Genomic DNA, 72,089 nt, shown 5'->3' on the forward strand with positions numbered 1-72,089 from the left:
CTCCTCGAGTTTGCCGTTGGAATTCGCCTGTTGACGAGGCATTTGGCTACCTTAAGAGAGTCATAGTTACTCCTGCCACTTGCTCCTCGTTTTACCACAGTCGCATCTACAAGCTTACTCTGGCTAGTTCACCAGAAGCGATACGCCATTATTTGTTGTCCTTAAGACTTTCACAGTACTTCTGCCGGGAGCTCCTCGAGTTTGCCGTTGGAATTCTCCTGTTGACGAGGCATTTGGCTACCTTAAGAGAGTCATAGTTACTCCTGCCACTTGCTCCCCATTTTACCACAGTCACATCTACAAGCTTACTCTGGCTAGTTCACCAGAAGCGATACGCCATTATTTGTTGACCTTAAGACTTTCACAGTACTCCTGCTGGGAGCTCCTCGAGTTTGCCGTTGGAATTCGCCTGTTGACGAGGCATTTGGCTACCTTAAGAGAGTCATAGTTACTCCTGCCACTTGCTCCTCGTTTTACCACAGTCGCATCTACAAGCTTACTCTGGCTAGTTCACCAGAAGCGATACGCCATTATTTGTTGATCTTAAGACTTTCACAGTACTCCTTCCGGGAGCTCCTCGAGTTTGCCGTTGGAATTCGCCTGTTGACGAGGCATTTGGCAACCTTAAGGGAGTCATAGTTACTCCTGCCACTTGCTCCCCATTTTACCACAGTCACATCTACAAGCTTACTATGGCTAGTTCACCAGAAGCGATACGCCATTATTTGTTGACCTTAAGACTTTCACAGTACTCCTGCTGGGAGCTCCTCGAGTTTGCCGTTGGAATTCGCCTGTTGACGAGGCATTTGGCTACCTTAAGAGAGTCATAGTTACTCCTGCCACTTGCTCCTCGTTTTACCACAGTCGCATCTACAAGCTTACTCTGGCTAGTTCACCAGAAGCGATACGCCATTATTTGTTGTCCTTAAGACTTTCACAGTACTCCTGCCGGGAGCTCCTCGAGTTTGCCGTTGGAATTCGCCTGTTGACGAGGCATTTGGCTACCTTAAGAGAGTCATAGTTACTCCTGCCACTTGCTCCTCGTTTTACCACAGTCGCATCTACAAGCTTACTCTGGCCAGTTCACCAGAGCGATACGCCATTATTTGTTGACCTTAAGACTTTCACAGTACTCCTTCCGGGAGCTCCTCGGGTTTGCCGATGTAATTCGCCTTTTGACGAGTTATTTGGCAACCCTAAGAGAGTCATAGTTACTCCTGCCACTTGCTCCCCATTTTACCACAGTCGCATCTACAAGCTTACTCTGGCCAGTTCACCAGAAGCGATACGCCATTATTTGTTGACCTTAAGACTTTCACAGTACTCCTGCCGGGAGCTCCTCGAGTTTGCCGTTGGAATTCGCCTGTTGACGAGGCATTTGGCTACCTTAAGAGAGTCATAGTTACTCCTGCCACTTGCTCCTCGTTTTACCACAGTCGCATCTACAAGCTTACTCTGGCCAGTTCACCAGAGCGATACGCCATTATTTGTTGACCTTAAGACTTTCACAGTACTCCTTCCGGGAGCTCCTCGGGTTTGCCGATGTAATTCGCCTTTTGACGAGTTATTTGGCAACCCTAAGAGAGTCATAGTTACTCCTGCCACTTGCTCCCCATTTTACCACAGTCGCATCTACAAGCTTACTCTGGCCAGTTCACCAGAAGCGATACGCCATTATTTGTTGACCTTAAGACTTTCACAGTACTCCTGCCGGGAGCTCCTCGAGTTTGCCGTTGGAATTCGCCTGTTGACGAGGCATTTGGCTACCTTAAGAGAGTCATAGTTACTCCTGCCACTTGCTCCTCGTTTTACCACAGTCGCATCTACAAGCTTACTCTGGCCAGTTCACCAGAAGCGATACGCCATTATTTGTTGACCTTAAGACTTTCACAGTACTCCTTCCGGGAGCTCCTCGGGTTTGCCGATGTAATTCGCCTTTTGACGAGTCATTTGGCAACCCTAAGAGAGTCATAGTTACTCCTGCCACTTGCTCCCCATTTTACCACAGTCACATCTACAAGCTTACTCTGGCTAGTTCACCAGAAGCGATACGCCATTATTTGTTGACCTTAAGGCTTTCACAGTACTCCTTCCGGGAGCTCCTCGAGTTTGCCGTTGGAATTCGCCTGTTGACGAGGCATTTGGCTACCTTAAGAGAGTCATAGTTACTCCTGCCACTTGCTCCTCGTTTTACCACAGTCGCATCTACAAGCTTACTCTGGCTAGTTCACCAGAAGCGATACGCCATTATTTGTTGTCCTTAAGACTTTCACAGTACTTCTGCCGGGAGCTCCTCGAGTTTGCCGTTGGAATTCTCCTGTTGACGAGGCATTTGGCTACCTTAAGAGAGTCATAGTTACTCCTGCCACTTGCTCCCCATTTTACCACAGTCACATCTACAAGCTTACTCTGGCTAGTTCACCAGAAGCGATACGCCATTATTTGTTGACCTTAAGACTTTCACAGTACTCCTGCTGGGAGCTCCTCGAGTTTGCCGTTGGAATTCGCCTGTTGACGAGGCATTTGGCTACCTTAAGAGAGTCATAGTTACTCCTGCCACTTGCTCCTCGTTTTACCACAGTCGCATCTACAAGCTTACTCTGGCTAGTTCACCAGAAGCGATACGCCTTTATTTGTTGATCTTAAGACTTTCACAGTACTCCTTCCGGGAGCTCCTCGAGTTTGCCGTTGGAATTCGCCTTTTGACGAGTCATTTGGCAACCTTAAGGGAGTCATAGTTACTCCTGCCACTTGCTCCCCATTTTACCACAGTCACATCTACAAGCTTACTATGGCTAGTTCACCAGAAGCGATACGCCATTATTTGTTGACCTTAAGACTTTCACAGTACTCCTGCTGGGAGCTCCTCGAGTTTGCCGTTGGAATTCGCCTGTTGACGAGGCATTTGGCTACCTTAAGAGAGTCATAGTTACTCCTGCCACTTGCTCCTCGTTTTACCACAGTCGCATCTACAAGCTTACTCTGGCTAGTTCACCAGAAGCGATACGCCATTATTTGTTGTCCTTAAGACTTTCACAGTACTCCTGCCGGGAGCTCCTCGAGTTTGCCGTTGGAATTCGCCTGTTGACGAGGCATTTGGCTACCTTAAGAGAGTCATAGTTACTCCTGCCACTTGCTCCTCGTTTTACCACAGTCGCATCTACAAGCTTACTCTGGCCAGTTCACCAGAAGCGATACGCCATTATTTGTTGACCTTAAGACTTTCACAGTACTCCTTCCGGGAGCTCCTCGGGTTTGCCGATGTAATTCGCCTTTTGACGAGTTATTTGGCAACCCTAAGAGAGTCATAGTTACTCCTGCCACTTGCTCCCCATTTTACCACAGTCGCATCTACAAGCTTACTCTGGCCAGTTCACCAGAAGCGATACGCCATTATTTGTTGACCTTAAGACTTTCACAGTACTCCTGCCGGGAGCTCCTCGAGTTTGCCGTTGGAATTCGCCTGTTGACGAGGCATTTGGCTACCTTAAGAGAGTCATAGTTACTCCTGCCACTTGCTCCTCGTTTTACCACAGTCGCATCTACAAGCTTACTCTGGCCAGTTCACCAGAGCGATACGCCATTATTTGTTGACCTTAAGACTTTCACAGTACTCCTTCCGGGAGCTCCTCGGGTTTGCCGATGTAATTCGCCTTTTGACGAGTTATTTGGCAACCCTAAGAGAGTCATAGTTACTCCTGCCACTTGCTCCCCATTTTACCACAGTCGCATCTACAAGCTTACTCTGGCCAGTTCACCAGAAGCGATACGCCATTATTTGTTGACCTTAAGACTTTCACAGTACTCCTGCCGGGAGCTCCTCGAGTTTGCCGTTGGAATTCGCCTGTTGACGAGGCATTTGGCTACCTTAAGAGAGTCATAGTTACTCCTGCCACTTGCTCCTCGTTTTACCACAGTCGCATCTACAAGCTTACTCTGGCCAGTTCACCAGAGCGATACGCCATTATTTGTTGACCTTAAGACTTTCACAGTACTCCTTCCGGGAGCTCCTCGGGTTTGCCGATGTAATTCGCCTTTTGACGAGTCATTTGGCAACCCTAAGAGAGTCATAGTTACTCCTGCCACTTGCTCCCCATTTTACCACAGTCACATCTACAAGCTTACTCTGGCTAGTTCACCAGAAGCGATACGCCATTATTTGTTGACCTTAAGGCTTTCACAGTACTCCTTCCGGGAGCTCCTCGGGTTTGCCGTTGGAATTCGCCTGTTGACGAGGCATTTGGCTACCTTAAGAGAGTCATAGTTACTCCTGCCACTTGCTCCTCGTTTTACCACAGTCGCATCTACAAGCTTACTCTGGCTAGTTCACCAGAAGCGATACGCCATTATTTGTTGTCCTTAAGACTTTCACAGTACTTCTGCCGGGAGCTCCTCGAGTTTGCCGTTGGAATTCTCCTGTTGACGAGGCATTTGGCTACCTTAAGAGAGTCATAGTTACTCCTGCCACTTGCTCCCCATTTTACCACAGTCACATCTACAAGCTTACTCTGGCTAGTTCACCAGAAGCGATACGCCATTATTTGTTGACCTTAAGACTTTCACAGTACTCCTGCTGGGAGCTCCTCGAGTTTGCCGTTGGAATTCGCCTGTTGACGAGGCATTTGGCTACCTTAAGAGAGTCATAGTTACTCCTGCCACTTGCTCCTCGTTTTACCACAGTCGCATCTACAAGCTTACTCTGGCTAGTTCACCAGAAGCGATACGCCTTTATTTGTTGATCTTAAGACTTTCACAGTACTCCTTCCGGGAGCTCCTCGAGTTTGCCGTTGGAATTCGCCTTTTGACGAGTCATTTGGCAACCTTAAGGGAGTCATAGTTACTCCTGCCACTTGCTCCCCATTTTACCACAGTCACATCTACAAGCTTACTATGGCTAGTTCACCAGAAGCGATACGCCATTATTTGTTGACCTTAAGACTTTCACAGTACTCCTGCTGGGAGCTCCTCGAGTTTGCCGTTGGAATTCGCCTGTTGACGAGGCATTTGGCTACCTTAAGAGAGTCATAGTTACTCCTGCCACTTGCTCCTCGTTTTACCACAGTCGCATCTACAAGCTTACTCTGGCTAGTTCACCAGAAGCGATACGCCATTATTTGTTGTCCTTAAGACTTTCACAGTACTCCTGCCGGGAGCTCCTCGAGTTTGCCGTTGGAATTCGCCTGTTGACGAGGCATTTGGCTACCTTAAGAGAGTCATAGTTACTCCTGCCACTTGCTCCTCGTTTTACCACAGTCGCATCTACAAGCTTACTCTGGCCAGTTCACCAGAAGCGATACGCCATTATTTGTTGACCTTAAGACTTTCACAGTACTCCTGCCGGGAGCTCCTCGAGTTTGCCGTTGGAATTCGCCTGTTGACGAGGCATTTGGCTACCTTAAGAGAGTCATAGTTACTCCTGCCACTTGCTCCTCGTTTTACCACAGTCGCATCTACAAGCTTACTCTGGCCAGTTCACCAGAGCGATACGCCATTATTTGTTGACCTTAAGACTTTCACAGTACTCCTTCCGGGAGCTCCTCGGGTTTGCCGATGTAATTCGCCTTTTGACGAGTTATTTGGCAACCCTAAGAGAGTCATAGTTACTCCTGCCACTTGCTCCCCATTTTACCACAGTCGCATCTACAAGCTTACTCTGGCCAGTTCACCAGAAGCGATACGCCATTATTTGTTGACCTTAAGACTTTCACAGTACTCCTGCCGGGAGCTCCTCGAGTTTGCCGTTGGAATTCGCCTGTTGACGAGGCATTTGGCTACCTTAAGAGAGTCATAGTTACTCCTGCCACTTGCTCCTCGTTTTACCACAGTCGCATCTACAAGCTTACTCTGGCCAGTTCACCAGAGCGATACGCCATTATTTGTTGACCTTAAGACTTTCACAGTACTCCTTCCGGGAGCTCCTCGGGTTTGCCGATGTAATTCGCCTTTTGACGAGTCATTTGGCAACCCTAAGAGAGTCATAGTTACTCCTGCCACTTGCTCCCCATTTTACCACAGTCACATCTACAAGCTTACTCTGGCTAGTTCACCAGAAGCGATACGCCATTATTTGTTGACCTTAAGGCTTTCACAGTACTCCTTCCGGGAGCTCCTCGAGTTTGCCGTTGGAATTCGCCTGTTGACGAGGCATTTGGCTACCTTAAGAGAGTCATAGTTACTCCTGCCACTTGCTCCTCGTTTTACCACAGTCGCATCTACAAGCTTACTCTGGCTAGTTCACCAGAAGCGATACGCCATTATTTGTTGTCCTTAAGACTTTCACAGTACTTCTGCCGGGAGCTCCTCGAGTTTGCCGTTGGAATTCTCCTGTTGACGAGGCATTTGGCTACCTTAAGAGAGTCATAGTTACTCCTGCCACTTGCTCCCCATTTTACCACAGTCACATCTACAAGCTTACTCTGGCTAGTTCACCAGAAGCGATACGCCATTATTTGTTGACCTTAAGACTTTCACAGTACTCCTGCTGGGAGCTCCTCGAGTTTGCCGTTGGAATTCGCCTGTTGAGGAGGCATTTGGCTACCTTAAGAGAGTCATAGTTACTCCTGCCACTTGCTCCTCGTTTTACCACAGTCGCATCTACAAGCTTACTCTGGCTAGTTCACCAGAAGCGATACGCCATTATTTGTTGATCTTAAGACTTTCACAGTACTCCTTCCGGGAGCTCCTCGAGTTTGCCGTTGGAATTCGCCTGTTGACGAGGCATTTGGCTACCTTAAGAGAGTCATAGTTACTCCTGCCACTTGCTCCACGTTTTACTACAGTCGCATCTACAAGCTTACTCTGGCCAGTTCACCAGAGCGATACGCCATTATTTGTTGACCTTAAGACTTTCACAGTACTCCTTCCGGGAGCTCCTCGGGTTTGCCGATGTAATTCGCCTTTTGACGAGTTATTTGGCAACCCTAAGAGAGTCATAGTTACTCCTGCCACTTGCTCCCCATTTTACCACAGTCGCATCTACAAGCTTACTCTGGCCAGTTCACCAGAAGCGATACGCCATTATTTGTTGACCTTAAGACTTTCACAGTACTCCTGCCGGGAGCTCCTCGAGTTTGCCGTTGGAATTCGCCTGTTGACGAGGCATTTGGCTACCTTAAGAGAGTCATAGTTACTCCTGCCACTTGCTCCTCGTTTTACCACAGTCGCATCTACAAGCTTACTCTGGCCAGTTCACCAGAGCGATACGCCATTATTTGTTGACCTTAAGACTTTCACAGTACTCCTTCCGGGAGCTCCTCGGGTTTGCCGATGTAATTCGCCTTTTGACGAGTCATTTGGCAACCCTAAGAGAGTCATAGTTACTCCTGCCACTTGCTCCCCATTTTACCACAGTCACATCTACAAGCTTACTCTGGCTAGTTCACCAGAAGCGATACGCCATTATTTGTTGACCTTAAGGCTTTCACAGTACTCCTTCCGGGAGCTCCTCGAGTTTGCCGTTGGAATTCGCCTGTTGACGAGGCATTTGGCTACCTTAAGAGAGTCATAGTTACTCCTGCCACTTGCTCCTCGTTTTACCACAGTCGCATCTACAAGCTTACTCTGGCTAGTTCACCAGAAGCGATACGCCATTATTTGTTGTCCTTAAGACTTTCACAGTACTTCTGCCGGGAGCTCCTCGAGTTTGCCGTTGGAATTCTCCTGTTGACGAGGCATTTGGCTACCTTAAGAGAGTCATAGTTACTCCTGCCACTTGCTCCTCGTTTTACCACAGTCGCATCTACAAGCTTACTCTGGCCAGTTCACCAGAGCGATACGCCATTATTTGTTGACCTTAAGACTTTCACAGTACTCCTTCCGGGAGCTCCTCGGGTTTGCCGATGTAATTCGCCTTTTGACGAGTTATTTGGCAACCCTAAGACAGTCATAGTTACTCCTGCCACTTGCTCCCCATTTTACCACAGTCGCATCTACAAGCTTACTCTGGCCAGTTCACCAGAAGCGATACGCCATTATTTGTTGACCTTAAGACTTTCACAGTACTCCTGCCGGGAGCTCCTCGAGTTTGCCGTTGGAATTCGCCTGTTGACGAGGCATTTGGCTACCTTAAGAGAGTCATAGTTACTCCTGCCACTTGCTCCTCGTTTTACCACAGTCGCATCTACAAGCTTACTCTGGCCAGTTCACCAGAGCGATACGCCATTATTTGTTGACCTTAAGACTTTCACAGTACTCCTTCCGGGAGCTCCTCGGGTTTGCCGATGTAATTCGCCTTTTGACGAGTCATTTGGCAACCCTAAGAGAGTCATAGTTACTCCTGCCACTTGCTCCCCATTTTACCACAGTCACATCTACAAGCTTACTCTGGCTAGTTCACCAGAAGCGATACGCCATTATTTGTTGACCTTAAGGCTTTCACAGTACTCCTTCCGGGAGCTCCTCGAGTTTGCCGTTGGAATTCGCCTGTTGACGAGGCATTTGGCTACCTTAAGAGAGTCATAGTTACTCCTGCCACTTGCTCCTCGTTTTACCACAGTCGCATCTACAAGCTTACTCTGGCTAGTTCACCAGAAGCGATACGCCATTATTTGTTGTCCTTAAGACTTTCACAGTACTTCTGCCGGGAGCTCCTCGAGTTTGCCGTTGGAATTCTCCTGTTGACGAGGCATTTGGCTACCTTAAGAGAGTCATAGTTACTCCTGCCACTTGCTCCCCATTTTACCACAGTCACATCTACAAGCTTACTCTGGCTAGTTCACCAGAAGCGATACGCCATTATTTGTTGACCTTAAGACTTTCACAGTACTCCTGCTGGGAGCTCCTCGAGTTTGCCGTTGGAATTCGCCTGTTGACGAGGCATTTGGCTACCTTAAGAGAGTCATAGTTACTCCTGCCACTTGCTCCTCGTTTTACCACAGTCGCATCTACAAGCTTACTCTGGCTAGTTCACCAGAAGCGATACGCCATTATTTGTTGATCTTAAGACTTTCACAGTACTCCTTCCGGGAGCTCCTCGAGTTTGCCGTTGGAATTCGCCTTTTGACGAGTCATTTGGCAACCTTAAGGGAGTCATAGTTACTCCTGCCACTTGCTCCCCATTTTACCACAGTCACATCTACAAGCTTACTATGGCTAGTTCACCAGAAGCGATACGCCATTATTTGTTGACCTTAAGACTTTCACAGTACTCCTGCTGGGAGCTCCTCGAGTTTGCCGTTGGAATTCGCCTGTTGACGAGGCATTTGGCTACCTTAAGAGAGTCATAGTTACTCCTGCCACTTGCTCCTCGTTTTACCACAGTCGCATCTACAAGCTTACTCTGGCTAGTTCACCAGAAGCGATACGCCATTATTTGTTGTCCTTAAGACTTTCACAGTACTCCTGCCGGGAGCTCCTCGAGTTTGCCGTTGGAATTCGCCTGTTGACGAGGCATTTGGCTACCTTAAGAGAGTCATAGTTACTCCTGCCACTTGCTCCTCGTTTTACCACAGTCGCATCTACAAGCTTACTCTGGCCAGTTCACCAGAGCGATACGCCATTATTTGTTGACCTTAAGACTTTCACAGTACTCCTTCCGGGAGCTCCTCGGGTTTGCCGATGTAATTCGCCTTTTGACGAGTTATTTGGCAACCCTAAGAGAGTCATAGTTACTCCTGCCACTTGCTCCCCATTTTACCACAGTCGCATCTACAAGCTTACTCTGGCCAGTTCACCAGAAGCGATACGCCATTATTTGTTGACCTTAAGACTTTCACAGTACTCCTGCCGGGAGCTCCTCGAGTTTGCCGTTGGAATTCGCCTGTTGACGAGGCATTTGGCTACCTTAAGAGAGTCATAGTTACTCCTGCCACTTGCTCCTCGTTTTACCACAGTCGCATCTACAAGCTTACTCTGGCCAGTTCACCAGAGCGATACGCCATTATTTGTTGACCTTAAGACTTTCACAGTACTCCTTCCGGGAGCTCCTCGGGTTTGCCGATGTAATTCGCCTTTTGACGAGTTATTTGGCAACCCTAAGAGAGTCATAGTTACTCCTGCCACTTGCTCCCCATTTTACCACAGTCGCATCTACAAGCTTACTCTGGCCAGTTCACCAGAAGCGATACGCCATTATTTGTTGACCTTAAGACTTTCACAGTACTCCTTCCGGGAGCTCCTCGAGTTTGCCGTTGGAATTCGCCTGTTGACGAGGCATTTGGCTACCTTAAGAGAGTCATAGTTACTCCTGCCACTTGCTCCTCGTTTTACCACAGTCGCATCTACAAGCTTACTCTGGCCAGTTCACCAGAGCGATACGCCATTATTTGTTGACCTTAAGACTTTCACAGTACTCCTTCCGGGAGCTCCTCGGGTTTGCCGATGTAATTCGCCTTTTGACGAGTTATTTGGCAACCCTAAGAGAGTCATAGTTACTCCTGCCACTTGCTCCCCATTTTACCACAGTCGCATCTACAAGCTTACTCTGGCCAGTTCACCAGAAGCGATACGCCATTATTTGTTGACCTTAAGACTTTCACAGTACTCCTGCCGGGAGCTCCTCGAGTTTGCCGTTGGAATTCGCCTGTTGACGAGGCATTTGGCTACCTTAAGAGAGTCATAGTTACTCCTGCCACTTGCTCCTCGTTTTACCACAGTCGCTTCTACAAGCTTACTCTGCCCAGTTCACCAGAGCGATACGCCATTATTTGTTGACCTTAAGACTTTCACAGTACTCCTTCCGGGAGCTCCTCGGGTTTGCCGATGTAATTCGCCTTTTGACGAGTCATTTGGCAACCCTAAGAGAGTCATAGTTACTCCTGCCACTTGCTCCCCATTTTACCACAGTCACATCTACAAGCTTACTCTGGCTAGTTCACCAGAAGCGATACGCCATTATTTGTTGACCTTAAGGCTTTCACAGTACTCCTTCCGGGAGCTCCTCGAGTTTGCCGTTGGAATTCGCCTGTTGACGAGGCATTTGGCTACCTTAAGAGAGTCATAGTTACTCCTGCCACTTGCTCCTCGTTTTACCACAGTCGCATCTACAAGCTTACTCTGGCTAGTTCACCAGAAGCGATACGCCATTATTTGTTGTCCTTAAGACTTTCACAGTACTTCTGCCGGGAGCTCCTCGAGTTTGCCGTTGGAATTCTCCTGTTGACGAGGCATTTGGCTACCTTAAGAGAGTCATAGTTACTCCTGCCACTTGCTCCCCATTTTACCACAGTCACATCTACAAGCTTACTCTGGCTAGTTCACCAGAAGCGATACGCCATTATTTGTTGACCTTAAGACTTTCACAGTACTCCTGCTGGGAGCTCCTCGAGTTTGCCGTTGGAATTCGCCTGTTGACGAGGCATTTGGCTACCTTAAGAGAGTCATAGTTACTCCTGCCACTTGCTCCTCGTTTTACCACAGTCGCATCTACAAGCTTACTCTGGCCAGTTCACCAGAGCGATACGCCATTATTTGTTGACCTTAAGACTTTCACAGTACTCCTTCCGGGAGCTCCTCGGGTTTGCCGATGTAATTCGCCTTTTGACGAGTTATTTGGCAACCCTAAGAGAGTCATAGTTACTCCTGCCACTTGCTCCCCATTTTACCACAGTCGCATCTACAAGCTTACTCTGGCCAGTTCACCAGAAGCGATACGCCATTATTTGTTGACCTTAAGACTTTCACAGTACTCCTGCCGGGAGCTCCTCGAGTTTGCCGTTGGAATTCGCCTGTTGACGAGGCATTTGGCTACCTTAAGAGAGTCATAGTTACTCCTGCCACTTGCTCCTCGTTTTACCACAGTCGCATCTACAAGCTTACTCTGGCTAGTTCACCAGAAGCGATACGCCATTATTTGTTGTCCTTAAGACTTTCACAGTACTTCTGCCGGGAGCTCCTCGAGTTTGCCGTTGGAATTCTCCTGTTGACGAGGCATTTGGCTACCTTAAGAGAGTCATAGTTACTCCTGCCACTTGCTCCCCATTTTACCACAGTCACATCTACAAGCTTACTCTGGCTAGTTCACCAGAAGCGATACGCCATTATTTGTTGACCTTAAGACTTTCACAGTACTCCTGCTGGGAGCTCCTCGAGTTTGCCGTTGGAATTCGCCTGTTGACGAGGCATTTGGCTACCTTAAGAGAGTCATAGTTACTCCTGCCACCTGCTCCTCGTTTTACCACAGTCGCATCTACAAGCTTACTCTGGCTAGTTCACCAGAAGCGATACGCCATTATTTGTTGATCTTAAGACTTTCACAGTACTCCTTCCGGGAGCTCCTCGAGTTTGCCGTTGGAATTCGCCTTTTGACGAGTCATTTGGCAACCTTAAGGGAGTCATAGTTACTCCTGCCACTTGCTCCCCATTTTACCACAGTCACATCTACAAGCTTACTATGGCTAGTTCACCAGAAGCGATACGCCATTATTTGTTGACCTTAAGACTTTCACAGTACTCCTGCTGGGAGCTCCTCGAGTTTGCCGTTTGAATTCGCCTGTTGACGAGGCATTTGGCTACCTTAAGAGAGTCATAGTTACTCCTGCCACTTGCTCCTCGTTTTACCACAGTCGCATCTACAAGCTTACTCTGGCTAGTTCACCAGAAGCGATACGCCATTATTTGTTGTCCTTAAGACTTTCACAGTACTCCTGCCGGGAGCTCCTCGAGTTTGCCGTTGGAATTCGCCTGTTGACGAGGCATTTGGCTACCTTAAGAGAGTCATAGTTACTCCTGCCACTTGCTCCTCGTTTTACCACAGTCGCATCTACAAGCTTACTCTGGCCAGTTCACCAGAAGCGATACGCCATTATTTGTTGACCTTAAGACTTTCACAGTACTCCTGCCGGGAGCTCCTCGAGTTTGCCGTTGGAATTCGCCTGTTGACGAGGCATTTGGCTACCTTAAGAGAGTCATAGTTACTCCTGCCACTTGCTCCTCGTTTTACCACAGTCGCATCTACAAGCTTACTCTGGCTAGTTCACCAGAAGCGATACGCCAATATTTGTTGATCTTAAGACTTTCACAGTACTCCTGCCGGGAGCTCCTCGAGTTTCCCGTTGGAATTCGCCTTTTGACGAGTTATTTGGCAACCGTAAGAGAGTCATAGTTACTCCTGCCACTTGCTCCCCATTTTACCACAGTCGCATCTACAAGCTTACTCTGGCCAGTTCACCAGAAGCGATACGCCATTATTTGTTGACCTTAAGACTTTCACAGTACTCCTGCCGGGAGCTCCTCGAGTTTGCCGTTGGAATTCGCCTGTTGACGAGGCATTTGGCTACCTTAAGAGAGTCATAGTTACTCCTGCCACTTGCTCCTCGTTTTACCACAGTCGCATCTACAAGCTTACTCTGGCCAGTTCACCAGAGCGATACGCCATTATTTGTTGACCTTAAGACTTCACAGTACTCCTTCGGGAGCTCCTCGGGTTTGCCGATGTAATTCGCCTTTTGACGAGTCATTTGGCAACCCTAAGAGAGTCATAGTTACTCCTGCCACTTGCTCCCCATTTTACCACAGTCACATCTACAAGCTTACTCTGGCTAGTTCACCAGAAGCGATACGCCATTATTTGTTGTCCTTAAGACTTTCACAGTACTCCTGCCGGGAGCTCCTCGAGTTTGCCGTTGGAATTCTCCTGTTGACGAGGCATTTGGCTACCTTAAGAGAGTCATAGTTACTCCTGCCACTTGCTCCTCGTTTTACCACAGTCGCATCTACAAGCTTACTCTGGCTAGTTCACCAGAAGCGATACGCCATTATTTGTTGTCCTTAAGACTTTCACAGTACTCCTGCCGGGAGCTCCTCGAGTTTGCCGTTGGAATTCGCCTGTTGACGAGGCATTTGGCTACCTTAAGAGAGTCATAGTTACTCCTGCCACTTGCTCCTCGTTTTACCACAGTCGCATCTACAAGCTTACTCTGGCTAGTTCACCAGAAGCGATACGCCATTATTTGTTGATCTTAAGACTTTCACAGTACTCCTTCCGGGAGCTCCTCGAGTTTGCCGTTGGAATTCGCCTTTTGACGAGTCATTTGGCAACCTTAAGGGAGTCATAGTTACTCCTGCCACTTGCTCCCCATTTTACCACAGTCACATCTACAAGCTTACTATGGCTAGTTCACCAGAAGCGATACGCCATTATTTGTTGACCTTAAGACTTTCACAGTACTCCTGCTGGGAGCTCCTCGAGTTTGCCGTTTGAATTCGCCTGTTGACGAGGCATTTGGCTACCTTAAGAGAGTCATAGTTACTCCTGCCACTTGCTCCTCGTTTTACCACAGTCGCATCTACAAGCTTACTCTGGCTAGTTCACCAGAAGCGATACGCCATTATTTGTTGTCCTTAAGACTTTCACAGTACTCCTGCCGGGAGCTCCTCGAGTTTGCCGTTGGAATTCGCCTGTTGACGAGGCATTTGGCTACCTTAAGAGAGTCATAGTTACTCCTGCCACTTGCTCCTCGTTTTACCACAGTCGCATCTACAAGCTTACTCTGGCCAGTTCACCAGAAGCGATACGCCATTATTTGTTGACCTTAAGACTTTCACAGTACTCCTGCCGGGAGCTCCTCGAGTTTGCCGTTGGAATTCGCCTGTTGACGAGGCATTTGGCTACCTTAAGAGAGTCATAGTTACTCCTGCCACTTGCTCCTCGTTTTACCACAGTCGCATCTACAAGCTTACTCTGGCTAGTTCACCAGAAGCGATACGCCAATATTTGTTGATCTTAAGACTTTCACAGTACTCCTGCCGGGAGCTCCTCGAGTTTCCCGTTGGAATTCGCCTTTTGACGAGTTATTTGGCAACCGTAAGAGAGTCATAGTTACTCCTGCCACTTGCTCCCCATTTTACCACAGTCGCATCTACAAGCTTACTCTGGCCAGTTCACCAGAAGCGATACGCCATTATTTGTTGACCTTAAGACTTTCACAGTACTCCTGCCGGGAGCTCCTCGAGTTTGCCGTTGGAATTCGCCTGTTGACGAGGCATTTGGCTACCTTAAGAGAGTCATAGTTACTCCTGCCACTTGCTCCTCGTTTTACCACAGTCGCATCTACAAGCTTACTCTGGCCAGTTCACCAGAGCGATACGCCATTATTTGTTGACCTTAAGACTTCACAGTACTCCTTCGGGAGCTCCTCGGGTTTGCCGATGTAATTCGCCTTTTGACGAGTCATTTGGCAACCCTAAGAGAGTCATAGTTACTCCTGCCACTTGCTCCCCATTTTACCACAGTCACATCTACAAGCTTACTCTGGCTAGTTCACCAGAAGCGATACGCCATTATTTGTTGTCCTTAAGACTTTCACAGTACTCCTGCCGGGAGCTCCTCGAGTTTGCCGTTGGAATTCTCCTGTTGACGAGGCATTTGGCTACCTTAAGAGAGTCATAGTTACTCCTGCCACTTGCTCCTCGTTTTACCACAGTCGCATCTACAAGCTTACTCTGGCTAGTTCACCAGAAGCGATACGCCATTATTTGTTGTCCTTAAGACTTTCACAGTACTCCTGCCGGGAGCTCCTCGAGTTTGCCGTTGGAATTCGCCTGTTGACGAGGCATTTGGCTACCTTAAGAGAGTCATAGTTACTCCTGCCACTTGCTCCTCGTTTTACCACAGTCGCTTCTACAAGCTTACTCTGCCCAGTTCACCAGAGCGATACGCCATTATTTGTTGACCTTAAGACTTTCACAGTACTCCTTCCGGGAGCTCCTCGGGTTTGCCGATGTAATTCGCCTTTTGACGAGTCATTTGGCAACCCTAAGAGAGTCATAGTTACTCCTGCCACTTGCTCCCCATTTTACCACAGTCACATCTACAAGCTTACTCTGGCTAGTTCACCAGAAGCGATACGCCATTATTTGTTGACCTTAAGGCTTTCACAGTACTCCTTCCGGGAGCTCCTCGAGTTTGCCGTTGGAATTCGCCTGTTGACGAGGCATTTGGCTACCTTAAGAGAGTCATAGTTACTCCTGCCACTTGCTCCTCGTTTTACCACAGTCGCATCTACAAGCTTACTCTGGCTAGTTCACCAGAAGCGATACGCCATTATTTGTTGTCCTTAAGACTTTCACAGTACTTCTGCCGGGAGCTCCTCGAGTTTGCCGTTGGAATTCTCCTGTTGACGAGGCATTTGGCTACCTTAAGAGAGTCATAGTTACTCCTGCCACTTGCTCCCCATTTTACCACAGTCACATCTACAAGCTTACTCTGGCTAGTTCACCAGAAGCGATACGCCATTATTTGTTGACCTTAAGACTTTCACAGTACTCCTGCTGGGAGCTCCTCGAGTTTGCCGTTGGAATTCGCCTGTTGACGAGGCATTTGGCTACCTTAAGAGAGTCATAGTTACTCCTGCCACTTGCTCCTCGTTTTACCACAGTCGCATCTACAAGCTTACTCTGGCCAGTTCACCAGAGCGATACGCCATTATTTGTTGACCTTAAGACTTTCACAGTACTCCTTCCGGGAGCTCCTCGGGTTTGCCGATGTAATTCGCCTTTTGACGAGTTATTTGGCAACCCTAAGAGAGTCATAGTTACTCCTGCCACTTGCTCCCCATTTTACCACAGTCGCATCTACAAGCTTACTCTGGCCAGTTCACCAGAAGCGATACGCCATTATTTGTTGACCTTAAGACTTTCACAGTACTCCTGCCGGGAGCTCCTCGAGTTTGCCGTTGGAATTCGCCTGTTGACGAGGCATTTGGCTACCTTAAGAGAGTCATAGTTACTCCTGCCACTTGCTCCTCGTTTTACCACAGTCGCATCTACAAGCTTACTCTGGCCAGTTCACCAGAGCGATACGCCATTATTTGTTGACCTTAAGACTTTCACAGTACTCCTTCCGGGAGCTCCTCGGGTTTGCCGATGTAATTCGCCTTTTGACGAGTCATTTGGCAACCCTAAGAGAGTCATAGTTACTCCTGCCACTTGCTCCCCATTTTACCACAGTCACATCCACAAGCTTACTCTGGCTAGTTCACCAGAAGCGATACGCCATTATTTGTTGACCTTAAGGCTTTCACAGTACTCCTTCCGGGAGCTCCTCGAGTTTGCCGTTGGAATTCGCCTGTTGACGAGGCATTTGGCTACCTTAAGAGAGTCATAGTTACTCCTGCCACTTGCTCCTCGTTTTACCACAGTCGCATCTACAAGCTTACTCTGGCTAGTTCACCAGAAGCGATACGCCATTATTTGTTGTCCTTAAGACTTTCACAGTACTTCTGCCGGGAGCTCCTCGAGTTTGCCGTTGGAATTCTCCTGTTGACGAGGCATTTGGCTACCTTAAGAGAGTCATAGTTACTCCTGCCACTTGCTCCCCATTTTACCACAGTCACATCTACAAGCTTACTCTGGCTAGTTCACCAGAAGCGATACGCCATTATTTGTTGACCTTAAGACTTTCACAGTACTCCTGCTGGGAGCTCCTCGAGTTTGCCGTTGGAATTCGCCTGTTGACGAGGCATTTGGCTACCTTAAGAGAGTCATAGTTACTCCTGCCACTTGCTCCTCGTTTTACCACAGTCGCATCTACAAGCTTACTCTGGCTAGTTCACCAGAAGCGATACGCCATTATTTGTTGATCTTAAGACTTTCACAGTACTCCTTCCGGGAGCTCCTCGAGTTTGCCGTTGGAATTCGCCTTTTGACGAGTCATTTGGCAACCTTAAGGGAGTCATAGTTACTCCTGCCACTTGCTCCCCATTTTACCACAGTCACATCTACAAGCTTACTATGGCTAGTTCACCAGAAGCGATACGCCATTATTTGTTGACCTTAAGACTTTCACAGTACTCCTGCTGGGAGCTCCTCGAGTTTGCCGTTTGAATTCGCCTGTTGACGAGGCATTTGGCTACCTTAAGAGAGTCATAGTTACTCCTGCCACTTGCTCCTCGTTTTACCACAGTCGCATCTACAAGCTTACTCTGGCTAGTTCACCAGAAGCGATACGCCATTATTTGTTGTCCTTAAGACTTTCACAGTACTCCTGCCGGGAGCTCCTCGAGTTTGCCGTTGGAATTCGCCTGTTGACGAGGCATTTGGCTACCTTAAGAGAGTCATAGTTACTCCTGCCACTTGCTCCTCGTTTTACCACAGTCGCATCTACAAGCTTACTCTGGCCAGTTCACCAGAAGCGATACGCCATTATTTGTTGACCTTAAGACTTTCACAGTACTCCTGCCGGGAGCTCCTCGAGTTTGCCGTTGGAATTCGCCTGTTGACGAGGCATTTGGCTACCTTAAGAGAGTCATAGTTACTCCTGCCACTTGCTCCTCGTTTTACCACAGTCGCATCTACAAGCTTACTCTGGCTAGTTCACCAGAAGCGATACGCCAATATTTGTTGATCTTAAGACTTTCACAGTACTCCTGCCGGGAGCTCCTCGAGTTTCCCGTTGGAATTCGCCTTTTGACGAGTTATTTGGCAACCGTAAGAGAGTCATAGTTACTCCTGCCACTTGCTCCCCATTTTACCACAGTCGCATCTACAAGCTTACTCTGGCCAGTTCACCAGAAGCGATACGCCATTATTTGTTGACCTTAAGACTTTCACAGTACTCCTGCCGGGAGCTCCTCGAGTTTGCCGTTGGAATTCGCCTGTTGACGAGGCATTTGGCTACCTTAAGAGAGTCATAGTTACTCCTGCCACTTGCTCCTCGTTTTACCACAGTCGCATCTACAAGCTTACTCTGGCCAGTTCACCAGAGCGATACGCCATTATTTGTTGACCTTAAGACTTTCACAGTACTCCTTCGGGAGCTCCTCGGGTTTGCCGATGTAATTCGCCTTTTGACGAGTCATTTGGCAACCCTAAGAGAGTCATAGTTACTCCTGCCACTTGCTCCCCATTTTACCACAGTCACATCTACAAGCTTACTCTGGCTAGTTCACCAGAAGCGATACGCCATTATTTGTTGACCTTAAGACTTCCACAGTACTCCTGCTGGGAGCTCCTCGAGTTTGCCGTTGGAATTCGCCTGTTGACGAGGCATTTGGCTACCTTAAGAGAGTCATAGTTACTCCTGCCACCTGCTCCTCGTTTTACCACAGTCGCATCTACAAGCTTACTCTGGCTAGTTCACCAGAAGCGATACGCCATTATTTGTTGTCCTTAAGACTTTCACAGTACTTCTGCCGGGAGCTCCTCGAGTTTCCCGTTGGAATTCGCCTTTTGACGAGTTATTTGGCAACCGTAAGAGAGTCATAGTTACTCCTGCCACTTGCTCCCCATTTTACCACAGTCGCATCTACAAGCTTACTCTGGCCAGTTCACCAGAAGCGATACGCCATTATTTGTTGACCTTAAGACTTTCACAGTACTCCTGCCGGGAGCTCCTCGAGTTTGCCATTGGAATTCGCCTGTTGACGAGGCATTTGGCTTCCTTAAGAGAGTCATAGTTACTCCTGCCACTTGCTCCTCGTTTTACCACAGTCGCATCTACAAGCTTACTCTGGCCAGTTCACCAGAGCGATACGCCATTATTTGTTGACCTTAAGACTTTCACAGTACTCCTTCCGGGAGCTCCTCGGGTTTGCCGATGTAATTCGCCTTTTGACGAGTTATTTGGCAACCCTAAGAGAGTCATAGTTACTCCTGCCACTTGCTCCCCATTTTACCACAGTCGCATCTACAAGCTTACTCTGGCCAGTTCACCACAAGCGATACGCCATTATTTGTTGACCTTAAGACTTTCACAGTACTCCTGCCGGGAGCTCCTCGAGTTTGCCGTTGGAATTCGCCTGTTGACGAGGCATTTGGCTACCTTAAGAGAGTCATAGTTACTCCTGCCACTTGCTCCTCGTTTTACCACAGTCGCATCTACAAGCTTACTCTGGCCAGTTCACCAGAGCGATACGCCATTATTTGTTGACCTTAAGACTTTCACAGTACTCCTTCCGGGAGCTCCTCGGGTTTGCCGATGTAATTCGCCTTTTGACGAGTCATTTGGCAACCCTAAGAGAGTCATAGTTACTCCTGCCACTTGCTCCCCATTTTACCACAGTCGCATCTACAAGCTTACTCTGGCTAGTTCACCAGAAGCGATACGCCATTATTTGTTGTCCTTAAGACTTTCACAGTACTTCTGCCGGGAGCTCCTCGAGTTTGCCGTTGGAATTCTCCTGTTGACGAGGCATTTGGCTACCTTAAGAGAGTCATAGTTACTCCTGCCACTTGCTCCCCATTTTACCACAGTCACATCTACAAGCTTACTCTGGCTAGTTCACCAGAAGCGATACGCCATTATTTGTTGACATTAAGACTTTCACAGTACTCCTGCTGGGAGCTCCTCGAGTTTGCCGTTGGAATTCGCCTGTTGACGAGGCATTTGGCTACCTTAAGAGAGTCATAGTTACTCCTGCCACTTGCTCCTCGTTTTACCACAGTCGCATCTACAAGCTTACTCTGGCTAGTTCACCAGAAGCGATACGCCATTATTTGTTGATCTTAAGACTTTCACAGTACTCCTTCCGGGAGCTCCCCGAGTTTGCCGTTGGAATTCGCCTTTTGACGAGTCATTTGGCAACCTTAAGGGAGTCATAGTTACTCCTGCCACTTGCTTCCCATTTTACCACAGTCACATCTACAAGCTTACTATGGCTAGTTCACCAGAAGCGATACGCCATTATTTGTTGACCTTAAGACTTTCACAGTACTCCTGCTGGGAGCTCCTCGAGTTTGCCGTTGGAATTCACCTGTTGACGAGGCATTTGGCTACCTTAAGAGAGTCATAGTTACTCCTGCCACTTGCTCCTCGTTTTACCACAGTCGCATCTACAAGCTTACTCTGGCTAGTTCACCAGAAGCGATACGCCATTATTTGTTGTCCTTAAGACTTTCACAGTACTCCTGCCGGGAGCTCCTCGAGTTTGCCGTTGGAATTCGCCTGTTGACGAGGCATTTGGCTACCTTAAGAGAGTCATAGTTACTCCTGCCACTTGCTCCTCGTTTTACCACAGTCGCATCTACAAGCTTACTCTGGCTAGTTCACCAGAAGCGATACGCCAATATTTGTTGATCTTAAGACTTTCACAGTACTCCTGCCGGGAGCTCCTCGAGTTTCCCGTTGGAATTCGCCTTTTGACGAGTTATTTGGCAACCCTAAGAGAGTCATAGTTACTCCTGCCACTTGCTCCCCATTTTACCACAGTCGCATCTACAAGCTTACTCTGGCCAGTTCACCAGAAGCGATACGCCATTATTTGTTGACCTTAAGACTTTCACAGTACTCCTGCCGGGAGCTCCTCGAGTTTGCCGTTGGAATTCGCCTGTTGACGAGGCATTTGGCTACCTTAAGAGAGTCATAGTTACTCCTGCCACTTGCTCCTCGTTTTACCACAGTCGCATCTACAAGCTTACTCTGGCCAGTTCACCAGAGCGATACGCCATTATTTGTTGACCTTAAGACTTTCACAGTACTCCTTCCGGGAGCTCCTCGGGTTTGCCGATGTAATTCGCCTTTTGACGAGTCATTTGGCAACCCTAAGAGAGTCATAGTTACTCCTGCCACTTGCTCCCCATTTTACCACAGTCACATCTACAAGCTTACTCTGGCTAGTTCACCAGAAGCGATACGCCATTATTTGTTGTCCTTAAGACTTTCACAGTACTCCTGCCGGGAGCTCCTCGGGTTTGCCGATGTAATTCGCCTTTTGACGAGTTATTTGGCAACCCTAAGAGAGTCATAGTTACTCCTGCCACTTGCTCCTCGTTTTACCACAGTCGCATCTACAAGCTTACTCTGGCTAGTTCACCAGAAGCGATACGCCATTATTTGTTGTCCTTAAGACTTTCACAGTACTCCTGCCGGGAGCTCCTCGGGTTTGCCGATGTAATTCGCCTTTTGACGAGGCATTTGGCTACCTTAAGAGAGTCATAGTTACTCCTGCCACTTGCTCCTCGTTTTACCACAGTCGCATCTACAAGCTTACTCTGGCTAGTTCACCAGAAGCGATACGCCATTATTTGTTGTCCTTAAGACTTTCACAGTACTCCTGCCGGGAGCTCCTCGAGTTTGCCGTTGGAATTCGCCTGTTGACGAGGCATTTGGCTACCTTAAGAGAGTCATAGTTACTCCTGCCACTTGCTCCTCGTTTTACCACAGTCGCATCTACAAGCTTACTCTGGCCAGTTCACCAGAAGCGATACGCCATTATTTGTTGACCTTAAGACTTTCACAGTACTCCTGCCGGGAGCTCCTCGAGTTTGCCGTTGGAATTCGCCTGTTGACGAGGCATTTGGCTACCTTAAGAGAGTCATAGTTACTCCTGCCACTTGCTCCTCGTTTTACCACAGTCGCATCTACAAGCTTACTCTGGCTAGTTCACCAGAAGCGATACGCCAATATTTGTTGATCTTAAGACTTTCACAGTACTCCTGCCGGGAGCTCCTCGAGTTTCCCGTTGGAATTCGCCTTTTGACGAGTTATTTGGCAACCGTAAGAGAGTCATAGTTACTCCTGCCACTTGCTCCCCATTTTACCACAGTCGCATCTACAAGCTTACTCTGGCCAGTTCACCAGAAGCGATACGCCATTATTTGTTGACCTTAAGACTTTCACAGTACTCCTGCCGGGAGCTCCTCGAGTTTGCCGTTGGAATTCGCCTGTTGACGAGGCATTTGGCTACCTTAAGAGAGTCATAGTTACTCCTGCCACTTGCTCCTCGTTTTACCACAGTCGCATCTACAAGCTTACTCTGGCCAGTTCACCAGAGCGATACGCCATTATTTGTTGACCTTAAGACTTTCACAGTACTCCTTCGGGAGCTCCTCGGGTTTGCCGATGTAATTCGCCTTTTGACGAGTCATTTGGCAACCCTAAGAGAGTCATAGTTACTCCTGCCACTTGCTCCCCATTTTACCACAGTCACATCTACAAGCTTACTCTGGCTAGTTCACCAGAAGCGATACGCCATTATTTGTTGACCTTAAGACTTCCACAGTACTCCTGCTGGGAGCTCCTCGAGTTTGCCGTTGGAATTCGCCTGTTGACGAGGCATTTGGCTACCTTAAGAGAGTCATAGTTACTCCTGCCACTTGCTCCTCGTTTTACCACAGTCGCATCTACAAGCTTACTCTGGCTAGTTCACCAGAAGCGATACGCCATTATTTGTTGTCCTTAAGACTTTCACAGTACTTCTGCCGGGAGCTCCTCGAGTTTCCCGTTGGAATTCGCCTTTTGACGAGTTATTTGGCAACCGTAAGAGAGTCATAGTTACTCCTGCCACTTGCTCCCCATTTTACCACAGTCGCATCTACAAGCTTACTCTGGCCAGTTCACCAGAAGCGATACGCCATTATTTGTTGACCTTAAGACTTTCACAGTACTCCTGCCGGGAGCTCCTCGAGTTTGCCATTGGAATTCGCCTGTTGACGAGGCATTTGGCTTCCTTAAGAGAGTCATAGTTACTCCTGCCACTTGCTCCTCGTTTTACCACAGTCGCATCTACAAGCTTACTCTGGCCAGTTCACCAGAGCGATACGCCATTATTTGTTGACCTTAAGACTTTCACAGTACTCCTTCCGGGAGCTCCTCGGGTTTGCCGATGTAATTCGCCTTTTGACGAGTTATTTGGCAACCCTAAGAGAGTCATAGTTACTCCTGCCACTTGCTCCCCATTTTACCACAGTCGCATCTACAAGCTTACTCTGGCCAGTTCACCACAAGCGATACGCCATTATTTGTTGACCTTAAGACTTTCACAGTACTCCTGCCGGGAGCTCCTCGAGTTTGCCGTTGGAATTCGCCTGTTGACGAGGCATTTGGCTACCTTAAGAGAGTCATAGTTACTCCTGCCACTTGCTCCTCGTTTTACCACAGTCGCATCTACAAGCTTACTCTGGCCAGTTCACCAGAGCGATACGCCATTATTTGTTGACCTTAAGACTTTCACAGTACTCCTTCCGGGAGCTCCTCGGGTTTGCCGATGTAATTCGCCTTTTGACGAGTCATTTGGCAACCCTAAGAGAGTCATAGTTACTCCTGCCACTTGCTCCCCATTTTACCACAGTCGCATCTACAAGCTTACTCTGGCCAGTTCACCAGAAGCGATACGCCATTATTTGTTGACCTTAAGACTTTCACAGTACTCCTGCCGGGAGCTCCTCGAGTTTGCCGTTGGAATTCGCCTGTTGACGAGGCATTTGGCTACCTTAAGAGAGTCATAGTTACTCCTGCCACTTGCTCCTCGTTTTACCACAGTCGCATCTACAAGCTTACTCTGGCTAGTTCACCAGAAGCGATACGCCATTATTTGTTGTCCTTAAGACTTTCACAGTACTTCTGCCGGGAGCTCCTCGAGTTTGCCGTTGGAATTCTCCTGTTGACGAGGCATTTGGCTACCTTAAGAGAGTCATAGTTACTCCTGCCACTTGCTCCCCATTTTACCACAGTCACATCTACAAGCTTACTCTGGCTAGTTCACCAGAAGCGATACGCCATTATTTGTTGACATTAAGACTTTCACAGTACTCCTGCTGGGAGCTCCTCGAGTTTGCCGTTGGAATTCACCTGTTGACGAGGCATTTGGCTACCTTAAGAGAGTCATAGTTACTCCTGCCACTTGCTCCTCGTTTTACCACAGTCGCATCTACAAGCTTACTCTGGCTAGTTCACCAGAAGCGATACGCCATTATTTGTTGATCTTAAGACTTTCACAGTACTCCTTCCGGGAGCTCCTCGAGTTTGCCGTTGGAATTCGCCTTTTGACGAGTCATTTGGCAACCTTAAGGGAGTCATAGTTACTCCTGCCACTTGCTCCCCATTTTACCACAGTCACATCTACAAGCTTACTATGGCTAGTTCACCAGAAGCGATACGCCATTATTTGTTGACCTTAAGACTTTCACAGTACTCCTGCTGGGAGCTCCTCGAGTTTGCCGTTGGAATTCACCTGTTGACGAGGCATTTGGCTACCTTAAGAGAGTCATAGTTACTCCTGCCACTTGCTCCTCGTTTTACCACAGTCGCATCTACAAGCTTACTCTGGCTAGTTCACCAGAAGCGATACGCCATTATTTGTTGTCCTTAAGACTTTCACAGTACTCCTGCCGGGAGCTCCTCGAGTTTGCCGTTGGAATTCGCCTGTTGACGAGGCATTTGGCTACCTTAAGAGAGTCATAGTTACTCCTGCCACTTGCTCCTCGTTTTACCACAGTCGCATCTACAAGCTTACTCTGGCTAGTTCACCAGAAACGATACGCCAATATTTGTTGATCTTAAGACTTTCACAGTACTCCTGCCGGGAGCTCCTCGAGTTTCCCGTTGGAATTCGCCTTTTGACGAGTTATTTGGCAACCCTAAGAGAGTCATAGTTACTCCTGCCACTTGCTCCCCATTTTACCACAGTCGCATCTACAAGCTTACTCTGGCCAGTTCACCAGAAGCGATACGCCATTATTTGTTGACCTTAAGACTTTCACAGTACTCCTGCCGGGAGCTCCTCGAGTTTGCCGTTGGAATTCGCCTGTTGACGAGGCATTTGGCTACCTTAAGAGAGTCATAGTTACTCCTGCCACTTGCTCCTCGTTTTACCACAGTCGCATCTACAAGCTTACTCTGGCCAGTTCACCAGAGCGATACGCCATTATTTGTTGACCTTAAGACTTTCACAGTACTCCTTCCGGGAGCTCCTCGGGTTTGCCGATGTAATTCGCCTTTTGACGAGTCATTTGGCAACCCTAAGAGAGTCATAGTTACTCCTGCCACTTGCTCCCCATTTTACCACAGTCACATCTACAAGCTTACTCTGGCTAGTTCACCAGAAGCGATACGCCATTATTTGTTGTCCTTAAGACTTTCACAGTACTCCTGCCGGGAGCTCCTCGGGTTTGCCGATGTAATTCGCCTTTTGACGAGTTATTTGGCAACCCTAAGAGAGTCATAGTTACTCCTGCCACTTGCTCCCCATTTTACCACAGTCGCATCTACAAGCTTACTCTGGCCAGTTCACCAGAAGCGATACGCCATTATTTGTTGACCTTAAGACTTTCACAGTACTCCTGCCGGGAGCTCCTCGAGTTTGCCGTTGGAATTCGCCTGTTGACGAGGCATTTGGCTACCTTAAGAGAGTCATAGTTACTCCTGCCACTTGCTCCTCGTTTTACCACAGTCGCATCTACAAGCTTACTCTGGCCAGTTCACCAGAGCGATACGCCATTATTTGTTGACCTTAAGACTTTCACAGTACTCCTTCCGGGAGCTCCTCGGGTTTGCCGATGTAATTCGCCTTTTGACGAGTCATTTGGCAACCCTAAGAGAGTCATAGTTACTCCTGCCACTTGCTCCCCATTTTACCACAGTCGCATCTACAAGCTTACTCTGGCCAGTTCACCAGAAGCGATACGCCATTATTTGTTGACCTTAAGACTTTCACAGTACTCCTGCCGGGAGCTCCTCGAGTTTGCCGTTGGAATTCGCCTGTTGACGAGGCATTTGGCTACCTTAAGAGAGTCATAGTTACTCCTGCCACTTGCTCCTCGTTTTACCACAGTCGCATCTACAAGCTTACTCTGGCTAGTTCACCAGAAGCGATACGCCATTATTTGTTGTCCTTAAGACTTTCACAGTACTTCTGCCGGGAGCTCCTCGAGTTTGCCGTTGGAATTCTCCTGTTGACGAGGCATTTGGCTACCTTAAGAGAGTCATAGTTACTCCTGCCACTTGCTCCCCATTTTACCACAGTCACATCTACAAGCTTACTCTGGCTAGTTCACCAGAAGCGATACGCCATTATTTGTTGACATTAAGACTTTCACAGTACTCCTGCTGGGAGCTCCTCGAGTTTGCCGTTGGAATTCGCCTGTTGACGAGGCATTTGGCTACCTTAAGAGAGTCATAGTTACTCCTGCCACTTGCTCCTCGTTTTACCACAGTCGCATCTACAAGCTTACTCTGGCTAGTTCACCAGAAGCGATACGCCATTATTTGTTGATCTTAAGACTTTCACAGTACTCCTTCCGGGAGCTCCTCGAGTTTGCCGTTGGAATTCGCCTTTTGACGAGTCATTTGGCAACCTTAAGGGAGTCATAGTTACTCCTGCCACTTGCTCCCCATTTTACCACAGTCACATCTACAAGCTTACTATGGCTAGTTCACCAGAAGCGATACGCCATTATTTGTTGACCTTAAGACTTTCACAGTACTCCTGCCGGGAGCTCCTCGAGTTTGCCGTTGGAATTCGCCTGTTGACGAGGCATTTGGCTACCTTAAGAGAGTCATAGTTACTCCTGCCACTTGCTCCTCGTTTTACCACAGTCGCATCTACAAGCTTACTCTGGCCAGTTCACCAGAGCGATACGCCATTATTTGTTGACCTTAAGACTTTCACAGTACTCCTTCCGGGAGCTCCTCGGGTTTGCCGATGTAATTCGCCTTTTGACGAGTCATTTGGCAACCCTAAGAGAGTCATAGTTACTCCTGCCACTTGCTCCCCATTTTACCACAGTCGCATCTACAAGCTTACTCTGGCCAGTTCACCAGAAGCGATACGCCATTATTTGTTGACCTTAAGACTTTCACAGTACTCCTGCCGGGAGCTCCTCGAGTTTGCCGTTGGAATTCGCCTGTTGACGAGGCATTTGGCTACCTTAAGAGAGTCATAGTTACTCCTGCCACTTGCTCCTCGTTTTACCACAGTCGCATCTACAAGCTTACTCTGGCTAGTTCACCAGAAGCGATACGCCATTATTTGTTGTCCTTAAGACTTTCACAGTACTTCTGCCGGGAGCTCCTCGAGTTTGCCGTTGGAATTCTCCTGTTGACGAGGCATTTGGCTACCTTAAGAGAGTCATAGTTACTCCTGCCACTTGCTCCCCATTTTACCACAGTCACATCTACAAGCTTACTCTGGCTAGTTCACCAGAAGCGATACGCCATTATTTGTTGACATTAAGACTTTCACAGTACTCCTGCTGGGAGCTCCTCGAGTTTGCCGTTGGAATTCGCCTGTTGACGAGGCATTTGGCTACCTTAAGAGAGTCATAGTTACTCCTGCCACTTGCTCCTCGTTTTACCACAGTCGCATCTACAAGCTTACTCTGGCTAGTTCACCAGAAGCGATACGCCATTATTTGTTGATCTTAAGACTTTCACAGTACTCCTTCCGGGAGCTCCTCGAGTTTGCCGTTGGAATTCGCCTTTTGACGAGTCATTTGGCAACCTTAAGGGAGTCATAGTTACTCCTGCCACTTGCTCCCCATTTTACCACAGTCACATCTACAAGCTTACTATGGCTAGTTCACCAGAAGCGATACGCCATTATTTGTTGACCTTAAGACTTTCACAGTACTCCTGCTGGGAGCTCCTCGAGTTTGCCGTTGGAATTCACCTGTTGACGAGGCATTTGGCTACCTTAAGAGAGTCATAGTTACTCCTGCCACTTGCTCCTCGTTTTACCACAGTCGCATCTACAAGCTTACTCTGGCTAGTTCACCAGAAGCGATACGCCATTATTTGTTGTCCTTAAGACTTTCACAGTACTCCTGCCGGGAGCTCCTCGAGTTTGCCGTTGGAATTCGCCTGTTGACGAGGCATTTGGCTACCTTAAGAGAGTCATAGTTACTCCTGCCACTTGCTCCTCGTTTTACCACAGTCGCATCTACAAGCTTACTCTGGCTAGTTCACCAGAAGCGATACGCCAATATTTGTTGATCTTAAGACTTTCACAGTACTCCTGCCGGGAGCTCCTCGAGTTTCCCGTTGGAATTCGCCTTTTGACGAGTTATTTGGCAACCGTAAGAGAGTCATAGTTACTCCTGCCACTTGCTCCCCATTTTACCACAGTCGCATCTACAAGCTTACTCTGGCCAGTTCACCAGAAGCGATACGCCATTATTTGTTGACCTTAAGACTTTCACAGTACTCCTGCCGGGAGCTCCTCGAGTTTGCCGTTGGAATTCGCCTGTTGACGAGGCATTTGGCTACCTTAAGAGAGTCATAGTTACTCCTGCCACTTGCTCCTCGTTTTACCACAGTCGCATCTACAAGCTTACTCTGGCCAGTTCACCAGAGCGATACGCCATTATTTGTTGACCTTAAGACTTTCACAGTACTCCTTCCGGGAGCTCCTCGGGTTTGCCGATGTAATTCGCCTTTTGACGAGTCATTTGGCAACCCTAAGAGAGTCATAGTTACTCCTGCCACTTGCTCCCCATTTTACCACAGTCACATCTACAAGCTTACTCTGGCTAGTTCACCAGAAGCGATACGCCATTATTTGTTGTCCTTAAGACTTTCACAGTACTCCTGCCGGGAGCTCCTCGGGTTTGCCGATGTAATTCGCCTTTTGACGAGTTATTTGGCAACCCTAAGAGAGTCATAGTTACTCCTGCCACTTGCTCCCCATTTTACCACAGTCGCATCTACAAGCTTACTCTGGCCAGTTCACCAGAAGCGATACGCCATTATTTGTTGACCTTAAGACTTTCACAGTACTCCTGCCGGGAGCTCCTCGAGTTTGCCGTTGGAATTCGCCTGTTGACGAGGCATTTGGCTACCTTAAGAGAGTCATAGTTACTCCTGCCACTTGCTCCTCGTTTTACCACAGTCGCATCTACAAGCTTACTCTGGCCAGTTCACCAGAGCGATACGCCATTATTTGTTGTCCTTAAGACTTTCACAGTACTCCTTCCGGGAGCTCCTCGGGTTTGCCGATGTAATTCGCCTTTTGACGAGTCATTTGGCAACCCTAAGAGAGTCATAGTTACTCCTGCCACTTGCTCCCCATTTTACCACAGTCGCATCTACAAGCTTACTCTGGCCAGTTCACCAGAAGCGATACGCCATTATTTGTTGACCTTAAGACTTTCACAGTACTCCTGCCGGGAGCTCCTCGAGTTTGCCGTTGGAATTCGCCTGTTGACGAGGCATTTGGCTACCTTAAGAGAGTCATAGTTACTCCTGCCACTTGCTCCTCGTTTTACCACAGTCGCATCTACAAGCTTACTCTGGCTAGTTCACCAGAAGCGATACGCCATTATTTGTTGTCCTTAAGACTTTCACAGTACTTCTGCCGGGAGCTCCTCGAGTTTGCCGTTGGAATTCTCCTGTTGACGAGGCATTTGGCTACCTTAAGAGAGTCATAGTTACTCCTGCCACTTGCTCCCCATTTTACCACAGTCACATCTACAAGCTTACTCTGGCTAGTTCACCAGAAGCGATACGCCATTATTTGTTGACATTAAGACTTTCACAGTACTCCTGCTGGGAGCTCCTCGAGTTTGCCGTTGGAATTCTCCTGTTGACGAGGCATTTGGCTACCTTAAGAGAGTCATAGTTACTCCTGCCACTTGCTCCTCGTTTTACCACAGTCGCATCTACAAGCTTACTCTGGCTAGTTCACCAGAAGCGATACGCCATTATTTGTTGTCCTTAAGACTTTCACAGTACTCCTGCCGGGAGCTCCTCGAGTTTGCCGTTGGAATTCGCCTGTTGACGAGGCATTTGGCTACCTTAAGAGAGTCATAGTTACTCCTGCCACTTGCTCCCCATTTTACCACAGTCGCATCTACAAGCTTACTCTGGCTAGTTCACCAGAAGCGATACGCCATTATTTGTTGTCCTTAAGACTTTCACAGTACTCCTGCCGGGAGCTCCTCGAGTTTGCCGTTGGAATTCGCCTGTTGACGAGGCATTTGGCTACCTTAAGAGAGTCATAGTTACTCCTGCCACTTGCTCCTCGTTTTACCACAGTCGCATCTACAAGCTTACTCTGGCCAGTTCACCAGAAGCGATACGCCATTATTTGTTGACCTTAAGACTTTCACAGTACTCCTGCCGGGAGCTCCTCGAGTTTGCCGTTGGAATTCGCCTGTTGACGAGGCATTTGGCTACCTTAAGAGAGTCATAGTTACTCCTGCCACTTGCTCCTCGTTTTACCACAGTCGCATCTACAAGCTTACTCTGGCTAGTTCACCAGAAGCGATACGCCAATATTTGTTGATCTTAAGACTTTCACAGTACTCCTGCCGGGAGCTCCTCGAGTTTCCTGTTGGAATTCGCCTTTTGACGAGTTATTTGGCAACCGTAAGAGAGTCATAGTTACTCCTGCCACTTGCTCCCCATTTTACCACAGTCGCATCTACAAGCTTACTCTGGCCAGTTCACCAGAAGCGATACGCCATTATTTGTTGACCTTAAGACTTTCACAGTACTCCTGCCGGGAGCTCCTCGAGTTTGCCGTTGGAATTCTCCTGTTGACGAGGCATTTGGCTACCTTAAGAGAGTCATAGTTACTCCTGCCACTTGCTCCTCGTTTTACCACAGTCGCATCTACAAGCTTACTCTGGCTAGTTCACCAGAAGCGATACGCCATTATTTGTTGTCCTTAAGACTTTCACAGTACTCCTGCCGGGAGCTCCTCGGGTTTGCCGATGTAATTCGCCTTTTGACGAGTCATTTGGCAACCCTAAGAGAGTCATAGTTACTCCTGCCACTTGCTCCCCATTTTACCACAGTCACATCTACAAGCTTACTCTGGCTAGTTCACCAGAAGCGATACGCCATTATTTGTTGTCCTTAAGACTTTCACAGTACTCCTGCCGGGAGCTCCTCGAGTTTGCCGTTGGAATTCTCCTGTTGACGAGGCATTTGGCTACCTTAAGAGAGTCATAGTTACTCCTGCCACTTGCCCCTCGTTTTACCACAGTCGCATCTACAAGCTTACTCTGGCTAGTTCACCAGAAGCGATACGCCATTATTTGTTGATCTTAAGACTTTCACAGTACTCCTTCCGGGAGCTCCTCGAGTTTGCCGTTGGAATTCGCCTGTTGACGAGGCATTTGACTACCTTAAGAGAGTCATAGTTACTCCTGCCACTTGCTCCTCGTTTTACCACAGTCGCATCTACAAGCTTACTCTGGCTAGTTCACCAGAAGCGATACGCCAATATTTGTTGATCTTAAGACTTTCACAGTACTCCTGCCGGGAGCTCCTCGAGTTTCCCGTTGGAATTCGCCTTTTGACGAGTTATTTGGCAACCGTAAGAGAGTCATAGTTACTCCTGCCACTTGCTCCCCATTTTACCACAGTCGCATCTACAAGCTTACTCTGGCCAGTTCACCAGAAGCGATACGCCATTATTTGTTGACCTTAAGACTTTCACAGTACTCCTGCCGGGAGCTCCTCGAGTTTGCCGTTGGAATTCGCCTGTTGACGAGGCATTTGGCTACCTTAAGAGAGTCATAGTTACTCCTGCCACTTGCTCCTCGTTTTACCACAGTCGCATCTACAAGCTTACTCTGGCCAGTTCACCAGAGCGATACGCCATTATTTGTTGACCTTAAGACTTTCACAGTACTCCTTCCGGGAGCTCCTCGGGTTTGCCGATGTAATTCGCCTTTTGACGAGTCATTTGGCAACCCTAAGAGAGTCATAGTTACTCCTGCCACTTGCTCCCCATTTTACCACAGTCACATCTACAAGCTTACTCTGGCTAGTTCACCAGAAGCGATACGCCATTATTTGTTGACCTTAAGGCTTTCACAGTACTCCTTCCGGGAGCTCCTCGAGTTTGCCGTTGGAATTCGCCTGTTGACGAGGCATTTGGCTACCTTAAGAGAGTCATAGTTACTCCTGCCACTTGCTCCTCGTTTTACCACAGTCGCATCTACAAGCTTACTCTGGCTAGTTCACCAGAAGCGATACGCCATTATTTGTTGTCCTTAAGACTTTCACAGTACTCCTGCCGGGAGCTCCTCGAGTTTGCCGTTGGAATTCGCCTGTTGACGAGGCATTTGGCTACCTTAAGAGAGTCATAGTTACTCCTGCCACTTGCTCCTCGTTTTACCACAGTCGCATCTACAAGCTTACTCTGGCCAGTTCACCAGAAGCGATACGCCATTATTTGTTGACCTTAAGACTTTCACAGTACTCCTGCCGGGAGCTCCTCGAGTTTGCCGTTGGAATTCGCCTGTTGACGAGGCATTTGGCTACCTTAAGAGAGTCATAGTTACTCCTGCCACTTGCTCCTCGTTTTACCACAGTCGCATCTACAAGCTTACTCTGGCTAGTTCACCAGAAGCGATACGCCAATATTTGTTGATCTTAAGACTTTCACAGTACTCCTGCCGGGAGCTCCTCGAGTTTCCCGTTGGAATTCGCCTTTTGACGAGTTATTTGGCAACCGTAAGAGAGTCATAGTTACTCCTGCCACTTGCTCCCCATTTTACCACAGTCGCATCTACAAGCTTACTCTGGCCAGTTCACCAGAAGCGATACGCCATTATTTGTTGACCTTAAGACTTTCACAGTACTCCTGCCGGGAGCTCCTCGAGTTTGCCGTTGGAATTCGCCTGTTGACGAGGCATTTGGCTACCTTAAGAGAGTCATAGTTACTCCTGCCACTTGCTCCTCGTTTTACCACAGTCGCATCTACAAGCTTACTCTGGCCAGTTCACCAGAGCGATACGCCATTATTTGTTGACCTTAAGACTTTCACAGTACTCTTTCCGGGAGCTCCTCGGGTTTGCCGATGTAATTCGCCTTTTGACGAGTCATTTGGCAACCCTAAGAGAGTCATAGTTACTCCTGCCACTTGCTCCCCATTTTACCACAGTCACATCTACAAGCTTACTCTGGCTAGTTCACCAGAAGCGATACGCCATTATTTGTTGTCCTTAAGACTTTCACAGTACTCCTGCCGGGAGCTCCTCGAGTTTGCCGTTGGAATTCTCCTGTTGACGAGGCATTTGGCTACCTTAAGAGAGTCATAGTTACTCCTGCCACTTGCTCCTCGTTTTACCACAGTCGCATCTACAAGCTTACTCTGGCTAGTTCACCAGAAGCGATACGCCATTATTTGTTGATCTTAAGACTTTCACAGTACTCCTTCCGGGAGCTCCTCGAGTTTGCCGTTGGAATTCGCCTGTTGACGAGGCATTTGGCTACCTTAAGAGAGTCATAGTTACTCCTGCCACTTGCTCCTCGTTTTACCACAGTCGCATCTACAAGCTTACTCTGGCTAGTTCACCAGAAGCGATACGCCAATATTTGTTGATCTTAAGACTTTCACAGTACTCCTGCCGGGAGCTCCTCGAGTTTCCCGTTGGAATTCGCCTTTTGACGAGTTATTTGGCAACCGTAAGAGAGTCATAGTTACTCCTGCCACTTGCTCCCCATTTTACCACAGTCGCATCTACAAGCTTACTCTGGCCAGTTCACCAGAAGCGATACGCCATTATTTGTTGACCTTAAGACTTTCACAGTACTCCTGCCGGGAGCTCCTCGAGTTTGGGCGATGGAATTCGCCTGTTGACGAGGCATTTGGCTACCTTAAGAGAGTCATAGTTACTCCTGCCACTTGCTCCTCGTTTTACCACAGTCGCATCTACAAGCTTACTCTGGCCAGTTCACCAGAGCGATACGCCATTATTTGTTGACCTTAAGACTTTCACAGTACTCCTTCCGGGAGCTCCTCGGGTTTGCCGATGTAATTCGCCTTTTGACGAGTCATTTGGCAACCCTAAGAGAGTCATAGTTACTCCTGCCACTTGCTCCCCATTTTACCACAGTCACATCTACAAGCTTACTCTGGCTAGTTCACCAGAAGCGATACGCCATTATTTGTTGACCTTAAGGCTTTCACAGTACTCCTTCCGGGAGCTCCTCGAGTTTGCCGTTGGAATTCGCCTGTTGACGAGGCATTTGGCTACCTTAAGAGAGTCATAGTTACTCCTGCCACTTGCTCCTCGTTTTACCACAGTCGCATCTACAAGCTTACTCTGGCTAGTTCACCAGAAGCGATACGCCATTATTTGTTGTCCTTAAGACTTTCACAGTACTTCTGCCGGGAGCTCCTCGAGTTTGCCGTTGGAATTCTCCTGTTGACGAGGCATTTGGCTACCTTAAGAGAGTCATAGTTACTCCTGCCACTTGCTCCCCATTTTACCACAGTCACATCTACAAGCTTACTCTGGCTAGTTCACCAGAAGCGATACGCCATTATTTGTTGACATTAAGACTTTCACAGTACTCCTGCTGGGAGCTCCTCGAGTTTGCCGTTGGAATTCGCCTGTTGACGAGGCATTTGGCTACCTTAAGAGAGTCATAGTTACTCCTGCCACTTGCTCCTCGTTTTACCACAGTCGCATCTACAAGCTTACTCTGGCTAGTTCACCAGAAGCGATACGCCAATATTTGTTGATCTTAAGACTTTCACAGTACTCCTGCCGGGAGCTCCTCGAGTTTCCCGTTGGAATTCGCCTTTTGACGAGGCATTTGGCTACCTTAAGAGAGTCATAGTTACTCCTGCCACTTGCTCCTCGTTTTACCACAGTCGCATCTACAAGCTTACTCTGGCCAGTTCACCAGAGCGATACGCCATTATTTGTTGACCTTAAGACTTTCACAGTACTCCTTCCGGGAGCTCCTCGGGTTTGCCGATGTAATTCGCCTTTTGACGAGTCATTTGGCAACCCTAAGAGAGTCATAGTTACTCCTGCCACTTGCTCCCCATTTTACCACAGTCACATCTACAAGCTTACTCTGGCTAGTTCACCAGAAGCGATACGCCATTATTTGTTGACCTTAAGGCTTTCACAGTACTCCTTCCGGGAGCTCCTCGAGTTTGCCGTTGGAATTCGCCTGTTGACGAGGCATTTGGCTACCTTAAGAGAGTCATAGTTACTCCTGCCACTTGCTCCTCGTTTTACCACAGTCGCATCTACAAGCTTACTCTGGCTAGTTCACCAGAAGCGATACGCCATTATTTGTTGTCCTTAAGACTTTCACAGTACTTCTGCCGGGAGCTCCTCGAGTTTGCCGTTGGAATTCTCCTGTTGACGAGGCATTTGGCTACCTTAAGAGAGTCATAGTTACTCCTGCCACTTGCTCCCCATTTTACCACAGTCACATCTACAAGCTTACTCTGGCTAGTTCACCAGAAGCGATACGCCATTATTTGTTGACATTAAGACTTTCACAGTACTCCTGCTGGGAGCTCCTCGAGTTTGCCGTTGGAATTCGCCTGTTGACGAGGCATTTGGCTACCTTAAGAGAGTCATAGTTACTCCTGCCACTTGCTCCTCGTTTTACCACAGTCGCATCTACAAGCTTACTCTGGCTAGTTCACCAGAAGCGATACGCCATTATTTGTTGATCTTAAGACTTTCACAGTACTCCTTCCGGGAGCTCCTCGAGTTTGCCGTTGGAATTCGCCTTTTGACGAGTCATTTGGCAACCTTAAGGGAGTCATAGTTACTCCTGCCACTTGCTCCCCATTTTACCACAGTCACATCTACAAGCTTACTATGGCTAGTTCACCAGAAGCGATACGCCATTATTTGTTGACCTTAAGACTTTCACAGTACTCCTGCTGGGAGCTCCTCGAGTTTGCCGTTGGAATTCACCTGTTGACGAGGCATTTGGCTACCTTAAGAGAGTCATAGTTACTCCTGCCACTTGCTCCTCGTTTTACCACAGTCGCATCTACAAGCTTACTCTGGCTAGTTCACCAGAAGCGATACGCCATTATTTGTTGTCCTTAAGACTTTCACAGTACTCCTGCCGGGAGCTCCTCGAGTTTGCCGTTGGAATTCGCCTGTTGACGAGGCATTTGGCTACCTTAAGAGAGTCATAGTTACTCCTGCCACTTGCTCCTCGTTTTACCACAGTCGCATCTACAAGCTTACTCTGGCTAGTTCACCAGAAGCGATACGCCAATATTTGTTGATCTTAAGACTTTCACAGTACTCCTGCCGGGAGCTCCTCGAGTTTCCCGTTGGAATTCGCCTTTTGACGAGGCATTTGGCTACCTTAAGAGAGTCATAGTTACTCCTGCCACTTGCTCCTCGTTTTACCACAGTCGCATCTACAAGCTTACTCTGGCCAGTTCACCAGAGCGATACGCCATTATTTGTTGACCTTAAGACTTTCACAGTACTCCTTCCGGGAGCTCCTCGGGTTTGCCGATGTAATTCGCCTTTTGACGAGTCATTTGGCAACCCTAAGAGAGTCATAGTTACTCCTGCCACTTGCTCCCCATTTTACCACAGTCACATCTACAAGCTTACTCTGGCTAGTTCACCAGAAGCGATACGCCATTATTTGTTGTCCTTAAGACTTTCACAGTACTCCTGCCGGGAGCTCCTCGAGTTTGCCGTTGGAATTCTCCTGTTGACGAGGCATTTGGCTACCTTAAGAGAGTCATAGTTACTCCTGCCACTTGCTCCTCGTTTTACCACAGTCGCATCTACAAGCTTACTCTGGATAGTTCACCAGAAGCGATACGCCATTATTTGTTGTCCTTAAGACTTTCACAGTACTCCTGCCGGGAGCTCCTCGAGTTTGCCGTTGGAATTCGCCTGTTGACGAGGCATTTGGCTACCTTAAGAGAGTCATAGTTACTCCTGCCACTTGCTCCTCGTTTTACCACAGTCGCATCTACAAGCTTACTCTGGCTAGTTCACCAGAAGCGATACGCCATTATTTGTTGACCTTAAGACTTTCACAGTACTCCTGCCGGGAGCTCCTCGAGTTTGCCGTTGGAATTTGCCTGTTGACGAGGCATTTGGCTACCTTAAGAGAGTCATAGTTACTCCTGCCACTTGCTCCTCGTTTTACCACAGTCGCATCTACAAGCTTACTCTGGCTAGTTCACCAGAAGCGATACGCCAATATTTGTTGATCTTAAGACTTTCACAGTACTCCTGCCGGGAGCTCCTCGAGTTTCCCGTTGGAATTCGCCTTTTGACGAGTTATTTGGCAACCGTAAGAGAGTCATAGTTACTCCTGCCACTTGCTCCCCATTTTACCACAGTCGCATCTACAAGCTTACTCTGGCCAGTTCACCAGAAGCGATACGCCATTATTTGTTGACCTTAAGACTTTCACAGTACTCCTGCCGGGAGCTCCTCGAGTTTGCCGTTGGAATTCGCCTGTTGACGAGGCATTTGGCTACCTTAAGAGAGTCATAGTTACTCCTGCCACTTGCTCCTCGTTTTACCACAGTCGCATCTACAAGCTTACTCTGGCCAGTTCACCAGAGCGATACGCCATTATTTGTTGACCTTAAGACTTTCACAGTACTCCTTCCGGGAGCTCCTCGGGTTTGCCGATGTAATTCGCCTTTTGACGAGTCATTTGGCAACCCTAAGAGAGTCATAGTTACTCCTGCCACTTGCTCCCCATTTTACCACAGTCACATCTACAAGCTTACTCTGGCTAGTTCACCAGAAGCGATACGCCATTATTTGTTGTCCTTAAGACTTTCACAGTACTCCTGCCGGGAGCTCCTCGAGTTTGCCGTTGGAATTCTCCTGTTGACGAGGCATTTGGCTACCTTAAGAGAGTCATAGTTACTCCTGCCACTTGCTCCTCGTTTTACCACAGTCGCATCTACAAGCTTACTCTGGCTAGTTCACCAGAAGCGATACGCCATTATTTGTTGTCCTTAAGACTTTCACAGTACTTCTGCCGGGAGCTCCTCGAGTTTGCCGTTGGAATTCTCCTGTTGACGAGGCATTTGGCTACCTTAAGAGAGTCATAGTTACTCCTGCCACTTGCTCCCCATTTTACCACAGTCACATCTACAAGCTTACTCTGGCTAGTTCACCAGAAGCGATACGCCATTATTTGTTGACATTAAGACTTTCACAGTACTCCTGCTGGGAGCTCCTCGAGTTTGCCGTTGGAATTCGCCTGTTGACGAGGCATTTGGCTACCTTAAGAGAGTCATAGTTACTCCTGCCACTTGCTCCTCGTTTTACCACAGTCGCATCTACAAGCTTACTCTGGCTAGTTCACCAGAAGCGATACGCCATTATTTGTTGATCTTAAGACTTTCACAGTACTCCTTCCGGGAGCTCCTCGAGTTTGCCGTTGGAATTCGCCTTTTGACGAGTCATTTGGCAACCTTAAGGGAGTCATAGTTACTCCTGCCACTTGCTCCCCATTTTACCACAGTCACATCTACAAGCTTACTATGGCTAGTTCACCAGAAGCGATACGCCATTATTTGTTGACCTTAAGACTTTCACAGTACTCCTGCTGGGAGCTCCTCGAGTTTGCCGTTGGAATTCACCTGTTGACGAGGCATTTGGCTACCTTAAGAGAGTCATAGTTACTCCTGCCACTTGCTCCTCGTTTTACCACAGTCGCATCTACAAGCTTACTCTGGCTAGTTCACCAGAAGCGATACGCCATTATTTGTTGTCCTTAAGACTTTCACAGTACTCCTGCCGGGAGCTCCTCGAGTTTGCCGTTGGAATTCGCCTGTTGACGAGGCATTTGGCTACCTTAAGAGAGTCATAGTTACTCCTGCCACTTGCTCCTCGTTTTACCACAGTCGCATCTACAAGCTTACTCTGGCTAGTTCACCAGAAGCGATACGCCAATATTTGTTGATCTTAAGACTTTCACAGTACTCCTGCCGGGAGCTCCTCGAGTTTCCCGTTGGAATTCGCCTTTTGACGAGGCATTTGGCTACCTTAAGAGAGTCATAGTTACTCCTGCCACTTGCTCCTCGTTTTACCACAGTCGCATCTACAAGCTTACTCTGGCCAGTTCACCAGAGCGATACGCCATTATTTGTTGACCTTAAGACTTTCACAGTACTCCTTCCGGGAGCTCCTCGGGTTTGCCGATGTAATTCGCCTTTTGACGAGTCATTTGGCAACCCTAAGAGAGTCATAGTTACTCCTGCCACTTGCTCCCCATTTTACCACAGTCACATCTACAAGCTTACTCTGGCTAGTTCACCAGAAGCGATACGCCATTATTTGTTGTCCTTAAGACTTTCACAGTACTCCTGCCGGGAGCTCCTCGAGTTTGCCGTTGGAATTCTCCTGTTGACGAGGCATTTGGCTACCTTAAGAGAGTCATAGTTACTCCTGCCACTTGCTCCTCGTTTTACCACAGTCGCATCTACAAGCTTACTCTGGCTAGTTCACCAGAAGCGATACGCCATTATTTGTTGATCTTAAGACTTTCACAGTACTCCTTCCGGGAGCTCCTCGGGTTTGCCGATGTAATTCGCCTTTTGACGAGTTATTTGGCAACCCTAAGAGAGTCATAGTTACTCCTGCCACTTGCTCCCCATTTTACCACAGTCGCATCTACAAGCTTACTCTGGCCAGTTCACCAGAAGCGATACGCCATTATTTGTTGACCTTAAGACTTTCACAGTACTCCTGCCGGGAGCTCCTCGAGTTTGCCGTTGGAATTCGCCTGTTGACGAGGCATTTGGCTACCTTAAGAGAGTCATAGTTACTCCTGCCACTTGCTCCTCGTTTTACCACAGTCGCATCTACAAGCTTACTCTGGCCAGTTCACCAGAGCGATACGCCATTATTTGTTGACCTTAAGACTTTCACAGTACCCCTTCCGGGAGCTCCTCGGGTTTGCCGATGTAATTCGCCTTTTGACGAGTCATTTGGCAACCCTAAGAGAGTCATAGTTACTCCTGCCACTTGCTCCCCATTTTACCACAGTCACATCTACAAGCTTACTCTGGCTAGTTCACCAGAAGCGATACGCCATTATTTGTTGACCTTAAGGCTTTCACAGTACTCCTTCCGGGAGCTCCTCGAGTTTGCCGTTGGAATTCGCCTGTTGACGAGGCATTTGGCTACCTTAAGAGAGTCATAGTTACTCCTGCCACTTGCTCCTCGTTTTACCACAGTCGCATCTACAAGCTTACTCTGGCTAGTTCACCAGAAGCGATACGCCATTATTTGTTGATCTTAAGACTTTCACAGTACTCCTTCCGGGAGCTCCTCGGGTTTGCCGATGTAATTCGCCTTTTGACGAGTTATTTGGCAACCCTAAGAGAGTCATAGTTACTCCTGCCACTTGCTCCCCATTTTACCACAGTCGCATCTACAAGCTTACTCTGGCCAGTTCACCAGAAGCGATACGCCATTATTTGTTGACCTTAAGACTTTCACAGTACTCCTGCCGGGAGCTCCTCGAGTTTGCCGTTGGAATTCGCCTGTTGACGAGGTATTTGGCTACCTTAAGAGAGTCATAGTTACTCCTGCCACTTGCTCCTCGTTTTACCACAGTCGCATCTACAAGCTTACTCTGGCCAGTTCACCAGAAGCGATACGCCATTATTTGTTGATCTTAAGACTTTCACAGTACTCCTTCCGGGAGCTCCTCGAATTTGCCGTTGGAATTCTGCTGTTGACGAGGCATTTGGCTACCTTAAGAGAGTCATAGTTACTCCTGCCACTTGCTCCCCATTTTACCACAGTCACATCTACAAGCTTACTCTGGCTAGTTCACCAGAGCGATACGCCATTATTTGTTGACCTTAAGACTTTCACAGTACTCCTTCCGGGAGCTCCTCGGGTTTGCCGATGTAATTCGCCTTTTGACGAGTCATTTGGCAACCCTAAGAGAGTCATAGTTACTCCTGCCACTTGCTCCCCATTTTACCACAGTCACATCTACAAGCTTACTCTGGCTAGTTCACCAGAAGCGATACGCCAATATTTGTTGATCTTAAGACTTCCACAGTACTCCTGCCGGGAGCTCCTCGAGTTTCCCGTTGGAATTCGCCTTTTGACGAGTTATTTGGCAACCGTAAGAGAGTCATAGTTACTCCTGCCACTTGCTCCCCATTTTACCACAGTCGCATCTACAAGCTTACTCTGGCCAGTTCACCAGAAGCGATACGCCATTATTTGTTGACCTTAAGACTTTCACAGTACTCCTGCCGGGAGCTCCTCGAGTTTGCCGTTGGAATTCGCCTGTTGACGAGGCATTTGGCTACCTTAAGAGAGTCATAGTTACTCCTGCCACTTGCTCCTCGTTTTACCACAGTCGCATCTACAAGCTTACTCTGGCCAGTTCACCAGAGCGATACGCCATTATTTGTTGACCTTAAGACTTTCACAGTACTCCTTCCGGGAGCTCCTCGGGTTTGCCGATGTAATTCGCCTTTTGACGAGTCATTTGGCAACCCTAAGAGAGTCATAGTTACTCCTGCCACTTGCTCCCCATTTTACCACAGTCACATCTACAAGCTTACTCTGGCTAGTTCACCAGAAGCGATACGCCATTATTTGTTGACCTTAAGGCTTTCACAGTACTCCTTCCGGGAGCTCCTCGAGTTTGCCGTTGGAATTCGCCTGTTGACGAGGCATTTGGCTACCTTAAGAGAGTCATAGTTACTCCTGCCACTTGCTCCTCGTTTTACCACAGTCGCATCTACAAGCTTACTCTGGCTAGTTCACCAGAAGCGATACGCCATTATTTGTTGATCTTAAGACTTTCACAGTACTCCTTCCGGGAGCTCCTCGGGTTTGCCGATGTAATTCGCCTTTTGACGAGTCATTTGGCAACCCTAAGAGAGTCATAGTTACTCCTGCCACTTGCTCCCCATTTTACCACAGTCGCATCTACAAGCTTACTCTGGCCAGTTCACCAGAAGCGATACGCCATTATTTGTTGACCTTAAGACTTTCACAGTACTCCTGCCGGGAGCTCCTCGAGTTTGCCGTTGGAATTCGCCTGTTGACGAGGCATTTGGCTACCTTAAGAGAGTCATAGTTACTCCTGCCACTTGCTCCTCGTTTTACCACAGTCGCATCTACAAGCTTACTCTGGCCAGTTCACCAGAGCGATACGCCATTATTTGTTGACCTTAAGACTTTCACAGTACTCCTTCCGGGAGCTCCTCGGGTTTGCCGATGTAATTCGCCTTTTGACGAGTCATTTGGCAACCCTAAGAGAGTCATAGTTACTCCTGCCACTTGCTCCCCATTTTACCACAGTCACATCTACAAGCTTACTCTGGCTAGTTCACCAGAAGCGATACGCCATTATTTGTTGACCTTAAGACTTTCACAGTACTCCTGCCGGGAGCTCCTCGAGTTTGCCGTTGGAATTCGCCTGTTGACGAGGCATTTGGCTACCTTAAGAGAGTCATAGTTACTCCTGCCACTTGCTCCTCGTTTTACCACAGTCGCATCTACAAGCTTACTCTGGCCAGTTCACCAGAGCGATACGCCATTATTTGTTGACCTTAAGACTTTCACAGTACTCCTTCCGGGAGCTCCTCGGGTTTGCCGATGTAATTCGCCTTTTGACGAGTCATTTGGCAACCCTAAGAGAGTCATAGTTACTCCTGCCACTTGCTCCCCATTTTACCACAGTCACATCTACAAGCTTACTCTGGCTAGTTCACCAGAAGCGATACGCCATTATTTGTTGACCTTAAGGCTTTCACAGTACTCCTTCCGGGAGCTCCTCGAGTTTGCCGTTGGAATTCGCCTGTTGACGAGGCATTTGGCTACCTTAAGAGAGTCATAGTTACTCCTGCCACTTGCTCCTCGTTTTACCAGAGTCGCATCTACAAGCTTACTCTGGCTAGTTCACCAGAAGCGATACGCCATTATTTGTTGATCTTAAGACTTTCACAGTACTCCTTCCGGGAGCTCCTCGGGTTTGCCGATGTAATTCGCCTTTTGACGAGTTATTTGGCAACCCTAAGAGAGTCATAGTTACTCCTGCCACTTGCTCCCCATTTTACCACAGTCGCATCTACAAGCTTACTCTGGCCAGTTCACCAGAAGCGATACGCCATTATTTGTTGACCTTAAGACTTTCACAGTACTCCTGCCGGGAGCTCCTCGAGTTTGCCGTTGGAATTCGCCTGTTGACGAGGCATTTGGCTACCTTAAGAGAGTCATAGTTACTCCTGCCACTTGCTCCTCGTTTTACCACAGTCGCATCTACAAGCTTACTCTGGCCAGTTCACCAGAGCGATACGCCATTATTTGTTGACCTTAAGACTTTCACAGTACTCCTTCCGGGAGCTCCTCGGGTTTGCCGATGTAATTCGCCTTTTGACGAGTCATTTGGCAACCCTAAGAGAGTCATAGTTACTCCTGCCACTTGCTCCCCATTTTACCACAGTCACATCTACAAGCTTACTCTGGCTAGTTCACCAGAAGCGATACGCCATTATTTGTTGACCTTAAGACTTTCACAGTACTCCTGCCGGGAGCTCCTCGAGTTTGCCGTTGGAATTCGCCTGTTGACGAGGCATTTGGCTACCTTAAGAGAGTCATAGTTACTCCTGCCACTTGCTCCTCGTTTTACCACAGTCGCATCTACAAGCTTACTCTGGCCAGTTCACCAGAGCGATACGCCATTATTTGTTGACCTTAAGACTTTCACAGTACTCCTTCCGGGAGCTCCTCGGGTTTGCCGATGTAATTCGCCTTTTGACGAGTCATTTGGCAACCCTAAGAGAGTCATAGTTACTCCTGCCACTTGCTCCCCATTTTACCACAGTCACATCTACAAGCTTACTCTGGCTAGTTCACCAGAAGCGATACGCCATTATTTGTTGACCTTAAGGCTTTCACAGTACTCCTTCCGGGAGCTCCTCGAGTTTGCCGTTGGAATTCGCCTGTTGACGAGGCATTTGGCTACCTTAAGAGAGTCATAGTTACTCCTGCCACTTGCTCCTCGTTTTACCACAGTCGCATCTACAAGCTTACTCTGGCTAGTTCACCAGAAGCGATACGCCAATATTTGTTGATCTTAAGACTTCCACAGTACTCCTGCCGGGAGCTCCTCGAGTTTCCCGTTGGAATTCGCCTTTTGACGAGTTATTTGGCAACCGTAAGAGAGTCATAGTTACTCCTGCCACTTGCTCCCCATTTTACCACAGTCGCATCTACAAGCTTACTCTGGCCAGTTCACCAGAAGCGATACGCCATTATTTGTTGACCTTAAGACTTTCACAGTACTCCTGCCGGGAGCTCCTCGAGTTTGCCGTTGGAATTCGCCTGTTGACGAGGCATTTGGCTACCTTAAGAGAGTCATAGTTACTCCTGCCACTTGCTCCTCGTTTTACCACAGTCGCATCTACAAGCTTACTCTGGCCAGTTCACCAGAGCGATACGCCATTATTTGTTGACCTTAAGACTTTCACAGTACTCCTTCCGGGAGCTCCTCGGGTTTGCCGATGTAATTCGCCTTTTGACGAGTCATTTGGCAACCCTAAGAGAGTCATAGTTACTCCTGCCACTTGCTCCCCATTTTACCACAGTCACATCTACAAGCTTACTCTGGCTAGTTCACCAGAAGCGATACGCCATTATTTGTTGTCCTTAAGACTTTCACAGTACTCCTGCCGGGAGCTCCTCGAGTTTGCCGTTGGAATTCTCCTGTTGACGAGGCATTTGGCTACCTTAAGAGAGTCATAGTTACTCCTGCCACTTGCTCCTCGTTTTACCACAGTCGCATCTACAAGCTTACTCTGGCTAGTTCACCAGAAGCGATACGCCATTATTTGTTGATCTTAAGACTTTCACAGTACTCCTTCCGGGAGCTCCTCGGGTTTGCCGATGTAATTCGCCTTTTGACGAGTTATTTGGCAACCCTAAGAGAGTCATAGTTACTCCTGCCACTTGCTCCCCATTTTACCACAGTCGCATCTACAAGCTTACTCTGGCCAGTTCACCAGAAGCGATACGCCATTATTTGTTGACCTTAAGACTTTCACAGTACTCCTGCCGGGAGCTCCTCGAGTTTGCCGTTGGAATTCGCCTGTTGACGAGGCATTTGGCTACCTTAAGAGAGTCATAGTTACTCCTGCCACTTGCTCCTCGTTTTACCACAGTCGCATCTACAAGCTTACTCTGGCCAGTTCACCAGAGCGATACGCCATTATTTGTTGACCTTAAGACTTTCACAGTACTCCTTCCGGGAGCTCCTCGGGTTTGCCGATGTAATTCGCCTTTTGACGAGTCATTTGGCAACCCTAAGAGAGTCATAGTTACTCCTGCCACTTGCTCCCCATTTTACCACAGTCACATCTACAAGCTTACTCTGGCTAGTTCACCAGAAGCGATACGCCATTATTTGTTGACCTTAAGGCTTTCACAGTACTCCTTCCGGGAGCTCCTCGAGTTTGCCGTTGGAATTCGCCTGTTGACGAGGCATTTGGCTACCTTAAGAGAGTCATAGTTACTCCTGCCACTTGCTCCTCGTTTTACCACAGTCGCATCTACAAGCTTACTCTGGCTAGTTCACCAGAAGCGATACGCCATTATTTGTTGATCTTAAGACTTTCACAGTACTCCTTCCGGGAGCTCCTCGGGTTTGCCGATGTAATTCGCCTTTTGACGAGTTATTTGGCAACCCTAAGAGAGTCATAGTTACTCCTGCCACTTGCTCCCCATTTTACCACAGTCGCATCTACAAGCTTACTCTGGCCAGTTCACCAGAAGCGATACGCCATTATTTGTTGACCTTAAGACTTTCACAGTACTCCTGCCGGGAGCTCCTCGAGTTTGCCGTTGGAATTCGCCTGTTGACGAGGCATTTGGCTACCTTAAGAGAGTCATAGTTACTCCTGCCACTTGCTCCTCGTTTTACCACAGTCGCATCTACAAGCTTACTCTGGCCAGTTCACCAGAGCGATACGCCATTATTTGTTGACCTTAAGACTTTCACAGTACTCCTTCCGGGAGCTCCTCGGGTTTGCCGATGTAATTCGCCTTTTGACGAGTCATTTGGCAACCCTAAGAGAGTCATAGTTACTCCTGCCACTTGCTCCCCATTTTACCACAGTCACATCTACAAGCTTACTCTGGCTAGTTCACCAGAAGCGATACGCCATTATTTGTTGACCTTAAGACTTTCACAGTACTCCTGCCGGGAGCTGCTCGAGTTTGCCGTTGGAATTCGCCTGTTGACGAGGCATTTGGCTACCTTAAGAGAGTCATAGTTACTCCTGCCACTTGCTCCTCGTTTTACCACAGTCGCATCTACAAGCTTACTCTGGCCAGTTCACCAGAGCGATACGCCATTATTTGTTGACCTTAAGACTTTCACAGTACTCCTTCCGGGAGCTCCTCGGGTTTGCCGATGTAATTCGCCTTTTGACGAGTCATTTGGCAACCCTAAGAGAGTCATAGTTACTCCTGCCACTTGCTCCCCATTTTACCACAGTCACATCTACAAGCTTACTCTGGCTAGTTCACCAGAAGCGATACGCCATTATTTGTTGACCTTAAGGCTTTCACAGTACTCCTTCCGGGAGCTCCTCGAGTTTGCCGTTGGAATTCGCCTGTTGACGAGGCATTTGGCTACCTTAAGAGAGTCATAGTTACTCCTGCCACTTGCTCCTCGTTTTACCACAGTCGCATCTACAAGCTTACTCTGGCTAGTTCACCAGAAGCGATACGCCATTATTTGTTGATCTTAAGACTTTCACAGTACTCCTTCCGGGAGCTCCTCGGGTTTGCCGATGTAATTCGCCTTTTGACGAGTTATTTGGCAACCCTAAGAGAGTCATAGTTACTCCTGCCACTTGCTCCCCATTTTACCACAGTCGCATCTACAAGCTTACTCTGGCCAGTTCACCAGAAGCGATACGCCATTATTTGTTGACCTTAAGACTTTCACAGTACTCCTGCCGGGAGCTCCTCGAGTTTGCCGTTGGAATTCGCCTGTTGACGAGGTATTTGGCTACCTTAAGAGAGTCATAGTTACTCCTGCCACTTGCTCCTCGTTTTACCACAGTCGCATCTACAAGCTTACTCTGGCCAGTTCACCAGAGCGATACGCCATTATTTGTTGACCTTAAGACTTTCACAGTACTCCTTCCGGGAGCTCCTCGGGTTTGCCGATGTAATTCGCCTTTTGACGAGTCATTTGGCAACCCTAAGAGAGTCATAGTTACTCCTGCCACTTGCTCCCCATTTTACCACAGTCACATCTACAAGCTTACTCTGGCTAGTTCACCAGAAGCGATACGCCATTATTTGTTGATCTTAAGACTTTCACAGTACTCCTTCCGGGAGCTCCTCGAGTTTGCCGTTGGAATTCTGCTGTTGACGAGGCATTTGGCTACCTTAAGAGAGTCATAGTTACTCCTGCCACTTGCTCCCCATTTTACCACAGTCACATCTACAAGCTTACTCTGGCTAGTTCACCAGAGCGATACGCCATTATTTGTTGACCTTAAGACTTTCACAGTACTCCTTCCGGGAGCTCCTCGGGTTTGCCGATGTAATTCGCCTTTTGACGAGTCATTTGGCAACCCTAAGAGAGTCATAGTTACTCCTGCCACTTGCTCCCCATTTTACCACAGTCACATCTACAAGCTTACTCTGGCTAGTTCACCAGAAGCGATACGCCAATATTTGTTGATCTTAAGACTTCCACAGTACTCCTGCCGGGAGCTCCTCGAGTTTCCCGTTGGAATTCGCCTTTTGACGAGTTATTTGGCAACCGTAAGAGAGTCATAGTTACTCCTGCCACTTGCTCCCCATTTTACCACAGTCGCATCTACAAGCTTACTCTGGCCAGTTCACCAGAAGCGATACGCCATTATTTGTTGACCTTAAGACTTTCACAGTACTCCTGCCGGGAGCTCCTCGAGTTTGCCGTTGGAATTCGCCTGTTGACGAGGCATTTGGCTACCTTAAGAGAGTCATAGTTACTCCTGCTACTTGCTCCTCGTTTTACCACAGTCGCATCTACAAGCTTACTCTGGCCAGTTCACCAGAGCGATACGCCATTATTTGTTGACCTTAAGACTTTCACAGTACTCCTTCCGGGAGCTCCTCGGGTTTGCCGATGTAATTCGCCTTTTGACGAGTCATTTGGCAACCCTAAGAGAGTCATAGTTACTCCTGCCACTTGCTCCCCATTTTACCACAGTCACATCTACAAGCTTACTCTGGCTAGTTCACCAGAAGCGATACGCCATTATTTGTTGTCCTTAAGACTTTCACAGTACTCCTGCCGGGAGCTCCTTGAGTTTGCCGTTGGAATTCTCCTGTTGACGAGGCATTTGGCTACCTTAAGAGAGTCATAGTTACTCCTGCCACTTGCTCCTCGTTTTACCACAGTCGCATCTACAAGATTACTCTGGCTAGTTCACCAGAAGCGATACGCCATTATTTGTTGATCTTAAGACTTTCACAGTACTCCTTCCGGGAGCTCCTCGGGTTTGCCGATGTAATTCGCCTTTTGACGAGTTATTTGGCAACCCTAAGAGAGTCATAGTTACTCCTGCCACTTGCTCCCCATTTTACCACAGTCGCATCTACAAGCTTACTCTGGCCAGTTCACCAGAAGCGATACGCCATTATTTGTTGACCTTAAGACTTTCACAGTACTCCTGCCGGGAGCTCCTCGAGTTTGCCGTTGGAATTCGCCTGTTGACGAGGCATTTGGCTACCTTAAGAGAGTCATAGTTACTCCTGCCACTTGCTCCTCGTTTTACCACAGTCGCATCTACAAGCTTACTCTGGCCAGTTCACCAGAGCGATACGCCATTATTTGTTGACCTTAAGCCTTTCACAGTACTCCTTCCGGGAGCTCCTCGGGTTTGCCGATGTAATTCGCCTTTTGACGAGTCATTTGGCAACCCTAAGAGAGTCATAGTTACTCCTGCCACTTGCTCCCCATTTTACCACAGTCACATCTACAAGCTTACTCTGGCTAGTTCACCAGAAGCGATACGCCATTATTTGTTGACCTTAAGGCTTTCACAGTACTCCTTCCGGGAGCTCCTCGAGTTTGCCGTTGGAATTCGCCTGTTGACGAGGCATTTGGCTACCTTAAGAGAGTCATAGTTACTCCTGCCACTTGCTCCTCGTTTTACCACAGTCGCATCTACAAGCTTACTCTGGCTAGTTCACCAGAAGCGATACGCCATTATTTGTTGATCTTAAGACTTTCACAGTACTCCTTCCGGGAGCTCCTCGGGTTTGCCGATGTAATTCGCCTTTTGACGAGTTATTTGGCAACCCTAAGAGAGTCATAGTTACTCCTGCCACTTGCTCCCCATTTTACCACAGTCGCATCTACAAGCTTACTCTGGCCAGTTCACCAGAAGCGATACGCCATTATTTGTTGACCTTAAGACTTTCACAGTACTCCTGCCGGGAGCTCCTCGAGTTTGCCGTTGGAATTCGCCTGTTGACGAGGTATTTGGCTACCTTAAGAGAGTCATAGTTACTCCTGCCACTTGCTCCTCGTTTTACCACAGTCGCATCTACAAGCTTACTCTGGCCAGTTCACCAGAGCGATACGCCATTATTTGTTGACCTTAAGACTTTCACAGTACTCCTTCCGGGAGCTCCTCGGGTTTGCCGATGTAATTCGCCTTTTGACGAGTCATTTGGCAACCCTAAGAGAGTCATAGTTACTCCTGCCACTTGCTCCCCATTTTACCACAGTCACATCTACAAGCTTACTCTGGCTAGTTCACCAGAAGCGATACGCCATTATTTGTTGACCTTAAGGCTTTCACAGTACTCCTTCCGGGAGCTCCTCGAGTTTGCCGTTGGAATTCGCCTGTTGACGAGGCATTTGGCTACCTTAAGAGAGTCATAGTTACTCCTGCCACTTGCTCCCCATTTTACCACAGTCACATCTACAAGCTTACTCTGGCTAGTTCACCAGAAGCGATACGCCATTATTTGTTGACCTTAAGGCTTTCACAGTACTCCTTCCGGGAGCTCCTCGAGTTTGCCGTTGGAATTCGCCTGTTGACGAGGCATTTGGCTACCTTAAGAGAGTCATAGTTACTCCTGCCACTTGCTCCTCGTTTTACCACAGTCGCATCTACAAGCTTACTCTGGCTAGTTCACCAGAAGCGATACGCCATTATTTGTTGATCTTAAGACTTTCACAGTACTCCTTCCGGGAGCTCCTCGGGTTTGCCGATGTAATTCGCCTTTTGACGAGTTATTTGGCAACCCTAAGAGAGTCATAGTTACTCCTGCCACTTGCTCCCCATTTTACCACAGTCGCATCTACAAGCTTACTCTGGCCAGTTCACCAGAAGCGATACGCCATTATTTGTTGACCTTAAGACTTTCACAGTACTCCTGCCGGGAGCTCCTCGAGTTTGCCGTTGGAATTCGCCTGTTGACGAGGTATTTGGCTACCTTAAGAGAGTCATAGTTACTCCTGCCACTTGCTCCTCGTTTTACCACAGTCGCATCTACAAGCTTACTCTGGCCAGTTCACCAGAGCGATACGCCATTATTTGTTGACCTTAAGACTTTCACAGTACTCCTTCCGGGAGCTCCTCGGGTTTGCCGATGTAATTCGCCTTTTGACGAGTCATTTGGCAACCCTAAGAGAGTCATAGTTACTCCTGCCACTTGCTCCCCATTTTACCACAGTCACATCTACAAGCTTACTCTGGCTAGTTCACCAGAAGCGATACGCCATTATTTGTTGAACTTAAGGCTTTCACAGTACTCCTTCCGGGAGCTCCTCGAGTTTGCCGTTGGAATTCGCCTGTTGACGAGGCATTTGGCTACCTTAAGAGAGTCATAGTTACTCCTGCCACTTGCTCCTCGTTTTACCACAGTCGCATCTACAAGCTTACTCTGGCTAGTTCACCAGAAGCGATACGCCATTATTTGTTGATCTTAAGACTTTCACAGTACTCCTTCCGGGAGCTCCTCGGGTTTGCCGATGTAATTCGCCTTTTGACGAGTTATTTGGCAACCCTAAGAGAGTCATAGTTACTCCTGCCACTTGCTCCCCATTTTACCACAGTCGCATCTACAAGCTTACTCTGGCCAGTTCACCAGAAGCGATACGCCATTATTTGTTGACCTTAAGACTTTCACAGTACTCCTGCCGGGAGCTCCTCGAGTTTGCCGTTGGAATTCGCCTGTTGACGAGGTATTTGGCTACCTTAAGAGAGTCATAGTTACTCCTGCCACTTGCTCCTCGTTTTACCACAGTCGCATCTACAAGCTTACTCTGGCCAGTTCACCAGAGCGATACGCCATTATTTGTTGACCTTAAGACTTTCACAGTACTCCTTCCGGGAGCTCCTCGGGTTTGCCGATGTAATTCGCCTTTTGACGAGTCATTTGGCAACCCTAAGAGAGTCATAGTTACTCCTGCCACTTGCTCCCCATTTTACCACAGTCACATCTACAAGCTTACTCTGGCTAGTTCACCAGAAGCGATACGCCATTATTTGTTGATCTTAAGACTTTCACAGTACTCCTTCCGGGAGCTCCTCGAGTTTGCCGTTGGAATTCTGCTGTTGACGAGGCATTTGGCTACCTTAAGAGAGTCATAGTTACTCCTGCCACTTGCTCCCCATTTTACCACAGTCACATCTACAAGCTTACTCTGGCTAGTTCACCAGAGCGATACGCCATTATTTGTTGACCTTAAGACTTTCACAGTACTCCTTCCGGGAGCTCCTCGGGTTTGCCGATGTAATTCGCCTTTTGACGAGTCATTTGGCAACCCTAAGAGAGTCATAGTTACTCCTGCCACTTGCTCCCCATTTTACCACAGTCACATCTACAAGCTTACTCTGGCTAGTTCACCAGAAGCGATACGCCAATATTTGTTGATCTTAAGACTTCCACAGTACTCCTGCCGGGAGCTCCTCGAGTTTCCCGTTGGAATTCGCCTTTTGACGAGTTATTTGGCAACCGTAAGAGAGTCATAGTTACTCCTGCCACTTGCTCCCCATTTTACCACAGTCGCATCTACAAGCTTACTCTGGCCAGTTCACCAGAAGCGATACGCCATTATTTGTTGACCTTAAGACTTTCACAGTACTCCTGCCGGGAGCTCCTCGAGTTTGCCGTTGGAATTCGCCTGTTGACGAGGCATTTGGCTACCTTAAGAGAGTCATAGTTACTCCTGCCACTTGCTCCTCGTTTTACCACAGTCGCATCTACAAGCTTACTCTGGCCAGTTCACCAGAGCGATACGCCATTATTTGTTGACCTTAAGACTTTCACAGTACTCCTTCCGGGAGCTCCTCGGGTTTGCCGATGTAATTCGCCTTTTGACGAGTCATTTGGCAACCCTAAGAGAGTCATAGTTACTCCTGCCACTTGCTCCCCATTTTACCACAGTCACATCTACAAGCTTACTCTGGCTAGTTCACCAGAAGCGATACGCCATTATTTGTTGTCCTTAAGACTTTCACAGTACTCCTGCCGGGAGCTCCTCGAGTTTGCCGTTGGAATTCTCCTGTTGACGAGGCATTTGGCTACCTTAAGAGAGTCATCGTTACTCCTGCCACTTGCTCCTCGTTTTACCACAGTCGCATCTACAAGCTTACTCTGGCTAGTTCACCAGAAGCGATACGCCATTATTTGTTGATCTTAAGACTTTCACAGTACTCCTTCCGGGAGCTCCTCGGGTTTGCCGATGTAATTCGCCTTTTGACGAGTTATTTGGCAACCCTAAGAGAGTCATAGTTACTCCTGCCACTTGCTCCCCATTTTACCACAGTCGCATCTACAAGCTTACTCTGGCCAGTTCACCAGAAGCGATACGCCATTATTTGTTGACCTTAAGACTTTCACAGTACTCCTGCCGGGAGCTCCTCGAGTTTGCCGTTGGAATTCGCCTGTTGACGAGGCATTTGGCTACCTTAAGAGAGTCATAGTTACTCCTGCCACTTGCTCCTCGTTTTACCACAGTCGCATCTACAAGCTTACTCTGGCCAGTTCACCAGAGCGATACGCCATTATTTGTTGACCTTAAGACTTTCACAGTACTCCTTCCGGGAGCTCCTCGGGTTTGCCGATGTAATTCGCCTTTTGACGAGTCATTTGGCAACCCTAAGAGAGTCATAGTTACTCCTGCCACTTGCTCCCCATTTTACCACAGTCACATCTACAAGCTTACTCTGGCTAGTTCACCAGAAGCGATACGCCATTATTTGTTGACCTTAAGGCTTTCACAGTACTCCTTCCGGGAGCTCCTCGAGTTTGCCGTTGGAATTCGCCTGTTGACGAGGCATTTGGCTACCTTAAGAGAGTCATAGTTACTCCTGCCACTTGCTCCTCGTTTTACCACAGTCGCATCTACAAGCTTACTCTGGCTAGTTCACCAGAAGCGATACGCCATTATTTGTTGATCTTAAGACTTTCACAGTACTCCTTCCGGGAGCTCCTCGGGTTTGCCGATGTAATTCGCCTTTTGACGAGTTATTTGGCAACCCTAAGAGAGTCATAGTTACTCCTGCCACTTGCTCCCCATTTTACCACAGTCGCATCTACAAGCTTACTCTGGCCAGTTCAACAGGAGCGATACGCCATTATTTGTTGACCTTAAGACTTTCACAGTACTCCTGCCGGGAGCTCCTCGAGTTTGCCGTTGGAATTCGCCTGTTGACGAGGCATTTGGCTACCTTAAGAGAGTCATAGTTACTCCTGCCACTTGCTCCTCGTTTTACCACAGTCGCATCTACAAGCTTACTCTGGCCAGTTCACCAGAGCGATACGCCATTATTTGTTGACCTTAAGACTTTCACAGTACTCCTTCCGGGAGCTCCTCGGGTTTGCCGATGTAATTCGCCTTTTGACGAGTCATTTGGCAACCCTAAGAGAGTCATAGTTACTCCTGCCACTTGCTCCCCATTTTACCACAGTCACATCTACAAGCTTACTCTGGCTAGTTCACCAGAAGCGATACGCCATTATTTGTTGACCTTAAGACTTTCACAGTACTCCTGCCGGGAGCTCCTCGAGTTTGCCGTTGGAATTCGCCTGTTGACGAGGCATTTGGCTACCTTAAGAGAGTCATAGTTACTCCTGCCACTTGCTCCTCGTTTTACCACAGTCGCATCTACAAGCTTACTCTGGCCAGTTCACCAGAGCGATACGCCATTATTTGTTGACCTTAAGACTTTCACAGTACTCCTTCCGGGAGCTCCTCGGGTTTGCCGATGTAATTCGCCTTTTGACGAGTCATTTGGCAACCCTAAGAGAGTCATAGTTACTCCTGCCACTTGCTCCCCATTTTACCACAGTCACATCTACAAGCTTACTCTGGCTAGTTCACCAGAAGCGATACGCCATTATTTGTTGACCTTAAGGCTTTCACAGTACTCCTTCCGGGAGCTCCTCGAGTTTGCCGTTGGAATTCGCCTGTTGACGAGGCATTTGGCTACCTTAAGAGAGTCATAGTTACTCCTGCCACTTGCTCCTCGTTTTACCACAGTCGCATCTACAAGCTTACTCTGGCTAGTTCACCAGAAGCGATACGCCATTATTTGTTGATCTTAAGACTTTCACAGTACTCCTTCCGGGAGCTCCTCGGGTTTGCCGATGTAATTCGCCTTTTGACGAGTTATTTGGCAACCCTAAGAGAGTCATAGTTACTCCTGCCACTTGCTCCCCATTTTACCACAGTCGCATCTACAAGCTTACTCTGGCCAGTTCACCAGAAGCGATACGCCATTATTTGTTGACCTTAAGACTTTCACAGTACTCCTGCCGGGAGCTCCTCGAGTTTGCCGTTGGAATTCGCCTGTTGACGAGGTATTTGGCTACCTTAAGAGAGTCATAGTTACTCCTGCCACTTGCTCCTCGTTTTACCACAGTCGCATCTACAAGCTTACTCTGGCCAGTTCACCAGAGCGATACGCCATTATTTGTTGACCTTAAGACTTTCACAGTACTCCTTCCGGGAGCTCCTCGGGTTTGCCGATGTAATTCGCCTTTTGACGAGTCATTTGGCAACCCTAAGAGAGTCATAGTTACTCCTGCCACTTGCTCCCCATTTTACCACAGTCACATCTACAAGCTTACTCTGGCTAGTTCACCAGAAGCGATACGCCATTATTTGTTGATCTTAAGACTTTCACAGTACTCCTTCCGGGAGCTCCTCGAGTTTGCCGTTGGAATTCTGCTGTTGACGAGGCATTTGGCTACCTTAAGAGAGTCATAGTTACTCCTGCCACTTGCTCCCCATTTTACCACAGTCACATCTACAAGCTTACTCTGGCTAGTTCACCAGAGCGATACGCCATTATTTGTTGACCTTAAGACTTTCACAGTACTCCTTCCGGGAGCTCCTCGGGTTTGCCGATGTAATTCGCCTTTTGACGAGTCATTTGGCAACCCTAAGAGAGTCATAGTTACTCCTGCCACTTGCTCCCCATTTTACCACAGTCACATCTACAAGCTTACTCTGGCTAGTTCACCAGAAGCGATACGCCAATATTTGTTGATCTTAAGACTTCCACAGTACTCCTGCCGGGAGCTCCTCGAGTTTCCCGTTGGAATTCGCCTTTTGACGAGTTATTTGGCAACCGTAAGAGAGTCATAGTTACTCCTGCCACTTGCTCCCCATTTTACCACAGTCGCATCTACAAGCTTACTCTGGCCAGTTCACCAGAAGCGATACGCCATTATTTGTTGACCTTAAGACTTTCACAGTACTCCTGCCGGGAGCTCCTCGAGTTTGCCGTTGGAATTCGCCTGTTGACGAGGCATTTGGCTACCTTAAGAGAGTCATAGTTACTCCTGCCACTTGCTCCTCGTTTTACCACAGTCGCATCTACAAGCTTACTCTGGCCAGTTCACCAGAGCGATACGCCATTATTTGTTGACCTTAAGACTTTCACAGTACTCCTTCCGGGAGCTCCTCGGGTTTGCCGATGTAATTCGCCTTTTGACGAGTCATTTGGCAACCCTAAGAGAGTCATAGTTACTCCTGCCACTTGCTCCCCATTTTACCACAGTCACATCTACAAGCTTACTCTGGCTAGTTCACCAGAAGCGATACGCCATTATTTGTTGTCCTTAAGACTTTCACAGTACTCCTGCCGGGAGCTCCTCGAGTTTGCCGTTGGAATTCTCCTGTTGACGAGGCATTTGGCTACCTTAAGAGAGTCATCGTTACTCCTGCCACTTGCTCCTCGTTTTACCACAGTCGCATCTACAAGCTTACTCTGGCTAGTTCACCAGAAGCGATACGCCATTATTTGTTGATCTTAAGACTTTCACAGTACTCCTTCCGGGAGCTCCTCGGGTTTGCCGATGTAATTCGCCTTTTGACGAGTTATTTGGCAACCCTAAGAGAGTCATAGTTACTCCTGCCACTTGCTCCCCATTTTACCACAGTCGCATCTACAAGCTTACTCTGGCCAGTTCACCAGAAGCGATACGCCATTATTTGTTGACCTTAAGACTTTCACAGTACTCCTGCCGGGAGCTCCTCGAGTTTGCCGTTGGAATTCGCCTGTTGACGAGGCATTTGGCTACCTTAAGAGAGTCATAGTTACTCCTGCCACTTGCTCCTCGTTTTACCACAGTCGCATCTACAAGCTTACTCTGGCCAGTTCACCAGAGCGATACGCCATTATTTGTTGACCTTAAGACTTTCACAGTACTCCTTCCGGGAGCTCCTCGGGTTTGCCGATGTAATTCGCCTTTTGACGAGTCATTTGGCAACCCTAAGAGAGTCATAGTTACTCCTGCCACTTGCTCCCCATTTTACCACAGTCACATCTACAAGCTTACTCTGGCTAGTTCACCAGAAGCGATACGCCATTATTTGTTGACCTTAAGGCTTTCACAGTACTCCTTCCGGGAGCTCCTCGAGTTTGCCGTTGGAATTCGCCTGTTGACGAGGCATTTGGCTACCTTAAGAGAGTCATAGTTACTCCTGCCACTTGCTCCTCGTTTTACCACAGTCGCATCTACAAGCTTACTCTGGCTAGTTCACCAGAAGCGATACGCCATTATTTGTTGATCTTAAGACTTTCACAGTACTCCTTCCGGGAGCTCCTCGGGTTTGCCGATGTAATTCGCCTTTTGACGAGTTATTTGGCAACCCTAAGAGAGTCATAGTTACTCCTGCCACTTGCTCCCCATTTTACCACAGTCGCATCTACAAGCTTACTCTGGCCAGTTCAACAGGAGCGATACGCCATTATTTGTTGACCTTAAGACTTTCACAGTACTCCTGCCGGGAGCTCCTCGAGTTTGCCGTTGGAATTCGCCTGTTGACGAGGCATTTGGCTACCTTAAGAGAGTCATAGTTACTCCTGCCACTTGCTCCTCGTTTTACCACAGTCGCATCTACAAGCTTACTCTGGCCAGTTCACCAGAGCGATACGCCATTATTTGTTGACCTTAAGACTTTCACAGTACTCCTTCCGGGAGCTCCTCGGGTTTGCCGATGTAATTCGCCTTTTGACGAGTCATTTGGCAACCCTAAGAGAGTCATAGTTACTCCTGCCACTTGCTCCCCATTTTACCACAGTCACATCTACAAGCTTACTCTGGCTAGTTCACCAGAAGCGATACGCCATTATTTGTTGACCTTAAGACTTTCACAGTACTCCTGCCGGGAGCTCCTCGAGTTTGCCGTTGGAATTCGCCTGTTGACGAGGCATTTGGCTACCTTAAGAGAGTCATAGTTACTCCTGCCACTTGCTCCTCGTTTTACCACAGTCGCATCTACAAGCTTACTCTGGCCAGTTCACCAGAGCGATACGCCATTATTTGTTGACCTTAAGACTTTCACAGTACTCCTTCCGGGAGCTCCTCGGGTTTGCCGATGTAATTCGCCTTTTGACGAGTCATTTGGCAACCCTAAGAGAGTCATAGTTACTCCTGCCACTTGCTCCCCATTTTACCACAGTCACATCTACAAGCTTACTCTGGCTAGTTCACCAGAAGCGATACGCCATTATTTGTTGACCTTAAGGCTTTCACAGTACTCCTTCCGGGAGCTCCTCGAGTTTGCCGTTGGAATTCGCCTGTTGACGAGGCATTTGGCTACCTTAAGAGAGTCATAGTTACTCCTGCCACTTGCTCCTCGTTTTACCACAGTCGCATCTACAAGCTTACTCTGGCTAGTTCACCAGAAGCGATACGCCATTATTTGTTGATCTTAAGACTTTCACAGTACTCCTTCCGGGAGCTCCTCGGGTTTGCCGATGTAATTCGCCTTTTGACGAGTTATTTGGCAACCCTAAGAGAGTCATAGTTACTCCTGCCACTTGCTCCCCATTTTACCACAGTCGCATCTACAAGCTTACTCTGGCCAGTTCACCAGAAGCGATACGCCATTATTTGTTGACCTTAAGACTTTCGCAGTACTCCTGCCGGGAGCTCCTCGAGTTTGCCGTTGGAATTCGCCTGTTGACGAGGTATTTGGCTACCTTAAGAGAGTCATAGTTACTCCTGCCACTTGCTCCTCGTTTTACCACAGTCGCATCTACAAGCTTACTCTGGCCAGTTCACCAGAGCGATACGCCATTATTTGTTGACCTTAAGACTTTCACAGTACTCCTTCCGGGAGCTCCTCGGGTTTGCCGATGTAATTCGCCTTTTGACGAGTCATTTGGCAACCCTAAGAGAGTCATAGTTACTCCTGCCACTTGCTCCCCATTTTACCACAGTCACATCTACAAGCTTACTCTGGCTAGTTCACCAGAAGCGATACGCCATTATTTGTTGATCTTAAGACTTTCACAGTACTCCTTCCGGGAGCTCCTCGAGTTTGCCGTTGGAATTCTGCTGTTGACGAGGCATTTGGCTACCTTAAGAGAGTCATAGTTACTCCTGCCACTTGCTCCCCATTTTACCACAGTCACATCTACAAGCTTACTCTGGCTAGTTCACCAGAGCGATACGCCATTATTTGTTGACCTTAAGACTTTCACAGTACTCCTTCCGGGAGCTCCTCGGGTTTGCCGATGTAATTCGCCTTTTGACGAGTCATTTGGCAACCCTAAGAGAGTCATAGTTACTCCTGCCACTTGCTCCCCATTTTACCACAGTCACATCTACAAGCTTACTCTGGCTAGTTCACCAGAAGCGATACGCCAATATTTGTTGATCTTAAGACTTCCACAGTACTCCTGCCGGGAGCTCCTCGAGTTTCCCGTTGGAATTCGCCTTTTGACGAGTTATTTGGCAACCGTAAGAGAGTCATAGTTACTCCTGCCACTTGCTCCCCATTTTACCACAGTCGCATCTACAAGCTTACTCTGGCCAGTTCACCAGAAGCGATACGCCATTATTTGTTGACCTTAAGACATTCACAGTACTCCTGCCGGGAGCTCCTCGAGTTTGCCGTTGGAATTCGCCTGTTGACGAGGCATTTGGCTACCTTAAGAGAGTCATAGTTACTCCTGCCACTTGCTCCTCGTTTTACCACAGTCGCATCTACAAGCTTACTCTGGCCAGTTCACCAGAGCGATACGCCATTATTTGTTGACCTTAAGACTTTCACAGTACTCCTTCCGGGAGCTCCTCGGGTTTGCCGATGTAATTCGCCTTTTGACGAGTCATTTGGCAACCCTAAGAGAGTCATAGTTACTCCTGCCACTTGCTCCCCATTTTACCACAGTCACATCTACAAGCTTACTCTGGCTAGTTCACCAGAAGCGATACGCCATTATTTGTTGTCCTTAAGACTTTCACAGTACTCCTGCCGGGAGCTCCTCGAGTTTGCCGTTGGAATTCTCCTGTTGACGAGGCATTTGGCTACCTTAAGAGAGTCATAGTTACTCCTGCCACTTGCTCCTCGTTTTACCACAGTCGCATCTACAAGCTTACTCTGGCTAGTTCACCAGAAGCGATACGCCATTATTTGTTGATCTTAAGACTTTCACAGTACTCCTTCCGGGAGCTCCTCGGGTTTGCCGATGTAATTCGCCTTTTGACGAGTTATTTGGCAACCCTAAGAGAGTCATAGTTACTCCTGCCACTTGCTCCCCATTTTACCACAGTCGCATCTACAAGCTTACTCTGGCCAGTTCACCAGAAGCGATACGCCATTATTTGTTGACCTTAAGACTTTCACAGTACTCCTGCCGGGAGCTCCTCGAGTTTGCCGTTGGAATTCGCCTGTTGACGAGGCATTTGGCTACCTTAAGAGAGTCATAGTTACTCCTGCCACTTGCTCCTCGTTTTACCACAGTCGCATCTACAAGCTTACTCTGGCCAGTTCACCAGAGCGATACGCCATTATTTGTTGACCATAAGACTTTCACAGTACTCCTTCCGGGAGCTCCTCGGGTTTGCCGATGTAATTCGCCTTTTGACGAGTCATTTGGCAACCCTAAGAGAGTCATAGTTACTCCTGCCACTTGCTCCCCATTTTACCACAGTCACATCTACAAGCTTACTCTGGCTAGTTCACCAGAAGCGATACGCCATTATTTGTTGACCTTAAGGCTTTCACAGTACTCCTTCCGGGAGCTCCTCGAGTTTGCCGTTGGAATTCGCCTGTTGACGAGGCATTTAGCTACCTTAAGAGAGTCATAGTTACTCCTGCCACTTGCTCCTCGTTTTACCACAGTCGCATCTACAAGCTTACTCTGGCTAGTTCACCAGAAGCGATACGCCATTATTTGTTGATCTTAAGACTTTCACAGTACTCCTTCCGGGAGCTCCTCGGGTTTGCCGATGTAATTCGCCTTTTGACGAGTTATTTGGCAACCCTAAGAGAGTCATAGTTACTCCTGCCACTTGCTCCCCATTTTACCACAGTCGCATCTACAAGCTTACTCTGGCCAGTTCACCAGAAGCGATACGCCATTATTTGTTGACCTTAAGACTTTCACAGTACTCCTGCCGGGAGCTCCTCGAGTTTGCCGTTGGAATTCGCCTGTTGACGAGGCATTTGGCTACCTTAAGAGAGTCATAGTTACTCCTGCAACTTGCTCCTCGTTTTACCACAGTCGCATCTACAAGCTTACTCTGGCCAGTTCACCAGAGCGATACGCCATTATTTGTTGACCTTAAGACTTTCACAGTACTCCTTCCGGGAGCTCCTCGGGTTTGCCGATGTAATTCGCCTTTTGACGAGTCATTTGGCAACCCTAAGAGAGTCATAGTTACTCCTGCCACTTGCTCCCCATTTTACCACAGTCGCATCTACAAGCTTACTCTGGCCAGTTCACCAGAAGCGATACGCCATTATTTGTTGACCTTAAGACTTTCACAGTACTCCTGCCGGGAGCTCCTCGAGTTTGCCGTTGGAATTCGCCTGTTGACGAGGCATTTGGCTACCTTAAGAGAGTCATAGTTACTCCTGCCACTTGCTCCTCGTTTTACCACAGTCGCATCTACAAGCTTACTCTGGCCAGTTCACCAGAGCGATACGCCATTATTTGTTGACCTTAAGACTTTCACAGTACTCCTTCCGGGAGCTCCTCGGGTTTGCCGATGTAATTCGCCTTTTGACGAGTCATTTGGCAACCCTAAGAGAGTCATAGTTACTCCTGCCACTTGCTCCCCATTTTACCACAGTCACATCTACAAGCTTACTTTGGCTAGTTCACCAGAAGCGATACGCCATTATTTGTTGATCTTAAGACTTTCACAGTACTCCTTCCGGGAGCTCCTCGAGTTTGCCGTTGGAATTCTGCTGTTGACGAGGCATTTGGCTACCTTAAGAGAGTCATAGTTACTCCTGCCACTTGCTCCCCATTTTACCACAGTCACATCTACAAGCTCACTCTGGCTAGTTCACCAGAAGCGATACGCCATTATTTATTGACCTTAAGGGTTTCACAGTACTCCTTCCGGAAGCTCCTCGAGTTTGCCGTTGGAATTCGCCTGTTGACGAGGCATTTGGCTACCTTAAGAGAGTCATAGTTACTCCTGCCACTTGCTCCTCGTTTTACCACAGTCGCATCTACAAGCTTACTCTGGCCAGTTCACCAGAAGCGATACGCCATTATTTGTTGACGTTAAGACTTTCACAATACTCCTGCTGGGAGCTCCTCGAGTTTGCCGTTGGAATTCGCCTGTTGACGAGGCATTTGGCTACCTTAAGAGAGTCATAGTTACTCCTGCCACTTGCTCCTCGTTTTACCACAGTCACATCTACAAGCTTACTCTGGCCAGTTCACCAGAAGCGATACGCCATTATTTGTTGACCTTAAGACTTTCACAGTACTCCTGCCGGGAGCTCCTCGAGTTTGCCGTTGGAATTCGCCTGTTGACGAGGCATTTGGCTAACTTAAGAGAGTCATAGTTACTCCTGCCACTTGCTCCCCATTTTACCACAGTCGCATCTACAAGCTTACTCTGGCTAGTTCACCAGAAGCGATACGCCATTATTTGTTGACCTTAAGACTTTCACAGTACTCCTGCCGGGAGCTCCTCGAGTTTGCCGTTGGAATTCGCCTGTTGACGAGGCATTTGGCTACCTTAAGAGAGTCATAGTTACTCCTGCCACTTGCTCCCCATTTTACCACAGTCACATCTACAAGCTTACTCTGGCTAGTTCACCAGAAGCGATACGCCATTATTTATTGACCTTAAGGCTTTCACAGTACTCCTTCCGGGAGCTCCTCGAGTTTGCCGTTGGAATTCGCCTGTTGACGAGGCATTTGGCTACCTTAAGAGAGTCATAGCTACTCCTGCCACTTGCTCCTCGTTTTACCACAGTCGCATCTACAAGCTTACTCTGGCCAGTTCACCAGAAGCGATACGCCATTATTTGTTGACCTTAAGACTTTCACAGTACTCCTTCCGGGAGCTCCTCGGGTTTGCCGATGTAATTCGCCTTTTGACGAGTTATTTGGCAACCCTAAGAGAGTCATAGTTACTCCTGCCACTTGCTCCCCATTTTACCACAGTCGCATCTACAAGCTTACTCTGGCCAGTTCACCAGAAGCGATACGCCATTATTTGTTGACCTTAAGACTTTCACAGTACTCCTGCCGGGAGCTCCTCGAGTTTGCCGTTGGAATTCGCCTGTTGACGAGGCATTTGGCTACCTTAAGAGAGTCATAGTTACTCCTGCCACTTGCTCCCCATTTTACCACAGTCACATCTACAAGCTTACTCTGGCTAGTTCACCAGAAGCGATACGCCATTATTTTTTTGACCTTAAGGCTTTCACAGTACTCCTTCCGGGAGCTCCTCGAGTTTGCCGTTGGAATTCGCCTGTTGACGAGGCATTTGGCTACCTTAAGAGAGTCATAGTTACTCCTGCCACTTGCTCCTCGTTTTACCACAGTCGCATCTACAAGCTTACTCTGGCCAGTTCACCAGAAGCGATACGCCATTATTTGTTGACCTTAAGACTTTCACAGTACTCCTTCCGGGAGCTCCTCGGGTTTGCCGATGTAATTCGCCTTTTGACGAGTTATTTGGCAACCCTAAGAGAGTCATAGTTACTCCTGCCACTTGCTCCCCATTTTACCACAGTCGCATCTACAAGCTTACTCTGGCCAGTTCACCAGAAGCGATACGCCATTATTTGTTGACCTTAAGACTTTCACAGTACTCCTGCCGGGAGCTCCTCGAGTTTGCCGTTGGAATTCGCCTGTTGACGAGGCATTTGGCTACCTTAAGAGAGTCATAGTTACTCCTGCCACTTGCTCCCCATTTTACCACAGTCACATCTACAAGCTTACTCTGGCTAGTTCACCAGAAGCGATACGCCATTATTTATTGACCTTAAGGCTTTCACAGTACTCCTTCCGGGAGCTCCTCGAGTTTGCCGTTGGAATTCGCCTGTTGACGAGGCATTTGGCTACCTTAAGAGAGTCATAGTTACTCCTGCCACTTGCTCCTCGTTTTACCACAGTCGCATCTACAAGCTTACTCTGGCCAGTTCACCAGAAGCGATACGCCATTATTTGTTGACCTTAAGACTTTCACAGTACTCCTGCCGGGAGCTCCTCGAGTTTGCCGTTGGAATTCGCTTGTTGACGAGGCATTTGGCTACCTTAAGAGAGTCATAGTTACTCCTGCCACTTGCTCCCCATTTTACCACAGTCACATCTACAAGCTTACTCTGGCTAGTTCACCAGAAGCGATACGCCATTATTTGTTGACCTTAAGACTTTTACAGTACTCCTGCTTGGAGCTCCTCGAGTTTGCCGATGTAATTCGCCTTTTGACGAGGCATTTGGCTACCTTAAGAGAGTCATAGTTACTCCTGCCACTTGCTCCTCGTTTTACCACAGTCGCATCTACAAGCTTACTCTGGCTAGTTCACCAGAAGCGATACGCCATTATTTGTTGATCTTAAGACTTTCACAGTACTCCTTCCGGCAGCTCCTCGAGTTTGCCGTTGGAATTCGCCTGTTGACGAGTCATTTGACAACCTTAAGAGAGTCATAGTTACTCCTGCCACTTGCTCCCCATTTTACCACAGTCACATCTACAAGCTTAGTCTGGCTAGTTCACCAGAAGCGATACGCCATTATTTGTTGACGTTAAGACTTTCACAGTACTCCTGCTGGGAGCTCCTCGAGTTTGCCGTTGGAAATCGCCTGTTGACGAGGCATTTGGCTACCTTAAGAGAGTCATAGTTACTCCTGCCACTTGCTCCTCGTTTTACCACAGTCGCATCTACAAGCTTACTCTGGCTAGTTCACCAGATGCGATACGCCATTATTTGTTGACCTTAAGACTTTCACAGTACTCCTGCTGGGAGCTCCTCGAGTTTGCCGATGTAATTCGCCTTTTGACGAGGCATTTGGCTACCTTAAGAGAGTCATAGTTACTCCTGCCACTTGCTCCTCGTTTTACCACAGTCGCATCTACAAGCTTACTCTGGCTAGTTCACCAGATGCGATACGCCATTATTTGTTGACCTTAAGACTTTCACAGTACTCCTGCTGGGAGCTCCTCGAGTTTGCCGATGTAATTCGCCTTTTGACGAGGCATTTGGCTACCTTAAGAGAGTCATAGTTACTCCTGCCAGTTGCACCCCGTTTCACACAGTCACATCTACAAGCTTACTCTGGCCAGTTCACCAGGAGCGATACGCCATTATTTGTTGTCCTTAAGACTTTCACAGTACTTCTGCCGGGAGCTCCTCGAGTTTGCCGTTGGAATTCGCCTGTTGACGAGGCATTTGGCTTCCTTAAGAGAGTCATAGTTACTCCTGCCACTTGCTCCTCGTTTTACCACAGTCGCATCTACAAGCTTACTCTGGCCAGTTCACCAGAAGCGATACGCCATTATTTGTTGACCTTAAGACTTTCACAGTAGTCCTGCCGGGAGCTCCTCGAGTTTGCCGTTGGAATTCGCCTGTTGACGAGGCATTTGTCTACCTTAAGAGAGTCATAGTTACTCCTGCCACTTGCTCCTCGTTTTACCACAGTCGCATCTACAAGCTTACTCTGGCCAGTTCACCAGAAGCGATACGCCATTATTTGTTGACCTTAAGACTTTCACAGTACTCCTGCCGGGAGCTCCTCGAGTTTGCCGTTGGAATTCGCCTGTTGACGAGGCATTTGGCTACCTTAAGAGAGTCATAGTTACTCCTGCCACTTGCTCCCCATTTTACCACAGTCACATCTACAAGCTTACTCTGGCTAGTTCACCAGAAGCGATACGCCATTATTTGTTGACCTTAAGACTTTCACAGTACTCCTGCTGGGAGCTCCTCGAGTTTGCCGATGTAATTCGCTTTTTGACGAGGCATTTGGCTACCTTAAGAGAGTCATAGTTACTCCTGCCACTTGCTCCTCGTTTTACCACAGTCGCATCTACAAGCTTACTCTGGCTAGTTCACCAGAAGCGATACGCCATTATTTGTTGATCTTAAGACTTTCACAGTACTCCTTCCGGGAGCTCCTCGAGTTTGCCGTTCGAATTCGCCTGTTGACGAGTCATTTGACAACCTTAAGAGAGTCATAGTTACTCCTGCCACTTGCTCCCCATTTTACCACAGTCACATCTACAAGCTTAGTCTGGCTAGTTCACCAGAAGCGATACGCCATTATTTGTTGACGTTAAGACTTTCACATTACTCCTGCTGGGAGCTCCTCGAGTTTGCCGTTGGAATTCGCCTGTTGACGAGGCATTTGGCTACCTTAAGAGAGTCATAGTTACTCCTGCCACTTGCTCCTCGTTTTACCACAGTCGCATCTACAAGCTTACTCTGGCCAGTTCACCAGAAGCGATACGCCATTATTTGTTGACCTTAAGACTTTCACAGTACTCCTTCCGGGAGCTCCTCGGGCTTGCCGATGTAATTCGCCTTTTGACGAGTTATTTGGCAAACCTAAGAGAGTCATAGTTACTCCTGCCACTTGCTCCTCGTTTTACCACAGTCGCATCTACAAGCTTACTGTGGCTAGTTCACCAGATGCGATACGCCATTATTTGTTGACCTTAAGACTTTCACAGTACTCCTGCTGGGAGCTCCTCGAGTTTGCCGATGTAATTCGCCTTTTGACGAGGCATTTGGCTACCTTAAGAGAGTCATAGTTACTCCTGCCAGTTGCACCCCGTTTCACACAGTCACATCTACAAGCTTACTCTGGCCTGTTCACCAGAAGCGATACGCCATTATTTGTTGATCTTAAGACTTTCACAGTACTCCTTCCGGCAGCTCCTCGAGTTTGCCGTTGGAATTCGCCTGTTGACGAGTCATTTGACAACCTTAAGAGAGTCATAGTTACTCCTGCCACTTGCTCCCCATTTTACCACAGTCACATCTACAAGCTTAGTCTGGCTAGTTCACCAGAAGCGATACGCCATTATTTGTTGACGTTAAGACTTTCACAGTACTCCTGCTGGGAGCTCCTCGAGTTTGCCGTTGGAAATCGCCTGTTGACGAGGCATTTGGCTACCTTAAGAGAGTCATAGTTACTCCTGCCACTTGCTCCTCGTTTTACCACAGTCGCATCTACAAGCTTACTCTGGCTAGTTCACCAGATGCGATACGCCATTATTTGTTGACCTTAAGACTTTCACAGTACTCCTGCTGGGAGCTCCTCGAGTTTGCCGATGTAATTCGCCTTTTGACGAGGCATTTGGCTACCTTAAGAGAGTCATACTTACTCCGGCCACTTGCTCCTCGTTTTACCACAGTCGCATCTACAAGCTTACTCTGGCTAGTTCACCAGATGCGATACGCCATTATTTGTTGACCTTAAGACTTTCACAGTACTCCTGCCGGGAGCTCCTCGAGTTTGCCGATGTAATTCGCTTTTTGACGAGGCATTTGGCTACCTTAAGAGAGTCATAGTTACTCCTGCCACTTGCTCCTCGTTTTACCACAGTCGCATCTACAAGCTTACTCTGGCTAGTTCACCAGAAGCGATACGCCATTATTTGTTGATCTTAAGACTTTCACAGTACTCCTTCCGGGAGCTCCTCGAGTTTGCCGTTCGAATTCGCCTGTTGACGAGTCATTTGACAACCTTAAGAGAGTCATAGTTACTCCTGCCACTTGCTCCCCATTTTACCACAGTCACATCTACAAGCTTAGTCTGGCTAGTTCACCAGAAGCGATACGCCATTATTTGTTGACGTTAAGACTTTCACATTACTCCTGCTGGGAGCTCCTCGAGTTTGCCGTTGGAATTCGCCTGTTGACGAGGCATTTGGCTACCTTAAGAGAGTCATAGTTACTCCTGCCACTTGCTCCTCGTTTTACCACAGTCGCATCTACAAGCTTACTCTGGCCAGTTCACCAGAAGCGATACGCCATTATTTGTTGACCTTAAGACTTTCACAGTACTCCTTCCGGGAGCTCCTCGGGTTTGCCGATGTAATTCGCCTTTTGACGAGTTATTTGGCAAACCTAAGAGAGTCATAGTTACTCCTGCCACTTGCTCCTCGTTTTACCACAGTCGCATCTACAAGCTTACTGTGGCTAGTTCACCAGATGCGATACGCCATTATTTGTTGACCTTAAGACTTTCACAGTACTCCTGCTGGGAGCTCCTCGAGTTTGCCGATGTAATTCGCCTTTTGACGAGGCATTTGGCTACCTTAAGAGAGTCATAGTTACTCCTGCCAGTTGCACCCCGTTTCACACAGTCACATCTACAAGCTTACTCTGGCCTGTTCACCAGAAGCGATACGCCATTATTTGTTGATCTTAAGACTTTCACAGTACTCCTTCCGGCAGCTCCTCGAGTTTGCCGTTGGAATTCGCCTGTTGACGAGTCATTTGACAACCTTAAGAGAGTCATAGTTACTCCTGCCACTTGCTCCCCATTTTACCACAGTCACATCTACAAGCTTAGTCTGGCTAGTTCACCAGAAGCGATACGCCATTATTTGTTGACGTTAAGACTTTCACAGTACTCCTGCTGGGAGCTCCTCGAGTTTGCCGTTGGAAATCGCCTGTTGACGAGGCATTTGGCTACCTTAAGAGAGTCATAGTTACTCCTGCCACTTGCTCCTCGTTTTACCACAGTCGCATCAATGCTTACTCTGGCTAGTTCACCAGATGCGATACGCCATTATTTGTTGACCTTAAGACTTTCACAGTACTCCTGCTGGGAGCTCCTCGAGTTTGCCGATGTAATTCGCCTTTTGACGAGGCATTTGGCTACCTTAAGAGAGTCATAGTTACTCCTGCCACTTGCTCCTCGTTTTACCACAGTCGCATCTACAAGCTTACTCTGGCTAGTTCACCAGATGCGATACGCCATTATTTGTTGACCTTAAGACTTTCACAGTACTCCTGCTGGGAGCTCCTCGAGTTTGCCGATGTAATTCGCCTTTTGACGAGGCATTTGGCTACCTTAAGAGAGTCATAGTTACTCCTGCCAGTTGCACCCCGTTTCACACAGTCACATCTACAAGCTTACTCTGGCCAGTTCACCAGGAGCGATACGCCATTATTTGTTGTCCTTAAGACTTTCACAGTACTTCTGCCGGGAGCTCCTCGAGTTTGCCGTTGGAATTCGCCTGTTGACGAGGCATTTGGCTTCCTTAAGAGAGTCATAGTTACTCCTGCGACTTGCTCCTCGTTTTACCACAGTCGCATCTACAAGCTTACTCTGGCCAGTTCACCAGCAGCGATACGCCATTATTTGTTGACCTTAAGACTTTCACAGTACTCCTGCCGGGAGCTCCTCGAGTTTGCCGTTGGAATTCGCCTGTTGACGAGGCATTTGGCTACCTTAAGAGAGTCATAGTTACTCCTGCCACTTGCTCCTCGTTTTACCACAGTCGCATCTACAAGCTTACTCTGGCCAGTTCACCAGAAGCGATACGCCATTATTTGTTGACCTTAAGACTTTCACAGTACTCCTGCCGGGAGCTCCTCGAGTTTGCCGTTGGAATTCGCCTGTTGACGAGGCATTTGGCTACCTTAAGAGAGTCATAGTTACTCCTGCCACTTGCTCCCCATTTTACCACAGTCACATCTACAAGCTTACTCTGGCTAGTTCACCAGAAGCGATACGCCATTATTTGTTGACCTTAAGACTTTCACAGTACTCCTGCTGGGAGCTCCTCGAGTTTGCCGATGTAATTCGCTTTTTGACGAGGCATTTGGCTACCTTAAGAGAGTCATAGTTACTCCTGCCACTTGCTCCTCGTTTTACCACAGTCGCATCTACAAGCTTACTCTGGCTAGTTCACCAGAAGCGATACGCCATTATTTGTTGATCTTAAGACTTTCACAGTACTCCTTCCGGGAGCTCCTCGAGTTTGCCGTTCGAATTCGCCTGTTGACGAGTCATTTGACAACCTTAAGAGAGTCATAGTTACTCCTGCCACTTGCTCCCCATTTTACCACAGTCACATCTACAAGCTTACTCTGGCTAGTTCACCAGAAGCGATACGCCATTATTTGTTGACGTTAAGACTTTCACATTACTCCTGCTGGGAGCTCCTCGAGTTTGCCGTTGGAATTCGCCTGTTGACGAGGCATTTGGCTACCTTAAGAGAGTCATAGTTACTCCTGCCACTTGCTCCTCGTTTTACCACAGTCGCATCTACAAGCTTACTCTGGCCAGTTCACCAGAAGCGATACGCCATTATTTGTTGACCTTAAGACTTTCACAGTACTCCTTCCGGGAGCTCCTCGGGCTTGCCGATGTAATTCGCCTTTTGACGAGTTATTTGGCAAACCTAAGAGAGTCATAGTTACTCCTGCCACTTGCTCCTCGTTTTACCACAGTCGCATCTACAAGCTTACTGTGGCTAGTTCACCAGATGCGATACGCCATTATTTGTTGACCTTAAGACTTTCACAGTACTCCTGCTGGGAGCTCCTCGAGTTTGCCGATGTAATTCGCCTTTTGACGAGGCATTTGGCTACCTTAAGAGAGTCATAGTTACTCCTGCCAGTTGCACCCCGTTTCACACAGTCACATCTACAAGCTTACTCTGGCCTGTTCACCAGGAGCGATACGCCATTATTTGTTGTCCTTAAGACTTTCACAGTACTCCTGCCGGGAGCTCCTCGAGTTTGCCGTTGGAATTCGCCTGTTGACGAGGCATTTGGCTTCCTTAAGAGAGTCATAGTTACTCCTGCCACTTGCTCCTCGTTTTACCACAGTCGCATCTACAAGCTTACTCTGTCCAGTTCACCAGAAGCGATACGCCATTATTTGTTGACCTTAAGACTTTCACAGTACTCCTTCCGGGAGCTCCTCGGGCTTGCCGATGTAATTCGCCTTTTGACGAGTTATTTGGCAAACCTAAGAGAGTCATAGTTACTCCTGCCACTTGCTCCTCGTTTTACCACAGTCGCATCTACAAGCTTACTCTGGCTAGTTCACCAGATGCGATACGCTATTATTTGTTGACCTTAAGACTTTCACAGTACTCCTGCTGGGAGCTCCTCGAGTTTGCCGATGTAATTCGCCTTTTGACGAGGCATTTGGCTACCTTAAGAGAGTCATAGTTACTCCTGCCAGTTGCACCCCGTTTCACACAGTCACATCTACAAGCTTACTCTGGCCTGTTCACCAGGAGCGATACGCCATTATTTGTTGTCCTTAAGACTTTCACAGTACTCCTGCCGGGAGCTCCTCAAGTTTGCCGTTGGAATTCGCCTGTTGACGAGGCATTTGGCTTCCTTAAGAGAGTCATAGTTACTCCTGCCACTTGCTCCTCGTTTTACCACAGTCGCATCTACAAGCTTACTCTGGCCAGTTCACCAGAAGCGATACGCCATTATTTGTTGACCTTAAGACTTTCACAGTACTCCTGCCGGGAGCTCCTCGAGTTTGCCGTTGGAATTCGCCTGTTGACGAGGCATTTGGCTACCTTAAGAGAGTCATAGTTACTCCTGCCACTTGCTCCTCGTTTTACCACAGTCGCATCTACAAGCTTACTCTGGCCAGTTCACCAGAAGCGATGCGCCATTATTTGTTGACCTTAAGACTTTCACAGTACTCCTGCCGGGAGCTCCTCGAGTTTGCCGTTGGAATTCGCCTTTTGACGAGGCATTTGGCTACCTTAAGAGAGTCATAGTTACTCCTGCCACTTGCTCCCCATTTTACCACAGTCACATCTACAAGCTTACTCTGGCTAGTTCACCAGATGCGATACGCCATTATTTGTTGACGTTAAGACTTTCACATTACTCCTGCTGGGAGCTCCTCGAGTTTGCCGTTGGAATTCGCCTGTTGACGAGGCATTTGGCTACCTTAAGAGAGTCATAGTTACTCCTGCCACTTGCTCCTCGTTTTACCACAGTCGCATCTACAAGCTTACTCTGGCCAGTTCACCAGAAGCGATACGCCATTATTTGTTGACCTTAAGAC

Source organism: Schistocerca nitens, chromosome 6 (assembly GCF_023898315.1).
Source record: "Schistocerca nitens isolate TAMUIC-IGC-003100 chromosome 6, iqSchNite1.1, whole genome shotgun sequence".
NCBI classification, from domain to species: domain Eukaryota; kingdom Metazoa; phylum Arthropoda; class Insecta; order Orthoptera; family Acrididae; genus Schistocerca; species Schistocerca nitens.